Source organism: Diuraphis noxia, unplaced genomic scaffold (genome assembly GCF_037042655.1).
Source record: "Diuraphis noxia isolate RWA-SAM2 unplaced genomic scaffold, SU_Dnox_SAM2 contig0001, whole genome shotgun sequence".
NCBI lineage: Eukaryota > Metazoa > Arthropoda > Insecta > Hemiptera > Aphididae > Diuraphis > Diuraphis noxia.
The window spans coordinates 16,901,548-16,973,636 of record NW_028301711.1 but is presented as its reverse complement, the minus strand read 5'-3'; the positions used below and the strand labels follow the sequence as shown (position 1 = coordinate 16,973,636).

The following is a 72,089-nucleotide window of genomic DNA, read 5'->3' as shown; positions in this document are numbered from 1 at the left end:
GGTTGAAATTTTACTGAAACAAAAACAATTAACAAAAAAACACGTGATTGACAATCAAAAAATATTATGTGGCTTTAACTAATCATTATAGATACATACATACACTATTGTCAAAAAATAATGAATAGAACAAAAAATATGGGACTCTGTTAATAATAAACATACAACATACGTATGATCGCATTTGTGAGGCTAAACAAAGCAAAAAAATATTAATAACTGGACATATATATTTATTTGCATAAGTTCAGTGTATGATGACGTAAGATATATTACATGTATCACCTAAGTTTAATAATAGTCAATATTTCATAGTGGTGGAAAATAATTCTAGTACAATTTCAACCAGTTAAACCATAAAAAAGGAGGGTAGTTTTTAAATTTAAATTTAAAAAAAAAAAAAAAAAAAACGAATTACAGTGTATATTGTTTAGGATGGCATATTGAAAATGTTAAAAAAAAAAAGAGGAAGGGGGTAATGTAACGATTGTTACATACAATATATATTATATTAACATCGTAATATAAATATTATTGTAAGGCTACGGCCAAATAGGAATATGGAGAAGAAGCTAGTTCTCCGCGATTACCATCACGCTCACCTGAACTCCGTACAATTCCACATTTTTGGTAACTTTGTTCGTAAACCGTAAGTAATAATAAATCTGTTTGTATTAATAATAATTTAGACCAATCGTTATTTATTTGTAATATTAAGATCCTAATAACATTCATGCTCCCGAGCTACGGTGATAATATATTCAAAAGAACGATAGTTTCTTCCCTGAATATCTTATATTTAACGGGTCATCCCCGACCACGTTACAGTACTTATTATAAATCTCAGTGTAGCCTTGTCTCTCAGAATTGGTGCTTATAACCTCCAGTGTTTCATAATGTCTAATCAACTTATTGACTGTTCAACCTTTTTCTTGGATGACAACGTGTTTTTAAATATAGGGCTCGATCCAGCCTCTTTAATGAATTGTGTTGTTCATATTAACGTAAATTCTCAACGCGTGAAAATGAGTACCGAATTTTTTGAATCGCTTATACCTGTTCTCGAGAAGAAAACGTTCATGGAGTCAAAGTATCTTCATTCAGACGAAAACAAGGTCGTGTCGGTAGTCAAATGCCGTGTATCCAACTATTTTTCAATTAAATGCATACTCGATGACCAGTGTATTCAGCTGAGTGAAGAAAATGCATCTCGTTTATTGCACATAAAGGACAACATACAAGAAGTAATTAATACAAAAATAAATGAAATACGGGGTAAAGTATTACTACAGGCATGTGAAATTTGTGGAGCTCTCGGAACTTTAATGCCAATACCCAAGAATACCAAATTAGATGTATTGGCAGACTATTTGCTGCACATCGATCCGGCGACAATCAGTGACGCTATACCAACAAGAAAGCCGTGTTTTGTAGCCCAACTGACACTTAGGGCCGCGCCACACTAGAGCGGTTTTGACGCGCGGTGAAAACGCGTGATCACCGCGCGTCAATAACGCGAGATGAAAATGCATATCATGTATTGGAGTGCGTCAGACTAGCGCGATTTTACCGCGCGTTACCGCGTGACACCGCTGCATGTCACGGTTTTGCGTTTTCGCCGCGTCAACCGCTTGTCTACCGCTACTAATCAAACACATTATTTTCATTGACACGCGACACACTACGGCGGTTACAACGCGCGGTTCCATTTCATTCGAATTTTTAATTTCATTCACATTTTTAAAGTTTTAAGTTTTTTAAAAAAAATTTCAACATGATTGACATCGAGTTGCTTATTCACGAAATTGAAAAAGAAGAATGCCTGTGGAAAACTAGCAATAAAGATTACATGGATAAACATAGCAAACAAAAATCGTGGATCAATGTAGCCAGTGTTATATTCAGTACTTGGAGCACATTTTCAGAGAAGGAACAGGAAGCTCGTGGTGAGTTTTTTTTAATTTATACATTAATTAATAATTAATAAAATAACTAAATAATATTACGGGGTTAACATATAATTTTATTTTTACTCATAAATTTGTATTCTAGAATATGAAGTAATAACCTAAAGTTATAAAATATTAGGAATGCATACATACTATTCTAATTATTCAAGTATCGGAGTACATATTAATAATATTCATAATAAAACGTATACTATAACTTTATAACTTACAAGTTATCTTCTATGATATTTATGTGCAACTATTAAAACTACAGTATAGACAATACAAATATGTATGTATACATAATAATATATACCTATTCTAGAATAGACATTTTACAAGGTACACAAGAAATAATAATTTTATTTTTATACAATATTGTAATTTAGAAAAGCATATATGTATATTATTATATTTGATTTTAATATTAAATATTAATATAAAATATATAAATAGTTTCAAAATTAAAAGTTTAAAATAGATTTGTTATTATTATTACTACTACTCAAATGTAATATAAAGTTAATGATAAGCTAGAGATTATTATAGGTATATTTGTACACACAATTGAAAAATTGCTATACAAAACGATATTGGAAAGGTACTGAACCCGAGTTCATGAAATATTCAGAAAAATATTCCCGAATTTCTATGCCTTGTTGACGAGCTCCTGAATTTCTATTTGAATTTCTATTTTGAAAATCTTCCAAATTATTTGAAAGAGTGTCTTCAAATTTATACCCATCCCTACGTCTGACATAATTTTGTAAAATGCAGCACGCTTTTACCACATCGTCCGCAAAATTAGGTTCAACTAATATAGCACTATGTAAAACCCTCCATTTGTTTGCCAATATACCAAACGCACATTCAACGTATCTTCGAGCTCTGGATAGGCGGTAGTTAAATATTTTTCGTTTTAATGTAAGACCTCGCCCAGGGTATGGCCTCAAAAGATTTCTATGTAAGCCAAATGCTTCATCCCCAATAATGACGTAAGGCTGTGGACTGTTGTTTGTATTAGGTAAGCAAGTAGGTGCTGGTAAATTCAACTGTTCAGAGTAAAGTTTTTTTCCAAATGGACACTCTTTGAAAATTGTCGAGTCGCTGTCTTTACCATATGCACCAACGTCAATAGTAATAAAACAATAATCAGCGTCCACTAAAGCCATTAGCACAATGGAAAAATATTTTTTGTTGTTAAAAAATAGTGACCCTGCATTATTTGGATTAACACAACGGATATGCTTCCCGTCGACTGCTCCAATGCAGTTTGGGAAGTTGGTTTTTAAATAAAATTTGTTGGCTATATCTAGCCATTGGTTGGAGTCAGGTTCTGGCATTTCTTGGGGTTGTAAGGTCTCCCATAAAGATTGGCACGTTTCTCGAACTATACTACTTATAGTACTTCGTCCAAGTAAAAATTCGAACTGCAGTGCTACAAAATTTGTTCCGGTTGACAAATACCTGTAATTGTATAATATAAACCACTTTAATTATTATTGGGCACTGACAAAATAAGGCCGATATAATATTATTTTTCTATAATTATGATGTTATAAATAGATATTAAATATTATCACGTTATTTCTATTGATAATTATATTTATACCGTACGGCGTTTCCATCATAATAATAATAAACGTGTTGTCTGTATCCTTTCATTTCAACAGGTCAAGTATTTACAATAATTTTTTTTTTTTGAGATAAATTATTAATTTAATAAAATTAGTTAATTAATTTATTTAAAATATTTATTTTGAAAATAAAAAAAAGAACTAATTCTATTAACTTAATACTAAAATTAATGATATAAGTTAAATAATTTTAAACTAAAATTAAATACAAATAAAAATAATGACAAAGGTAAAATCAACTTTCAAATTAAATATATTAATTTATCATAACGAAAACGTGGTAAAAACCCACGTAATCAAATAACTAAAAACATACATAATAAAATATAAATATTAAAATAAATTTTATTTATTATTAAACCAAAAAATATTTCACATAATAATATTCCTATAAATATAATTCTTATATATTCAGATATAAAAATAAAAATAAATGATAATCTTCTAAACTCAATATTAAAACCAGAAACTAATTCTAATTCTCCTTCAGATAAATCAAAAGGAGAACGATTTATTTCTGCTAAAAATCTAATTAATAATAAATTCTCTTACTGTATCGTAGACTCATACACAATACATTTTTCTATGAAAATACATATTATATTTATACTTCTTACTTTTTAGTTGATGAAATAAAAAAAAAGTGGAAAAACATTAGAGATAATTATGCTCGAGATATTAATCAACAAAAAAATACCATTAGTGGCAGTGCATCAAAGTTCTCTAGAAAATACGCCTATGCAGATGTCCTTACTTTTTTACAACCAGTTTTAAAAAAAAGACTGTAAGTACAATATAATTCTATTTTTTTTTTTTTTTTTGAGATAAACAATTAACTTTTAATTGACATAATTATTAAATTTCTAGAACAACAGGCAATATTTCTACACCGTCGACTATCATTGGGACATTCCAGACAGACAATGCTTCTAATGTTTCAGAAGAAGATAGCTTTGTACAAATAAATGATTCACTGGACAATATTAATATACAACTACTCCTGAGCATATAAGTATTCTTGAGCCTACAACTTCCTCCGAGCCTAAAAATAAAAAACCAAAAGTAACAACATTTCAGCAAAGTTTGCTAGAAGTTATGAAAAATCCTCCAATGATCAAAAGTAATAATGATGAATTTGATCCGGATAAAGCATTTTTATTATCATTCCTACCAGATTTCAAAAAAATGAACGATAGTCAAAAATTAGATTTTAAGATTTTATTCATGCAATCAGTAAGACAAATTTTAAATCCTTCCAGCGATCATCCACAATATTCAAACATACAACAGTTCAACTACCCTAACAACTTTTATTCTCCTAACTCTCATACTCCTTTACTAAACCAATTTCCGGTACAAAGTTTTCATCCAAGTGTTACTCAAACTGTACACACCCCTTCGAGCCATTCTCAACCACCACCAAGTCCGTTTTATCCTACTGATTATGAGGATATAGGCATGCATCACAGTGTTTAATTTTATATAAGAATATTTTTGTGTTTGAAAAGTTTTATTTATTTAATTTAAATTATTTTGTTTTTATTTATATTAGTAGTTGGTACAATATGTACGTTAAAAAAGAAAACAATTATTACTTTTTTTATTATTTTATGATTATTTTCAAGATGAGAATAAATTATATTGTTTTATAGGTACATAAATAATGAAATATATATTAATATTATAAAATTATTTTTTGTTTGTACCTACCTGATTGTAATAGTTAATCTTTCTTCTGGACTTACAGGACGTCGAAACTTCTTTGTTTTTTTGGTGATTTGTGTTCGTAATTTTTCAAGTAATTCATCAAATGATATAATAGACATTCTATAGTACTCGAAAAATTTGTCCGAGTAATTTCGAATATCATTATAAAAATTGAAAAATTTATTACTAGGTTCACGGGTTAGATTATAAGGATGAATCCAAAACTCTCTCTCTGTTCTTGGTGGGTCGAGATAACCAAATGATTCTGCCACTGCTATGACTCGAATAGTATTCATATAATAATTATACTCCATACTGAATAAATACATAAATAAAAAATAGGTAAGGTAGGTAGGTTTTATATTTATTTATTAAATAAAATAAATATTTTTTACTTACCTTCTGTTTATTTGATTAACTATTGAAAGTAATTATAAATGGAAAACAATCTAATGTTAATTTGCATAAATATTAAAAATTAATCCGAGAGACACAACTGTACTGTTCACAAAATTTGAGTCAACTGAACGCGAATAAAACGCTGTAGTGTGACACCAACAAACGCGCGTTAAAATCGCGCGTAAAAATGAAGCGTTTTCACCGCGCGTCAAAACCGCTCTAGTGTGGCGCGGCCCTTAATGCAACTGAACAGCTGGCAAGGGGATGGTTAAGAGCATCAGCCTTACCGGAGTAGTTTTATCCTGATGTCTACAGACAAAGGCAATCATATCAAAAGAGAAATATAAATCAAGCCGTAGATTAAGTTTTTTTTTTTAACTTGTATTATATAATATTTGAAAAAATGAAAAAAATTCATTAAAATATCATTTATTATTACAAATCTTCATCCGATGATATGTTTGGAGAAAACACTTTAAAAACACTTTAAAAATATCACTTTGAAATTAAACATCTTTTAATAACACAAAACCTTTTTAGTACAAATTACGACTTATACTGATTTAATAAGATAATGTTTCATTATTTTTAATTCATATTGAAATGGAAGGGATTTAAAGTGTTGGATATTAAAAAAAAAAAAAAAAAAAAAAATGTATGTATGTGTGTGAAAACATTTTGCAATGTATTAATTTGTTTGTAAGCAACCATGATGTGATAGCAGCTTCTTTGTCTACCTGGTGCACGTGTCGAATTGCAATTTTGAGTGTGCGAAAACATCTCGGTGGCATACTGTCACCCACACAAGGTCACAAATGCCGGCACACAATGCCGGCATGGACTTTGTGTCACCCACACACACACACACACACCCCATGTAATAAAATAATGTAGACAAACATGGTCACTACAGTCATGTTAATCGGATCCACGGTACTGAGTATATGCATCATTTGCATTCATCGTGAATACTTTTCATGTGTCTAATAATTTTTTATATACATTAAAAAATTTCAACGTTTCCAAGATTTTTTTTTAAATGTCGTACAATAGTCAAGCATCTGATATAAACACACCTAACGTTTCAGTGGGCTTCATTGACTTTTTAGCGAATGGAGAGTTTGATGAAATGGCAAGTTTATTTATACATACGATATTATATATCTATATAAATCTATGTATATTTTTTAGCTATCAAATACACCGAGACGTGTGTTTAAGACCGATTTAATATTTTTAAATTTTGGACCGATCCGAACCAGACCAATGTGTTAATTACTTAGCCTAACTAAAAAAAAACCACGAACATTGAAAATCAGACCGCAATGGACTGGACTTCAATGTCGTTTAATGTAAAAGACTGATTTAGACCGGACCGCGGTCCAGTCCGGTTCAGTCCAGACCGGTCCGAGCAGGACCATGCAGAGCTCTACTGCCTACAAACGGATGCAAGCGAAATAGGAGCAGGTGCCGTCCTTTTCCAACGGGGTGACAGACCTGACGAAAGACGAATAATCCCCTACGCAAGCAGGAAGTTTAGGGACACACAGAAACGGTACGCCGCGGTTGAACGCGAGTGTCTCGCGATAATTTGGGCAATCGACAAATTCAGACCATATTTGGAAGCCCGCCGTTTTGACCTTCACACGGACAATGCAGCCCTAACGTGGCTCCACCGAGCCAAAAACACAAACTCCAAGTTAACCAGGTGGGCTAACAAAAAATATTTGTTATAAAATTATAATATTTTTAAAATAAAATAACTAACAACTGGCTAACCTGGACTACCAGACCACGCATGTGCCCGGCGTACAGAACGAGGCGCCGGATATGCTATCACGGAATCCGGCACCCGGGCCACCGGTAGACGAGGAACACCTCGAGGAGCGACTAGTAGGGGTACCCACACCACCACACAACATGTCAACACACAACACCACTACTAGCGCACCGGCCGACAATCTGTTCGCCACTACGGACCCGGACAAACCAAACAACCATAGGCGTGCGCACAGGGTATGCAGGGTATGCCGCTGCATAGTCTGCGGCTTTATGTGAGGGGCCCATATATGATATACCAAAGCATTTTTGATATCTTCTATATTATTAGAAAAAATAATAAAAATTTTAGTTTTCACTTTTCTCGCGACCCGCAAGATAATCTTAACTATTAATACACTAAAGCGTAACACGTAGATATTGTTATCTATGTTGCAAGAATAGAATAATTATTATTGTTTTTATAGTTTGTAATCAAAGACCATATTATTATTATAACTGAGTCCGGTATCATGTCAACATCGATGTGTAATCATGGCATAATTTAATAAGTATTACTACTATCATTGTTATAATATGGTACTGGTTAGTGGTTGGATAGATAAGCTTTAAGTTTTGTTATCTCATATCTGTGATTTTACCGCCAAACGTTACTGATAGACAATAGAACGTTTACCATGAAAAGTTGAACTGTATTTCGACGAGCCGATGTTTTTTGACATAATTCGTTAATCGTTTAGAGTGTTTAGACTAATTTATTCCTTATTTACATTATTAAGTTCTGTTGTTAAAATTTAAAATGTCTCAGAAGACCAATAATTACCCTAGTGGTTCCACAAAAAGGAAAAAAGCACAGAAAAAAAATGAAGAAATAAATAAGATCCGAGGGTCTCTGGACAGGGTTTGTACAAAAATCTTACAAATAAATGGTAAGTAAAATATTTTGTTTTCCTAACAAATAAACATTTTATGAATAACGTTAACTTAATAACTAACATTTTTTTAAATTGAATCTACTTAGTTATAACATAATTATTTGATTTTTACTTAGAAAATACATCTATTGACACAGAACTTCCATCGGAATCTGCTGGTAAGTGCACCACTGGAAACAAGTTTTCTAGAACTTAAAATTAATATGTTTTATTATTTTACTTTTACTTAAATATAACTAAATTACTAAATTAATTAATTATTTGAATATAGTTATTCTATAAAAGTCTTTTACTGTTAATACTTAATGATACTTGTTACCTAAGTACCTAAATGACAAAAAAATGCTTTACTAACATAATAATATATGATATATATCAGATATCTGCATTATTTAATTATTTATGTGAAATCAACATTTACACTTAACATTTATTTAACAATTCACATTTTTAATTGAAACTAATCTGTTATAATAATATTATTATTATTTTTTATTCATGTTTAGAAAATACATCTATTGAAACAGAACTCCCATCGGAATCTGCTGGTAAGTCTGCACAGCAATCTTACTAGAGCTTAAAAGTTAAAACTAAGTTTTACTAGTTTACTGCAGATTTATCTAAATTCTTTAACCTCTAATTTTAATATATTTTATTCTAGATGAAAATATTCTAAAAAAGCCTTTTGATACTGTTGATAATTCTACTAGAGACCAAGGTAAAGCATTTTTTTTTAAGTGTATACTAACGTCTAACATGTCTAAATGTGTTAACTATGTGTCTATGTTATTTAAAGTTAATTTATCTGTTAATATGATATGTTAACTAACTGTTCATTGTCATTTTTGTTAACATTTAATATGTGTTTTATTTTGTTTGTAGTAGGTACTTATAAGACAATCAGTGTATTTAAATTAAGTGAAATGTTGTATTATTAACTTACTGGTGTATTAATTGTGTATGTATGTAGCATTGTAGCTTATAATTTGTATACTAATCAATAATTACTTATAATAAATTATTAAAAATTGATTTATTTGTTCATTGTTTTTATGGTACTATTTTTTATAAGGTACTAATCTAATATTCTCCATACTTTATATTTACATATTATATAGCTTCTTATGTTGCTTGTTTTTATAATTTAATAGTAGGTACATAGTACATTTGAAATTGTCCTGGTGGTTGATATCTTAGATATAGAATATATGTGCTAGGTATTTATGTTGCTATTTTCATTGTTGAATTTTCTATTTGCTAACATTAAGGTAACTATAAATTATAGGCACTATAGTCAACATAAATCAAACACAGTGTACAAGTTCAGGCCCATTAATTCACCCTGACGACCCTTCAAATGTTTTTACATCATTTCGACTTGAACTAAAAGAAAGAGTTATTCGAGGTCCATATCAACCAGATATTAAATTATTTCCCAGGACAAAAATAGGTCAAAATTATAGAAGCTTCCAAAAAAAATGGTATGATTGTTTTAAATGGTTGGAATACAGTGTATCAAAAGATAAAGCATTTTGTTTTCCTTGCCGTATGTTTTTAAATTCTGGATCAAATGTAGGACAGGCTGATACAACTTTCTCTAAAACTGGATTTAGTAATTGGCATGTGGCAACTACAAGTTTCAAAACTCATCAGATGTCTAAATCGCACATTAGAAGTACTTCATCCATGACATTTTTTTTAAATTCTCAATCAATTGACATTGCATTAAATAAATCCCAAGAGCTTGAACTTTCAAGAAGAGAAATGCAGCGCTTAGTCAATAGGAATATAATGCATCGTTTAGTAGATATAAGCTTATGTTTAGCTAAAAATGGTAAGCCATTTAGGGGACACAACGAAAAAATAGATAGTGTTTCTAAAGGTTTATTTTTAGAAATGATTAATATTTAAAAAAAGTATGACTCAGTATTAAATGATCACTTACAAAATTGTCCCAAAAATGCTAGTTATTTAAGTAATCATATCCAAAATGATATCATTACTTCTATTCATAATGTATTGAAACGAAATATTGCTGCTAAATTAAGTAATCGGACTGTCTCAATAATTGCTGATGAAACAACTGACTGTGGTCATTATGAACAACTTTCCATATGTGTTCGTTACTTTGATGAAAATGAAAATCGTCCACAAGAGCTATTTATTGGGCTTAAAAAAATGTCTTCAGTAAATGCGCAGTCTATTTTCGATGCTCTTACAGATGCCACAAACCAGGTCGGGATAGATTGGCAATCAGTTATTGCTGTTTGTTTTGATGGTGCTGCAACAATGTCTGGCCATTATAACGGAGTTCAGGCCAAAGCAAAATTATCAAATATATTGTATGTTCATTGCTATGGACATTGCTTAAACTTAATGCTCGTCGATTCGTTAGGAAAAAAAAATCATGTTATATTTAATTTCTTTTGTATTATTCAAATGCTTTATAGTTTTGTGGAAGGTAGTCCAATTAGACATGCTATTTTAGAAAGGGTATCCAAAGAAATGAATATTAAACTAAAATTACTTAAAACTTTGTCTACAACAAGATGGGCTTGTCGAGCGGAAGCCATTCAAGCAGTGAAAAATAATTATTCAGTCCTCCTTCAATGCTTGGCAGAGATTTCGAAGACTTCTAATTTATCGGAAATTAAAGTAAAATCAAGTGGCCTTATAAAACAAATGAAAACATTTAATGTCATATTTTCCCTTAACATGCTAAATCCAATATTACTTTTGGTGCAAAAAGTAAGTTCAACTTTACAATCGTCTGACTTGGACCTTTTAACAGCTGTTTCAATGGTCCAATCACTTAAGTCATCTTTAAAAAACCTCAGAACGGACGATGACAGTTTTAAGGATGTATATGAAGAAACTATTAAGATTTGTAAAGAAAACAAAATTATAATACCTGAAGTGAAAAAAAGAAAACTATCTGCTAAAATTGATCAAAATTCTTCTAACTTTACTGCGGAAAACAAAATGGACGAAATGAAATGGTTTGTATTTTATCCAACTTTAGATGAAATGCTTTCTGGGATAGGAAGGCGTTTCAGTCAAGAAACTTTAAATTTAATTAATGCTACAGGAAATTTAATTCAATTAAAGCTTGATAGTAATGATATTTCAATGTTAAAAGAAAAATTTAATTTGGATACTACATTTGAGTCTGAAATTAAGCTCATTAAAAATATGTCTGATACAACTTCTATTAGAGGGTCATCAATTAAAACAATTGTAGCGTGGCTGAATTGGTTATCAGAAAACGACCGGAAAACAACATTTAGAAACTTCAATAAAGCATTAACACAATTTGCCACAATACCTGTGACAAGTTGCTCGTGTGAGAGGGCCTTTTCCAAATTGTCCATTGTGAAGTCTAAACCTAGAAACACTATGTCACAAGAACGTCTTGATTCACTGATGTTAATATTTATCGAACAAAAAATGGCATCAGAAATAAATATTGAAGAAGTGATAGATGAATTTAAAACATGTGTGCCGATAAAAAGAAGACTTGAACTTTAGAGTTTAGATTTTAAGTACTTTCCGTGAAATAACAACATTATTAATATGTAAAAATTATTCAAAAATATTCATACTAGTATATAGGTACTTGATCAAATTTTCTTTAAATAAATATAATTCAAATTTCAAACTACTTATTTCTACAGCGCGTTGTTTAATATTCTACTGTAAAACTATGTGATTTCAGATTCCGAGGGAAGCAAAAAAGCTAAGTAGTATATTTGCAAAAACTTAGATTGTAAATTGAATCCTATATGTGTTAAAAAAAATGTTTAACGGCTTAGAATTGTTTTTTAGAATAAATTAAGAAAAGATTAGAATTTGTGAGGGGGCCCTATTTTCCTTATTGCATAACCTGCGAATAAAGTCTGCGCACGCCTATGCAAACAACGACCACACCATCACACACACTATGCTCGCGACTTGGCAGGCCAATGACCCCAAAACACGAGACATAGTGGACAACGGGACACCGGACAAGCCGGCGCACAACACCAGAAACGCCACGGGAAAGAGTAGCCAATACATTTTTACCGACGGCCCTCTGCGGAAAAAGTTGGGCGAACACACACCCGTAGTCGTACCAAACGACAAAGCACAGAATGTGATTTGGATATACCACGACCACGTCCTCGCAAACCACCCAGGTTGGAAAGAAACATACAGGGCGGTAAGACAGCGTTTTTTTTTGGAATGGCCAAAAAAACGGCGTCCGACTGTATGTCAAGTCGTGCCACATTTGCGCGTGTACAAAACCACTGAACGCGCGCGCAGATGACCCGATCACCACCTGTAGAGCGCGCACAAAAAATTTCTCGCCGGCTTCGCACCGAAATGGTGGGGACCGGTGAAGCTACACAGACGCGTGGGCAAAGGCGTGTTCCTCACGGACCAATAGCCCGCACGCAAAATCCACGTGTCCTGCTTCAAACGGGCGATGACCACAACACAACCACGCCCTACACCACCCCACCCACCAACAAGCCCATAACTAAATTTAACAAATTTTAGTCAGAACAACATCCATACCATGGACCAACAACGGCCGACCACACCGCCAATCGCCATACAACAAGCGGCAGAGTTGCTGGAACGTGGCCAGCAACTACTGAGGGCGGCCAGTCTGGAGGAGGCCACCAACACCACCACGGCGGCACGGGTACGCCAGATGACGACGGCACAGCTACAGCAGGACCCGGTACTATGGGCCGCGTACACACGGGGGTGGCAGGACCGCACTGAGGTCTTTAGAAAGGCGACGAGCGGCGCCCCCACAACTTTGGTACGCACAAACCGGTCGCGTAGTCCCCGGCGAGTGGCAGTACCGGCGTCGACAAGGCGACCAGCAGCCACACCACGACCGGCGACCATGGTGCAACCGATCCGGCCGCTGTTACAGTACCCGGTACCCGCACCACGGCAACAACCAACACTCATCACAGTCGGCCGTCCTACACCACCCACACAGACGCCAACAGCCGCTACCTCCACGCGCACGCCAGTACCAGCCGTGCCGAACGCCCGTCAACGCCGGAACCAGCAGCGCCTGCGGGACCACCGGGTGAAAAAACAAATCGAGTCCCAGCAGCACCGCCTGGAAAAACAGGCACCAACCACGCCCCCCCCCCCCCCCAACCATTAACCCGGTCCACACCGCGGCCACGGTACCGGAGGTAGTAATACCTGCCGGAACAGCTGGGATTACGGAGCAACCAACAGCCGCCTTTTCGCAATCCGTTGATATGGAAATATCAGCGGAAGAGGAGGCGGAACTGTTGGACGGGCCGGACACGCACCTTGGTGACGAGGGGGACATGGAGACCGTGTTCGACAACACGTTCCATAGTCTCCCGGCGTCACCTCGACGGCAGTAGACACTCGGGGGCCACGTCAGCTGTCACCAGCCGGAAACACGTGCCGGCACCCCGGGAGAGTGCCCACAGCCGGCGTCGACAATCACACCCAGACACCGCCGGGTCACGTCTCCGCTGTAACCAGCAGGAAAACGTGCCCGCGGATAAGGTGTCTACCACAACTACACCCCACCACTCACAACCACGCACCACCGATACTAGCTGGCACACCGCCGTCGTTGGAGGTTTGGGGGGGGGAGTATGACGCGGTCCCGCGTAATAGTCGTTTGAATTCAAACGGCCTTTGCGCGGAAACCCGCGCCGTCTATTCTCTCTGTCAACCGCCAATCGACGACGGCCGACACCGACACGCGATAAGCGCGCCTGGAAATGTCGACCGCCGCCGGTACCGCGAACCGGCTTGTAGTAAGTCAGTTCCACGGCCGCGTTTTGAGTGACAACTATCGCATTACCACCGTCCTCGCGCGTACCGTCTCTCGACCCTAGTGTGTTCACTTTGTTTTTTTTTTTTTCAACATACATTATATTGTTTCGTCTTATTGTTCTGTGACTTGTTTGCTGCCAGACAATAAACCATACACCACCGCACTTCTGCGACTTAAAAAAGTGTTTTTTTTTGTGTGTAACCTCTCCACCACACGCATATTTGTGGTATCCGTACAGGACCGCCACAAACTGACCCCTTTTTTGTCTTCACATATTCCTTAAATACACATTTTACAATCGAAACACTATCGGCAATATCGATATTGAGTTTAACCTAGTTACATTATACTTACTGACTAAGCTTAAAATTATACTGATTGTTATTGTATTACGCCATTACTTAACCTCTTTGTGCATGTAGGTATCATATGAACGATTGGATCTGCGCCGGGACAAATCCCAACGTTCCAAGTGATTACCGCGCATGCGTCAGGACTTTGACAACATAATTTCTTATCAACGATTTCTATTCTTATCAGAGTTTAAAATTTAATTAATAATAATTATTAATTATTATTTATTATTAATTACACGACAATAATTGAACAATACAACATTACACAATAATCAATATTCGACATTCGTTTCGTATTTCGTTAATAAATAATAATAAAAATCAATGTAGTCATTGTACAATAACCATAGACATATTCTATGACAATAACACACAAAAATACAAAAAAAAAAAATTATAATATAAAATATAATATAAATAATCTTATAAATAACCTTATAATAATAATTAATAAACAATTGTCATTGGTCAATATTTAACAAGTCCAATTAATTGAAATGATATTTGGTAATAAAATTATAAAATATATTATTGTATAAAAATGAAATTTTTATTTTTATTTAGACTATGAAAAAAAGTATGCTATTATTCAAATATTACATTAAAAAAAAAAAAGCTACTGACTACATTATTAGTTAACATATATATTATATATACATGACAGAATATTTAATATTTCAAATATTGCGCGGGAAATATAGACCAATAAGAATAGTGACCTTCACGACTATGATAAGCATAGAATTCATTGATAAGAAATTATGTTGTCAAAATGCTAAGTCCTGACGCATGCGCGGTAAGCACTAGGAACGTTGGGATTTGTCCCGGCGCAGATCCAATCGTTCATATGATACCGCAACTAATTTAAACCGCTTATAAAGCAGCTGTTAAATATTTTTGATCCATTTGTGCATAAAGATATCATATGATACACTTGATTACAACCGTCTCATAATATTCGTTCCTATGTTCATACTATATGAGAATTTTTAGTCACCACAATATACCGACAAAATATATCTCATCGTTAAAATATTTTAGCTACATCAAAAAATATTTTTTAGGTTTGTTTTTGTATAAGGTACACAAAAGAGTACATGTAAGAGTCAATTTTGATCTTTGACATCTATTATTGTTAGGTAATATACTAGGTATCATTTGAACTGTGCATAATTTATTGGTACCTACAACTAACAAAAACTATTACCTAGGTAATATTACATTTGTTTTTATTTTAGTAATAATAAATGGAGAAGTTGAAAGACGATAAAATTGAGTTGTTCTTGGACTTTGAAATACCAAGTGACTCAGAAGTCAGCTTTTGTGATAGTGAAGACGATGATAATAATAATAATAATCATATGTAACTGGTAAAATACCAAAACAATTAAATAGTTCTAATTGTAATATTTCTTATATACGCGAGTATTATGCATGATACAACAGGTCGCTATCAGGTAATTAAAGTATTAGAATATAATGTAAAAATCCAAAAAGAAAAGAGAGTAGCGACCTTACATAAAAATAATGTCAAATTATTTAAAGAATAAATATATATATGTGTGTGTGTGTGTGTATAGCTACATACTAATTAAGTTTAATTATAGGTTAATAGTAGTAGTAGGAGTTATTTAAGCTGTCCAAGTACAAGGTCAACCCTACAATATAACTAGTATTCCGCATGAGAGCGGAATATACTACGAAAACCGTGGACCAGTACGACTAACTTAATTCATAAGAAAATCTAAGCTTTTGTATGTCCACGTCCATGCCGTATTTGGTTTAAATTTTTGTGGCGTTTTTATTTCTTGGATATTTGGAAAAAATCCATACCAATTTCCATCTAAATTAAATGCGGGTGGGAATAATGAATTGCAATTAATTTGCGTTCCATATTTTTGTAATGTATTCGTCTTTTTTAGTCACCTCGACACTAAATTTTTTGCATTTTATTAAATAAATTATTTCGGCGTGCTTGACGGCAGTGAATCCACCCATAATATATGCAAACTCGGGAAGATTGTTTGAGGCTAAGATAAGTCTTATTTGCTGTAATAATTGCCGTTCAAGCACACATTGTTTTTGTAATAAGTCATTATATAATGTGGTTATCGTTGATTTAAAAAAATGTTCGATGTACCTATACAAATTTCGTATTTACATACGCTATTAAATCTGTGTTTTGCTGAGAAATTGATTTTGTATGAAAATTATTTAAAAACATGGTATTGTTGTAATAAGCTTTTCATTGTTAGTACTTAAGAAATTAGGTTAAGTAAACAATTATTGGTGATAAGAAAAATTATAATAAATAATATAAAACAACAGCAAAAAGCACACAAGTAGGTTAAGATAACAAAATACAAATTATGCATAGTAAGTTAAAAGGATGTAGTAATAAGAAATGTTAGTATGTAAAAACTATGTTAAGAAAACATTTAATTTTTAAACAATATATTTATTTTGACACTAGTCAACTATAATTAAAATTTAAGATTAGTATATTAGAGAGTTGTTAAAACAGGAAAGGGGTCAGAGGTGGTAATCGTATGACTCGGTTATCACTGGACGCCGTTATTGAATAAAAACGTATTACAATATTTTTGTAGTTCGTTTATTGTATACTTTCGAGTGATCGACGTATACGACAGTATCTATAAGAATTAGTAATTGTATATGTTCTGTTTGAATTACGGGGATTTCACAAGCGAATGTTTATTTATTTGTTTGAGAGCAAATACTATTTTGTCTGTCTCTACGATATACGTATATAAAGTAGAATTGTTTTTAGTGATAGAGGTTATTAATGATGCTGGACCGTCAAATAGAACAACAAAATCTTGTTCTTCACAATTATAATAATTCTTTGTCCTGTTAAGAACCCCTGGTCATATTAGTTAGTATATAATATAGCTAGCGTATAATAATATTGTACAGCGGCGACTGTCTGGAAGGATTGCTGTGACAGCAATTCCAGGCAAGCGCTGGCTATAGGCACGGCTCGTATAGCAAGCCGTGGCAGTTGGATTTTAGAATAGTAAGACAGAACATTGTTATTCTCTTCAAAACATTTTATTGTCAGACCATTTTCTAACTCATTATATTAATTCCATAAATTTATTGTAAGTTTTCTTTTCAAATTAAAATATAGAAAGTAATAATTAGTTCGGAAGTGTTTGTTCTTTAATTGTGTGCGGACATCTCAGGATCGTCCGTAACATTTTGGTGGCAGCGGTGGGATACGCCGATTACCAGTATCTCGTTACTACAGACAATAATCGGACTAGACTTTCAGAAGTATATTGGAAGAAAAGTAAAACGAACAATCAGAAAAGTGGAGCCATCTGAAAACAGAACATTATACACAAATCGCGTAAGGTAACATTTAATAATATAAGATATTATAATTTTATAATATTTTATAAGGAGGCGTACATTGACATATATAGTATATACATCTATATGGTGTGTATATATATATATATGCATACTATAGCGTGTGAACGTGTCCCCGTAAACGCGCGATCAGCAAATTCCCGTTGTGGCGTATTACGTACATACGTCTAAAAAAAAAAAAAAGATATATATATGTTGACGACGGGCAGCCGCCGTGGAAGTGACCCTGGCGTACGTTCTGCCGCCGCCGTCGTAGTGGTGACATCAGTGTCGTCGCCGCCGACGTTTGAAAACTGACAACAACACAGTTACTACGATAATACGTTTATCAGAGCCGCCGTGCACCGACGTCGTTGTTTATAAACACGATAGCGCCGCCGTAACGACAGAACATCAAAATATTACGATATATTTACGTAATCTAATCACCGAGGTGAAACCCAATAATTAAAAAATTAGTTATTGGTCCCCGCGCCAGCAGTTTATAAAAGAATAAAACAGCAACAAGAACACCAAAAGAGCCTATGGTGATTACCAGTACAGCTACCAGAGCCTTCGAAAAGATATTCCTAGATGTCGTCGGACCATTACCCCGTACACATAGTGGGAGTTCTTTCATTTTAACGTTACAGGACGACCTCACTAAATTCGCATGGGCTTCCCCCATGGAGAATCATGAAGCAAATACGGTAGCACAACATTTTGTGACCAAATTCGTATGCTTACATGGAATACCGCAAAGTCTCGTGACGGACTGTGGTACGGAGCTCTTAAGCAACGTTTTTAAAGAGGTGTGTAAACTCCTCAAAATCCGGCAGACGTCGACTACACCTTATCACCCTCAGAGCAATGGCAGTCTCGAAAGAAGTCATCGCTCTCTAGCAGAATATTTACGAAACTTTATCGGAAAGGATCAGCTAAACTGGGATACAAGAATCCCGTATGCGATGTTTTGCCACAACTCCACTGTTCATTCAGCTACGAAATTCCAGCCGTATCATTTGGTTTATGGAAATTCTGTAAAAATCCCCACATCTCTCACTAACGAACCAGAACCTCAATACAATTATAATGACTATCAATATGAAGTCAAAAGACAAATGCAAGAAGCTCAGGCTTTGGCAAGAAGCAATTTGCTGGAAGCAAAGAGTAAGTCAAAAGAACAGTATGACAAAACAGCGAAACATCAAAGTTTTGAAGTAGGACAGAAGGTTTTACTGCAAGAAAAAGCCCCAAAGAACAAACTGGCCCCGAAGTGGTTAGGTCCGTATGAAATTTTGGATGTAAACCCCACAAATAAGAATGTAACCATAAAAAAAAGTAACAAGAAAAACCAGACCATTCATCAGAATTTACTGAAGTTATTTCATGAAAAAAAAAAATAAACCAGAAAATTAATTTGTTCTAGGAAACTCATTATGGCGTTCTTTGGAGTTTTCAAGAAAAATACATCAATTCCGAAAATTATAATCCTGATAATGTGGATATGGGATAGTACATCAGAATCTCAAGAAAATTATAACATAACTACCTTCCCGGACCACAAAGGACTCTATTACGAATCTCATGGAATGATCAAAACTTCTTACACTGCATGGAACTTGGTAACGTATGTGGACATTAAAATCTTGACCACAAATTATGATAAGTTGATGACCCAGTATATTGAAATGGAGACAATTTGTAAGCAAATGATAGCAAACTTTTGTAATGCAGAAATAGAAAACATTTGTAATCAATTCCTTCACCAATTTTCTACTACAACCCGACCATATTTGTATGAAATCCAAATAAATCGTCGTAACGCAATGTTATCGATAGAGCATAACTCAAACAATGAAATTCGAAATCGCCGAGGATTGGGAGGCACCTTCAAGCGCCTGATCAACGTTTTGTATGGTGTATACTCGAAAATCGACACCGAATTCATTTTTAACCAAATCTTAGAATTAACCAAAAACAAAATTCGAAATATTAATTTAGTCAAAGAAAAAACAAGAGTTGTACAAGCAGAAATATTGGACGCGAACCATACTTTGCAGGAAGTCACAGAGCATCATCAGAAACTTGAAAATAACTTACGGTATTTACAAGGACTGACTAAGGAAAGTATCGTTAATATTAACAGATTAGAATTCAAAAATAAGCTGTTAGAACAAGCCTTTTTATTTGAGGTAACTCTAAATCAATATGCTTACGAAACACAGAATCTTATTGCCATTATAAATGCAGCACTAGATGGCAAAATCCACACTAGCGTAATTACCCCCAGAAAATTGATACAAGAATTAAAAGAAATTAAAATCAACTTACCCATGGGAAATAGCCTCCCTATAGAACTAATACCTGAGTCCATGCCAAACCTTTTCAAAATCTCTGAAAAAACGATTTTTGTGCAAGACGAGTACTTAATATTCTCTATTGAGATACCTTTAGTTGCAAGTAAAGTATTTAATGTGTATCGACTCATTTCATTACCAATTCTATATTCTACCAATACAGTAATTTTAATCGAACCAGAAGTTGAATATTTGGTAATTAACAATGATAACGAGGAATTTTTCACTATAACAGGGAAACAGTGGGAAGCATGTGTAAATTTAGGAACCTATAAATTATGTAAAGGTGGTCAAACATTTCACCGCCGCTCGAGATCAAACCTTTGTGAAGTAGCACTTTTAGCATATCAGACAATCCCAGAAACTTGTAAAATAAAATTGGTAACATTAACAACACCCATTTGGGATAAGTTAATAGATTCCAATGCATGGTTATTTTATACACAACCAACTTTAGTAACTATCAAGTGTGTGGAACCCCCACAAATAGTAACGTTAGAGATCTCAGGCGTAGGAAGGTTGACTACCTCCCAGGATTGTGAAATCCATACAGATTATTCCATTATATTTCCGACAAGTAGATCTAATAGAAGTATCTATACAGATTTAATCCCGGAGAATAAAAAACATGAAGTATTATTATCAGAAAGTCTTAAAAATATAATTCCTCAGAACCTAAAAGACATAAGTATCATACACGATTTCAATTCTATTGCCAAAAGGTTAGTAGAAATAAGTAAATTACAAAAGGTGACAACAGACCCTTTAATAATATTTCAAATGGAATTTCATATGGTACTTGTGTATATTTTAATAATAACTGTAATATCTGTAGCTAGTGGATTAGCTATTAAGTTTAGAAATAGAATAATTAGAATGTATTCTCCGGATATACCGAATATTTTAACATTGAATAATCAATAAGTAGATATTATAAGCATAAAATTTAGTTGTTAACACATATTGTACGGAACATTTGGAACCATTAGGTCCCTAAGTTCCATTTAAGTTGGGGGGTGTTAAGAACCCCTGGTCATATTAGTTAGTATATAATATAGCTAGCGTATAATAATATTGTACAGCGGCGACTGTCTGGAAGGATTGCTGTGACAGCAATTCCAGGCAAGCGCTGGCTATAGGCACGGCTCGTATAGCAAGCCATGGCAGTTGGATTTTAGAATAGTAAGACAGAACATTGTTATTCTCTTCAGAACATTTTATTGTCAGACCATTTTCTAACTCATTATATTAATTCCATAAATTTATTGTAAGTTTTCTTTTCAAATTAAAATATAGAAAGTAATAATTAGTTCGGAAGTGTTTGTTCTTTAATTGTGTGCGGACATCTCAGGATCGTCCGTAACAGTCCATACAGTTTCGCCTTTAAACGTATCAACACCATATTTATCAGCTAATTTCATTTTTGTACCCGATGGAAGAATAAAGGTGTTGTCTTTACTTTTATTTTATTTATTTTTAATTGAGAAATATACCTAATTAAAAAATGTATTTTTAAAAATTAATTAATTAATTGAAAGTTGAACTGTTTAATGTGTACATTGATTTAAAAAATTTACTTTTAAGGGATATAAAATATGATGTAATATTGAAAAGTAGTTCTATAAATAATATGCATTGTACAAAATATAATGTAACATCAACTAACACAAAACAAGGTTTATGAAATTTATTTTAAACTTTATACATCTATCATCATTATACCTTGTTAAAAAAAAAATATTAATATCTTTTTGGTTGTTCAATTGATAGTTAATGGTGGACCTTTTGATGATGTTCAAAATTGTATGTCAGAAACAAAAACATGGACAACTAAGGCAATAAAATTGCTGATTGCAAATAGAGGTGATCTCGAACATGAGTTTAACAGTAACAAAATAAACCATAAAATATGGGAAAAAATTTCTAATATCCTAAAAGAAAATGGTATTGCAATATCTGGACCAAACTGTAATACCAAGTTCCGTAACTTAATGGCTACATTTAGAGTTAATGTGCAATGAGCCAATAAGTCTGGTGAAGGGGCTATAAATTGGGAATATATTATCTTCTAATGAAACAGTATTTTGGAAAAAAGGATTCAATTACTCCAAATGAAAATACTATATTAGAAAGTAGTCTACCAAATTCCAGTAAAACAAGTTTGAAAGATAAACAGTATGAACATACCAAATGGTCCATACCACAAAATTCTCAACCATTAAATTCCACTGTTGGAGAAATAAACTCAGATGAAGATATTATAATACCAAAAAAGAAAAAAAAATTTCCAAGAGATATTAATAGAGGAAATGAAGAAGGATCGAGAAGCCAGGGATAGTTTTCAAAACAAACTTGAAAATTTCATGGATAAGCTTATTAAAATTGAAACTGCTAAGCTGGACAAAATGTAATTTTATTAATTACCTTTATTAATCATATATGATATCATCAGTTGTTATGTTTTTTATTCAAAGTGATATATCCTTAAAGTAACCTTAAAGTTATGTTGTTTTATTTTCTTTTTAACGTTTTCAGTTGTTATATTTTTTCCCCAGTCGTGTATGTAACACTTAAAGTTATGTTGTTTTGTTTTTAACATTTTTATTAGATAAATGAACAAAGGTTATTGTTTTTTTATTATTATTTTTATTAAATATACATCACAAATGTTTAACAGCAATGTGAAATATAATTATTGTGTTTGATATTTTAAATAAACTAGGTAACAAAAATGGGTACTTTTCGGTTATCGTACCGCCGACTGCGGTGGCGGTCGGGATATTCCGATTCCGCCATCGTACCCCATTATATTTAACTCAATGCTTCCATCATAAAAATATTTTTTATTTACAATAATTTTTTTGTTATTCATATTGTTTTGGTATTAATACTTTATTATAATTCTTTTTTGTATTGATGTTTTATTATACTTTATTGGTAATTTTATTATAATTTCATTGTACTCACATAATTTCATATTATATTATTTTATTAAAATAAATTATATTTTTGGCAATTATTTATTTATTCGTATGGCAATGTGACTGTTGAGATAGCTGCATGCAACGTGTGCGAACGCGCACGTAGATTTGTCTTACACGTCAAGTACGTGAGGCAGTATCTTAATCACTAATTAATAATTACAAAGAAAAGTTGATTTCTACAACTAGTTAAACTCCTCCATCTGAAAATCTTCCATTACATCCCACATTAACATATCTAAAGCAATAATTATCATCAACAATTGCCATAAGAACAACGCTATTAGAACCCTTGTAGTTGAAATAATAGCTTCCACAATTTTCAGGGGCACGAATATTGATGTGCTTCCCATCAATAGCACCATAGCATCCTGGGAAATTCCATCTTTTATTGAAACCCTCTTCGATAAATTTCCATTCTTCATGTGTACTAGGCACCTGAAATTAAAGTAAAATTAATAATTTAAACACCTTTATTTTATTTTAGGTAATAACACCAAAGAGGACTATTTCAACAGATGAAATTGATCAAGATATTTGTAATGATGATGACATTATGCAAGATTCTTTGTCAGTTATAAATCAAACTTCACAGGAATCGATACAGGAATGTATGTTATCAGAAGGTAATAAATCTAAAGAAGATCAACCCAAAACACCAAAATTTAAGAAAACCAAATTACAAGAAATTTCTTCCACTGTTAAACAACTTCAAAACTTAACTGAAGTTCTCAATACTGAGCCACAAGAAAATGAATTTCAAATTTTTGGAAAACACATAGCATCTCAATTAGAAAAATTATCTCCCATATATGCATTAATTGCACAAGAAAAAATTCAGTCTTTATTAACTGAATTAAGAATACAAGAAATCAGATCAACTGATTCTTCCATTTAGGAATTTGGTCGCAATATTAATAAAGAAATGAACTGCTCTGCTGCACCGTCACTATCAAGTTCATCATCAATCAGTATTTTTGATAGTGTTAATAATTATGAGCCAATTCAAAACGTTGTTTTACAGGATTCAGTACAAAGTGATATATTATCTACAGCTATTATTGTTATATTTAAGCATAATACGTAGTTATAATATAGTTTAGAGTAATATGATATGTATACTGGCGTACGTGACTACGGGAACGGACTTTCGGGCTGGAATCTGCTTATCTAGCAATTCTTACCCTGGCAGTTGCACAGAGAGCCCCCCTTAGTCACGGCCGCCCAGTCAGTCGTAGAGTTAAACGCACTCAGTCAGAATCTCATTTGTTATACAGAAAATCTATTAAGCATTAGAATACAGTACATTGTAGTTTCGTGTTAATAAACATATTTTTGGTCATTTAATAAGCGCCTTTGCATATATATTTCGACATACGTCCTTACTCTCTCTTCACTAAGGATAATAACGCGCCGGGACACATCATTTGGTGGCAGCGGAAGTCAACAATTTTATTGCGAAATAAATTGTTGAAGAACCTACGTGTACTACCGTTTTTCTTTACGGAGAGTGCAACGGATATTCGGCAAAGCAGAAACTCCAGAGCATCTTAGAATCAAAGCGAAGAATTTACAGAGCATCAAGATTTTCAACAACGTCAGTATCAATAACGGCAACGCCGCCGTCGCAGAGGCCGTCACCGTCGCCGAGAGCCGCCCAACTACGAACGTAACTGAAGACCGTCGCGTCTACACGAGCCATCAGCCACACCCGATGTCTACAGAGTGCAAGGACGTCGCCGCCGCCGCCGCCGTCGACGCAACAACTAGGTCACCGCTGTTTCCACCGCCTATCAATCAAAGCAAACGGATACCACAACAACAATGTTATTATATGTAGCCGCCTCGTTCTTGTGAGTTATCTAATCATTTTTTTTTAACAATTAATCGCAATACATAAGGTCAAGCTGATTTATTCAGTTGTAAAATAATATAAAATCAATAATAGTACGGTTTAAGGGGAGGAAAAAAAATAAAAACAATATCAGTATAATAAGGCGATCGTGAGTAATTTTGTACTATTATAATTTTATATTATTAATACCATAAGTTTGCTGTACGCTTTCATTTATTTATTTTTATTTGCTTTAATTACTGTTGTGTGTATGGAATCGGAAAGGTAATTGAGGAAAACCATTTATTTAATTATTTTTGTATGGTATGGTTATTTATTCGGGTTAATTATTTGTAATCAGTAGTAGTCTATGTCAGATACGGATCAAAACGAAACCATTAGCTCTGAAAATCTCATAGATCTTGAAAGTAGTGTTGTGTCCCTTCTAGTGGAGAACTATACGAACCCTCAGACGAATTTGACTCTGACAGTAGGTACAACAATTTATCTCAGGCGGGATATATTCTAGAGAGAGCGAACAATTCTGTAGGTAACACTGAATCGGTTCTCGAGAACGCGAGGAACTTACTTAAATTAACTCGTACTCAAAATCAAGCAGTAGAAGAAAAATAATGTCAAAGTTTATGACCACACACCAAGCTTTAAACTTGATCCCTATGTTCAATGGGGAAAACGTTTATGATAGTTTTGCATTTCACAATGCGTGCGAATATGCGTTACAAAGCATCGACCCAGCGGAGAAAGAAAATCTGATCAGAGGCATAACAACACGATTAATAGGTAAGGCCATACGCTCGTTTAGACATAAGACACCTTATATTACAAGGAACTAAAGGAAATTTTGGACCTCACCGTTAATAAAAAACAAACGTTGACACATTCACATTTGAAATTATCAACGTTCAAAATAGCTGTGGGGGAGACTATTCAACAATATAGTGACAGGGCTGAGCAATTATATTACGATATTATAGAAGCATCAATGGCAGTGAATGAAATTTCTAATACGGAAGACTTATCTAAAATAACAGAAAGGCAAATTTTATCAGCATACACCGAAGGGTTACCACACGATACAAAGATATAAGTAAAAGCTAGAAGACCGAATAAATTATCGGAGTGTGTCCAGATTGCTTTGGAAGAAGAAACTTCGCGCAGAAATCAAAAAGAAATTCGTAAAAACATTATAGATTATAAAAACAATAGGTCAGATTTTAAATCAGGAAATAGCTACGCGAGCAAGACAAATTCGGTACAAAAATCTAACAGTAGACCACCTGGCGCTTGTTTTCGCTGTGGACGTACAAACCACCAGGCAAGACAATGCCGTGCTTCAGAAGCCGATCAAGCCCGTTACAGAGAATCGCAGAATAAGAATAAAATGGAAACAAAAGTTATCAGAATAGTTACGTGCAACTATTGTAAAAAGCCAAACCACACTATAAGTGAATGTCGCAAACGGAAATATGTTAATGAACGCAAGGCACAAGAGCAACAAGGCACATCGTCGGGAAACGAGCAAACACCGGGCCCCAGTGGCGCCCGCCCGGTGGAGGATATCAAAACAGCCACTCTGAACCTGCAAGGGCTTTCTATTTCGAGGCAGAATTAATTAATAAACATGTTACGTTAAACATTTCACAGTGTATAGTAGAAAATGTTAAGTTACTTATAGATACAGGTAGTGATTTGATTATGATAAAATTATCCACTTTAAGAAATGAAGTCATGGTCGACGAAACTCAAAGCTATCAGTTAAAAGGAATCAATGAATACTTAGTACGAACTTTAGGTTCTGTACTCCTCAATTTAAATCTAGGAACGGAAACTCTTACAACCAAATTCCAGGTAGTTCATGATAATTTTCCAATTCCTCACGAAGGAATTTTGGGCAATCCATTTCTCACCGAACATCGTGTCGCAATAGATTACCATTCGTCAAAAATCTTTCAACTCAATACCGATCCTGTTACACTTTTGCCACGTTCAGAAACCATCGTTACAATTACCAGCTCAAGACCGGAGTGAACAATTTTAGTAGTTCATTCACAAAGTCTACTAGAGGAAAACGTTCGTCTTGGGAATGTGGTTAATACAGTCAAACAGGGAAAAATCTTAGCTATTGCCATCAACATTTCAGAAAAGCTCATCAAAATACCACCTTTAAAAATTGAAGAAATCGAGTTTGAAGAAATCCGGGAAACCTCAATGTTAATTGCAATAAATACAAATGAAATAACTGAAGATAGGCATCGTATCGATCGCATTCGGGAGGCTATAACATACCAAGAATTAAATGCGGAAGAATCAGATAGTCTCTGGAAGGTGATTGGTGAATATCCGGACATTTTTCAGCTAGAGGGAGATTCATTTCCTTCGACCGATGCAGTACAGCACGAGATCCATCTAAAGGAAGGTGCGAAACCGGTTTGTTCGACCGTATAGACTGCCTTACGCTCACCGTCAGGAGATTGTAAGACAAATGGAAGAGTTGGAAAGTCACAACATTATACAGCTGTCCGAGTCCCCTTGGAATGCATCACTGATCGTGGTCCTGAAGAAACCAGATGCTCAGGGAAACCCAAAATATAGAGTATGTGTAGATTTCAGACGCCTTAACGAACTGACCATTGAAGACGCATACCCTATACCTAGGATAGATGACATTTTAGACCAATTAGGCCGATCGAGGTATTACTCTACATTGGATTTGGTCAGTGGATACCACCATGTATCAATCAGGGCAGAAGATCGTCAAAAGACAGCTTTTTCTACTGACAAAGACCACTATGAGTTCCGGAGAATGCCATTTGGGTTATGTGGAGCTCCCAGCACATTCCAACGCTTAATGAACACAGCTCTGACGGGAATCAACGGTATCAAAGCTTTCGTATACTTGGATGATATAATTGTTTACGCTTCGGACTTAAAGGACTATGAATCCAAACTGCGAGATGTATTTGCAAGGCTTAGAAAATTTAATCTCCGCTTACAACCGTCAAAGTGTCAATTCTTACAAAGAGAGGTCATATACTTGGGACATCTCATTACTGACGAAGGAGTCAAACCTGATCCAGGAAAAATCGAATGTGTACAAAATCATCCAGTTCCCAGAAATACAACAGAAATCAAACAATTTTTAGGCTTATCGGGTTATTATAGAAGATTTATTGAAGGATACAGCAAAACGGCGAAACCACTCACTGCACTTTTAAACAAGGACGTACCATTTGAATGGTCGACGGAATGTCAAAGAGCTTATGAGACGCTCAAGCAGAAACTCGTGGAATCACCAGTATTACAATATCCTGATTTTGCAAGACCATTTATCTTAACCACGGATGCTAGCCAGTTCGCAATTGGAAGCCTTCTGTCACAGGGTACACCAGGACAAGATCGACCCATCGCATATGCGTCTAGAACTCTTAATAAAGCTGAACAAGCATATAGTACGACCGAAAAAGAGTTGCTAAGCATAGTCTGGGCAGTAAAGAATTTTAGACCTTACCTACTCGGTAGACAATTCAAAATTTACACGGACCACAAGCCATTAACTTGGTTATTCAATGTAAAAGATCCTAGTTCAAGACTTCTGCGTTGGAGATTAAAGTTAGCCGATTGATACTTTACACGAGCAGGTATGGCTGCTCGCATTATGGTGTTTGGACGTTGTATCTTTTGGTGTACATTAATTAATAAAATTTCAAATGTTGTTGGATCCATTCTCATACAGTTAGTAAACTCATGAGTGTCTTCTTCCGCTAATTCTTTGAGAAGTAAATTTGATACTCCATGAGAATTCCTTCTATCCAACCAAAAGTAATACTTCTAATAACTGCTCGCATAATAACTGTAGTACATTCTTTGTACATTTTTTTACCAACATTTTTCTTTTGTCCATTTGTATTATAGATTTATACTCAAAGTTTTAAAATGAAAAGAAAATAACTTTCAAAAGAGGATTCTTGAAAACTAAACAAAACTAGCAAAAGTATTAATAGATAACTATAATTTTAGGTAAATATAGTTTACTTATTACTTATGCTAATTCACTGGCTCATATTTCCCCTTTTACATGTGAACACGAACTCTACCAAATTATTGAACTTTTAGTGACTTACTCTAGTGACTCGGCCGAGCACTAATCTCGTGTAAACCCCCCTTTATGATAAACAGTGGTATTTAACTGAATTACAAAATATTAACAGTTTATATACAATAAAAATAAAAAGAACTTGTGGAATTTAAATATAATAAATGATAAATGATAAATTCCAGTTTTAAATAATTATCATAATATATAGATAATACCTAAATAAAAAGATACATACAAAGTTTTAATATAAAACCTTAATAATATAATCAAATTAATTGTATATTATACATTTAAAAAATCTGATGATTTGTAGAATATGAAAATACTAACATAATAAATGATAAGTTAGTTTCAAATAATTATCTTAATATACATATAGATAATACCTATCAGCTACCTATATAATAAAATACAATGTTATAACAAGAAATGGTTAAGTAGAATAAATATTTATACCAATTAATTTCCATCAGATTTCATGGATCTTATTTTTTGAGATCTTGATTTATAAATTTTATTATATTTTAAAGCGAAGATCAGACTGGTCTAAACACATTACAAAAATTCCATCTTAAACACAGGAGAAAATATTTGATAACCTTGAATTTCATTAAGAAATTGTTTTAAAAATAAGTTTATTTTCAACTTTTTCTTTCATGTAATAAGTAATATTAAGAAAAGCATGTTTTAAAAAAAAAATTTTTATTTTATTTTCTGTTTTCCTTTAAAAGATGCATCATACAGAGACAATGTTGGTGACCGTTTAAGATCAGGAGAATATGACGAGAAAGTTTTCGATTCGCTAACTTTTCGATAAGGTGACGGTTTAATTACGATAAAAACTACATTTGAGGAGAAGCCAACTGATAAGACATCATAAATGTTTGAATATTGAAAATATTCTAGTTAAGGATAGGTAAATAATTAATCATTAATTTACTTTTTTCAAACTATTGTCAATCTTTTCAATATGTTTTTATATTTTCACTTCATTACTTGATTAAAAAAAAAATAATTATAGGTGGAAGTTTAGTGAAGCTGGTGTTGTGGACCAACGGTGACCCAGTTAGAATTATCATTTTTCGATATATAATTTGCACACGGAAGCGTGTGTGGCTGGGTATTGTAAGGTTCTAATTTACATATAACTATGTTATCAATATTTTTATATTATTATATTATGTATGTTTTCATTATCATAATACAGTTGCTGTGGGCAACACTGCGCACAGCTAGTTAGTTAGTTCCCGACGCCGGCGTAGAGAACATATCACTTCCATTTGTTAATAAATATTTTACTATAAACGTCAATAGTCTTTTATTTATTTACATGGCGCTGTGGCAAACCGAAACGCGTTTTATTGCATTTTTTAGTGTCGTTTAACGTAAATTTACGTAATACTGAGTTTTCCGTTTTACATTTGAAGTCTGTCATGCTTACGTTGCACGTGGATTTCAAAACGTCATATTCTACATTTCTCCCCTTTTTCAAGTTTGAGGTTAACTGTAACCAACACTCAAGCGAAGCCGTTAACAACTTCAGTACGTACAATGATAACGTCGTCTTATAAAGTGCGCATAGATAATAGATCTCCTATTATCTACGATATTGTGATTAACTGATAAATTACGTATCAATTATCAGTATTGTCATAAATATATATACAATTCGTTAAATCCTTAATAATGAGTGCTCTAGACTCAACAGATAGGACAATATTAAAATCAATTATGATCGAGGAAATTAGAGAAGAATTATCATTTCGATTATTACCTAATACAGGTCAAAAAGAAGAACTTGTTGATATTCTGCTTAGCGACAATGAGCGAGTAGTAACTGACGGAATACAAGTAAACCTTATTGCAGCTAGAAAAAAACGAAACGAAGACGCTCAAAAAATTATTGAATTACAGAATACTATCGCCACGATGAGCTTATCCCAAAACAACCAACCAGCCAATGAAAATGTTTTGGAACTCTTACTCCGATTATCACAATCTCAGCAAGCAATCGCCGACAAATTAGCATTAAATTCTCAACATCAGGTACAAATATTCTCCACTAACGATACTGCCAAAGCAATTTCTCTGTTTTCTGGAAAAAAAATTGAAAATGTCTGCGACTGGATTAAAGAAGTTGAACGCATTTCAGTACACGCACACTGGACTCCATCTCTCACCTTAGTCAACGCCACTTCACGATTATCAGGATCAGCCTTAAATTGGCATATAGTATCTGGTCGCTCATTTGATGGATGGTATACTTGGAAAGAAGGAATTATCGACAGATTCAAAGTTAAGATGTCTCTTTCTGAATTTATACAATTCCAAGCTAAACGTACTCTAACAGCGTACACTACGCTCTAATGAATAGATTGCAGATTACATATACGACAAGGGTGCTATTATAGACAAAGCTCCATTCCCGCTACAACAGTCTGACAGAGTTTCTTTAATTTTACAAGGTATAACTAAACACGAATGGGCAATTCCATTGACAACATCAATGTGCACTTCTGTCAAGGACCTCTTAAACAGGGCTGTGCAATTGGATGCCATTCGCAAATGTCATTATGTTAAAGAAAATACTTCTGAAAATACAACTAGTTTCAAATCTCAGGACAACCTAAAAGAACATGGTAATTATATTCCTCATTTCAACACAGTAATTCATAAAGAAGAAGATCAAACTTGTTATAGATGTCAGCAAGTTGGACATGTCAGTTACAATTGTAAAAATCCACTTCAAGAAAAATCAGATCATGTTTACAGCAAGACAGACGCCAAATACACCACCTACGCTAATAAGAAAAATTTTAATAAAGAAGTAAAGCCTAAAGAGACATCGATAACCAAAACAATAAATTGTATTCAAGAGGATCCTGCATCAGATGATCTTATTAAAGTATCTCAAATTCTAGCCTCAATAAATGGCAACATGACTATCGATGCCTTACCCGACATTGGATCATGTGTTACGTTACTTAGAAGGTGTTTTGTTCCAGAAAACATGACCATATTTCCATGGCAAGATGGATCTTATGCGACACCCGAGGGTAACTGCACGCCAAGTGGTTGGATAAGTCTCAGAATACAAGTCGGAAACATTGATTATGTTATGCCAAAAGTAGGTTTATGCGATAAATTACCAATTGCGATGATTCTAGGTCGCGACTGGCAAAAAGCAGTACAGGCAACCATTGAGGCGTTGACATGGAAAAGGTACTAAGTCAAAAAAAAATCAATTTTTCGTTTTTTCGTTGAAAAGGTACTAAATACATATGCCAATGGCCTGGAAAAAGAACTAACTCAAATTTCTTTAAATATTAATAATTACGTTGAACACAAGATGGCACTGGTTGTAAATCATCGTGGTTTGGCTTTGAAATGGTACTAAGTCATCCCACGTGTTTATCGATGTATGATAATGTTTTTATTGATACGAACACTGTTATCAAATATTGTCTAATATCATCAATCACAAATCAATTTAAAATTGATTAATTCATAATCATTAATCATTTTGACTTAAATAATATAATATATTTTATATGCGTGGATAAAATTGATGTACTACAATGTCTACAAAAACTGTTCCATTCAAAATGGTAAGTTATTTTTTATGTATGATTAATATATTAAAACTATTATATCTAAAACTTTGTAGGTACTTAAGTAGTATAAAATAGAGAATTCAATCACAAGATCCTCATCCTCATCCTCATCATACGCCACCACCACCTCTCCTACTCACCGCTCGCCCATAGGTGCCGCCGTCCCACCACCACCACACCACCATATCACCACCACCACCACCACCACCACCACCTCTCCTACTCACCGCCCGGCCATAGGTGCCGCCGTCCCACCACCACCACTCGCCCGGTCATAGGTGCCGCAACCGGTACACCACTCTCCGCCACACCTCAACATCCAACTACTCGACGCCGCCGCCGTTGTGACGTATATAATATTATTATCAGTGGAAATAATGCAAAAATTTATTTCGATTGTCCAGGACTCGACCTCGAATCTCTTGCCTCACAGACGACTGCTATAATACCACTGGTCCACCAGACCAATTATGTGCATATTATTAGCCATTTAAGTGAAGTATATTTAATTATAGGTACGCTATCACATTCCTGCGAGCAGTTCTATACCCTAAACAGATATCACTTAACACATTACTGTGAACTTAATATTATACAGTTTACGAGTAGGTACTCTCGGCGTACTCCACCTAAGCTACTTACTATCTGTAATTTAATATTACATGAATATAACACAGCGGTTACAAGTCCGATCTTTGGGTACTAACTGTTATATTTTCTAGTAATGTACATCTATATACGCATACTCATCAATCATCAGACTTATAATACCTTTATACCTTTACACACACACACACACACATTATCGTGTGCATTATAAGACATTATATTTACTACTTATTATATATACTAGTATACCGGCCATAGATGCCACTACTGGAACCACAGCCACCGCCACCACCGCCACCACATCCCACCACCACCACATCCCACCACCACCACATCCCACCGCTCCCTGCCCAGCCATAGGTGCCGCCGTCGGACGTGACGTGTGATATATGGAAATAATGCAAAAATTTATTTCGATCGTCCGGGATTCGAACTGCCACGGTATACATATATAAAACACTCATATTAGGTATACTTGATATAGTCTCCCACTACAGAACCGTTTCCCCACTATAAGTTATTATCCTCACCATACTCGAAACAATTAGTTAATAATTCAGTGTATGAACATTCAGTCTTAGTTTTGTTTTAACAGTGTCAAGTCGCGAGTTTTATAACAGTGTTATTATGGGTGGATCAATCAGTGAAATGAATCGGTTGTACAAATATGTTGCGCCTACATCTCCGACTGAACTTATCGATTGCACTAATTTTACAATCGATTTTGAAAACCGTAAATTTTTAAACGTTGGTTTCGATTCAAAAGATGAGTTCAATATCGTCGTGCAAATAATTACACCGTCGCGCTATGTAAATATTTCTCCAGACTTCTTGAGGCGTATTTACTCAGTGATGGGCCATGTTTTATCTTACATTCTGGATACTACTGTACGTTATAAAAAAATTATTTTTTTGGAAGATGAATTTGTATTGCTCACGAGTATATAAGGGAGAGCATGTTTTGGTCATGGAGTCTAAAAAAATAGACGGATGTAGAACTATATTAAATCAAAGAGATCTTATGACAATTCAAGATTTAGAGAGCACAATTCTTGAAACCATAACAATGAAAATCGCCATCACACGACCTATTATTTTAAATCAAATCGATCAAATAACCGACTACCTTAAAACCGATTTTAATGTTGATAAATCAGCGAAACTTGAAGAAGTAGTTTCAATAACAAAAGGAATTCATGCCGAATTAATCACAAGCCATATACCGAAAAACAAACAGAGTTTTATACATCAGATAAAATTACTCGCAACTGAACAGCTGGCAATCAAATGGATGGAAAAGCTGAATAACTATAAATGTATGAAAATTTATTTAAATATTTCGATTGTTAAAATTTTCGTATCATGATTACTTATTTTTATTACAGAATAAAACGGAAGCTTTTAACGTTGACATATCGCCACCAAGATACTCAATTTTGTCACCGTCGATTATACATGACGAAAACGATTTATCACAGTCACGGGTAATTAAAAAATTAAAAAAAAATATTTTTCTCGAGTTAACCGTTATTTTATTTTTAGGGTGCTGACGAGGAAAGTGGGTTTCGAGAATACTTTTCAACACGTTCGAGTTTACCAACGAGGGCACCAATTCGGAAAATCAAACCTATGGTAATACACACATTATTTACTTGATAAACGGATATTGATACATTTTTATTACAGGCTGTTGACGAGAACGATGGTCCGACTTACTTTAACAGATTTTCACCATCCCCACCATCTTTGTTTGACTAAACAGACGGCAAGTCTCAATCAACTCAGAGGAATACGAAATTAATTTTTTATTTAATAATATCTTATTAATGATGATAATAAATATTCTTTATATCATAACATGTGTGTTATTCATTTCGTTATACATATCCCCACCATAAAGGATAGAGTAAGGATTAATCCCCGCTCCACACGGCAGCACTGCATAAAACGTGTGACACGAGCATAGGACAAGTCAGTCGTAACCCGCTCTTCAAGAAGTGACAATTTGTGCGTTTGATCCATCATAATGGCTAGTCAACTTATCGACTGTTCGACTTTTTTCGTGGACGATAATATTTTTTTAAATATAGGTATAGATCTGGATTTTTTGTTAAATTGTGTTGTATGTATTACAAGTAACATGCAATGTGTAAAAATGAGTGTGGACTTATATGAATCGCTTAATGTATTACTTAAAAACATCAATTTTTTACTACCATCACATTTACTGTTAGAGGAGTTTAAATTGATGTCAATCGAAGAATGCAACGGCAACAACATACTGTCAATCAAATATTTGCTTCAAGACCAGAATGTGCAGTTGACAAAAGGGAATGTTGCAAGGATCTTACAGTTAAGTGGTGCCATTGAAGAAGTTATTCAGATGAAAACAATGTACACACGGCCCACTGCATTGGATCAGGCATGTAAGATTTCAATGTTTCTCGGAAAGGAAATGCCGTTATCTAAAGATACAGCCATAACCGATGTTGAAGATTATTTGAACAGCATCGAAGTTAGGAAACTAAAAGAATGTATTCCAGTCGCAGGTACTTGCTTAATAGCAGATTTGAAAATCAAAGCACTCAAACAATTAGCAAGAGGCTGGTTATCTTATTCGGCAAAAATTGAGGTAATACAAACATATTTTTGCATATTATTTTATACTAAACAAAAACATTTTTTTTTTTAGCCTGAAGTCAGCAGACCTAAGACAAGAGCAGGAAAATGGGAAATAGCAAGCCGTAGATTGAGTTTTGGAAAATAATTCATTATGTAATATTTTATTGTGACTTTGGTACATTAATAAAAAAAAAAATGTAATATTTTATACTTACATTTTTATCGTGGCTTTGGTCGATGATAATAAAAAACAACGTGATATTTAAAAAAAAAAGTATTTTTATTTACAAACTATTTACAATTTCCTTACATCACCATTAAAAGGGTTATAAGTTATAATTTGATCGTGTAAAATGAGACAATAAGCTGCAGTCTTCGCTGGAATGGCTTTGCCTGTTTCGAACTCGATGCGTAAATCAACAGTCGACGATTTTACGTTGTCGTTTTGTCGTGATAAATCTACGACTATGATTGGTACGTATTGTTCAAAAATGGTTTTTGACAGTAGAGGCTCACTATATTCTCTATCGTAGTATGAATTTTGGAAATCTGTATATGCTTTATATAAAATGGCCGTAACGTTGTTTGTGAAATCTGAACGGAAATCTTCGTATGGATACACTTCAGAATTTAGATGTATTTTAAGGTTTTTCAGGTAACAGTGATCGAATCGTCCAGACGGATTAAATAAATTATTTTTTCGATCTGTTTGAAAGCCAATTAATGCAAATCTGGGTTTCTCGAGCAAACTGCTCGATTTAACCGTCCACGAATGAGAAGTGTTCTGAGGGAGAACCGGATATTCGCACAAGTCCCAATTTCTGAACGCACACGAAAGTTGTTTACGAGAGTCTAATACTTTTAATAGTTTTATTTTTTCTTTGTCACTCACCCTGATAACCGGCATCTTCCAAATAATTTTACTCAGCTCAATCACTACTTTTTTGAGTTTTTCTTTATTGTCATTCGCAGGGGTTTCGGAAACGTACAACGCATCAGAGTCCGTAGACGATCTGTTTAAAATGATTTGTTGGTTGCAGTTGAGTATTATTTTTTTATAATCTTCACAAAATCCAAACAAGTGTTTGAGCGGGATACAACCAGCAAATTTGTTATTTAACGTGAAATTTTTATTTTCACTGGCATTCATTTCTACGTCTCAAGCAGCATTTTTTAGATTGTTCAATTCATTCGGTGTGTGTGAGCAAAACCCTTTAAGACTCGATGATATTCCAGGAGATTTTAATTTTTGTATTTCAACACCGTTAATTTCATACTGGATTTCAGAAAACAAAAACGCCAAACCATTATTTGTAAAATTAATTTCGTTCGCATATGATGCAATAGCTGCTGGTTTATTTAATTTACCTTCAATATAGAGATAGCTCTCGCAGGGGAGAGTGTAAGCGTCCATATTTTGAATGGATATTCTAATTTCGTCGTTATTGGATAAAGCTGTTGAAGAATAGGGGATGAAAGAGTGGTACTGCATTTGAGTTATTTTGTATTCGTCTTCATATCCGCCGGTCACGTCCAAATACATGTCATCCATGATTATAAAACTTTTAAAGACCGTAGAAATGATAGATTGTTCTTTGTTAGTTTCTTTACAATCGGCGTACGTCTCGACGTATTAATCTTGTTAGTAGAACTGTAGCGACTCTTGATAGCATTTCTTTTTATATAGCTGTTGAACTTAATAGCCATTTTAATGTTTAATTTGTATACGAACTGTGATTGGCTCCCCTCTTAAATTGATCAAATTATTATCTTGATCTCTTAGTACTATATTCACTTTACTTATAGACGAAGAATTAAGCCGGTAGAAAACTAGATGTTTTGGGACTTCTATGATTTTATTTCCAGGCGATGAAGAAGGGAAAAACTCGTATATAGTCTGCCTCGGTATGCCATTCATATTTCAATTAAAGAAATACCCACATTTTTATGAATACACTTCATAGGCTCGAAATCATGCCCGTTTTTCATTAAAACAATAGCCATTTTTACTTAAAAATTGTACTTTTTTTTCTGAGTGTATGATTTTATGTCCAGGCGGTGAAGAAGGGAAAAACTCGTGTATAGTCTGGCTCGGTATACCATTACTGAATGAACCAGAAATTAGATTGCAATCTATTTTTATACAGTTAACTTTCATTATGTTGACTATCCGTTCAGATTCGTGTAGTGTCTTGGCAGAATAAACTTTATTCTCAAACCCTAATATTTTCGATATATTATGTTCAATAGTGAAATCAACATCATGACTACACGTCATCGAGCATTTCAATGTGCTTCCATCGGCCTTGAGTTGAAACAAAGTAACATGATTCGGTAATAGTTTTTGAATCATCGACTCCAAGTTAATTATTTCGTACGATCCCGTAGGTATAGTCACAGTCACACATTTTCCGAGTGAATCGTGAAAACCTATTGTATTGCAATCCGGTTCTACGTTTGGTATAGAATTATGTGTTTGCAGGCTTAAAAGACACAGCTGAGAGGTATTTTGTACTTCTAACGGCGGGAAAATATCACAAGACATTTCGCTGGAATTACCGTTTAATGTTATCGTGTACATGATAAAAATTTCAAACATAAATGACCACAATTATATGTGTTATAACGTTGATGCCTAGTGTAATTATATTGTATTTTACATCCGCTGAGGTACGATTGTAGTTCCAGTGGTGGTGGTAGATTTCCAAAACTGTCGTAATATTCAACTTGTTTTCCGATTTTCTTATACACTACCCAATGAGTTCCGGTACTTTTTTCAACGTCCAAATTGATTACAGCCGATTCTTTATGCATAGGACGTTTAGGTAACCTATCTCTGAAAAACACTCCGATGAAATGAGGTATTTTCATTATGTGCGCGTGTTTTATAATTTCATAATCGTACAACGCTCTTTTGGGTAACGTAGTAATTAGTTTTTTTTTCCTTTTTACGGTTTTCTTCACAGTTTTATGGACTCCCTTTCTTTTATACGAACTACCTCCTTGTGAAGAGAGATATAGTCCTTTACCTTTCTCGATCTTATACGAGCCACCTTTATTAGGGGCGAGGTATAAACCTCTGCCCAAATGTGTAGGTTCATTTCTATTGAATTCGCTAACGGTCTTTACGACGTTAGCAATACCCCCCGTCAGCGCTCCGAGTGCGGATAAACCGGCAAAAATTGGTATCAGTGGTAACATTCCTCCAGTTTTCGGTAAAGGTATAACACGAGGTACCCGAGCTTTCTTGCTGTTTTTAAGAAATATTTTTTTAGCTGTCACAAAACATTTTTTTGTTAATTTCATCATGTTTTTTTCTTTCATATTTTTTTAAAATACATTTTTAGCTGCCTTGAGTGCTGCGTTGAACCCACATCCAGCACCCATTTTCGTTTTGCCTTCATGCCACTAGTGACCAACCACGCTGCTGCCTTTTCTTTTAAATTAGAGTCTTTTGACTTGAATCTATTCCAAGCCTGGTTTTCTAATACATAATCTGCTTTTTGACGATCAGTCAAAGAGTTGCTGTGATCATAAGCGATATCGTGTTCTTTACACAACGAGTCTAGGGGGTTGATACCTTTATCGCCGCGATCTAATCGTTTTTTCAATTTTGTACCTGGGCCGCAGTACTGATAACCTAAAATTATGAGTTGATTATATTGAATGTTATGTGTGTTGTATGGTTTATAATTACCCGGTAAATGAAGTTCAAATGGTAATTTGTTTATAAGAGTGTTCACGATACCTCCGCCTTTATTCTTGTTGTTTTTTCGAACGGGTGACATCGTGTAATGATTAGATTACAGAGATTACACAAGTATTTATAATGAAGTTTGTAGATCAAGAAATAAAACTCACAGTGGAAAATGTCGACCCGCCTACGAGTCTCCAATCGAGGCATGGGAAGCTTTTACCGAATACTTGTCGTGCTTTAGTTGTCGGGCCTTCCGGATGCGGCAAGACAAATTTGATTTATGCTTTATTGACTAACATCAATGGTATACGTTTTCACAATGTTTATATATACTCGAAAACACTCGATCAACCTAAATATAAAATGCTTTGTGAAATTTTAAAAGATGTAGAGGGCGTTCAGTTATTCACTTTTCACGAAAACGACGAGGTTATCCCACCAGAAAAAGCATTACCAGATTCTGTTTTTATATTTGACGATATTTTATGTGAAAATCAAAATATCCTACGTTCTTACTACACGCGTTGTAGACACAACAATATCGACGTGTTCTATCTAGCACAATCATTCGCTCGCATACCCAAACAACTTATTCGAGATAATAGCAACATGATTATATTATTCAAGCAAGACGAGACTAATTTAAAACACGTTTATATGGAACACTGTTCGGGTGATATGAACTATTCTGAATTTAAAGAGTTTTGTACTTTGTGTTGGAGTAGGGGGAGATTTAATTTCGTCGTGATAAGTAAAGACTGTGAACGTGACAACGGACGGTATCGACACGGTTTCGATACATTTGTCGTTGTATAAAACAATGTAGTTCATTCTCAACCATGGAAGACAGAAGTGCAGTGTTGAACGAATTAATTATTGCCAAGAAAAACATTAAACGTAAATTTGAAGCATTGAAAAGAGGTGAAGCTGATATTCAATCTTATGTAACGCAAACATTTAAACCAATAATCGAACCGTTGAACAAATTACAAAATTCCGAAGCCGGTAATAATGAAATTATAGCTGAAGGTACCCCATATATAGCATCCGATAGCCACTCTGAAATTTTTCGTACATTAGAAGAAGAGGAAAAAGATAAAATATATGGTCCAAAAAAATATTCTAATGGAAAAAGCAAGTTAGGTCAAGAAGAAGTAAAATTCAAAAACAACGCAATAATTATCAAAGATACGTCTTATCAGCTAACGCCTGGACTTGTTGAGTTATTATGTTTCAGATATCCAATGCAATATACTGATAATGATTTAAATACAAATAAAGAAATACTAATACAAACTTCAGCACATTTGACACAGGACGGTGCAAAAATTAAGAAAGGTGGTACAAAAAATACACAAATTATTCGCAAAGCTATTTCCATCGGGAATGGGCGTGAAATTACAAACACATAATTTAGTATATTGGAATGACCCAAATGAGCTGGTTGATAGGTTGCGACTTCTTTTAGCCTCTCAATCTGCTGGAAACACTGAAGTTTCAAACGAAATATTATCTATTTTTGAAGAACTGTACGAATCTGGTATAACAAGGAAAATACCAAATGTATAAACGCAACATAGCTATCGAACTTCACAGACTGGCTAGGAAAAATTATACGAGGCGAAGAGTAAATATGTATGGAAAAAACGATTTGTGGCAGGCTGACTTGGTCGAGATGATTCCACTTTCAAAGAAAAACAAAGGATATAATTATATTCTCTGTGTGATTGATTGTTTTACGAAATTCGCCTGGGCCATACCATTGAAAACAAAAACAGGGTGTGAAGTGACCAAAGCCATGTCTACAATACTTGTAGATAGGTCGCTCAAACTGTTGCAGGTAGATAATGGCAAAGAATTTTATAATTCAAAGTTTGACATGTTAATGACTAAGCATAATATAAAAAATTATAGCACATATTCCACGACAAAATCCTGTTTTGTGGAAAGGTTTAATCGAACTTTAAAAACAAACATGTATTGAGAATTTACTGCTCTGGGTTCACAAGAATGGATATCAATTTTACCCATGCCGATTGATAATTATAACAATACAAGACATAGAACGCATGGGATGACGCCGTTGCAGGCAGACAAAAATCCTTCACTAGTGACATTGAAGCAACGGGCAATCACCAATGGAAAAGTAAAATTTCGTGTTGGTGATAAAGTACGAATAAGCACTCACAAAGGAGTTTTCACAAAAGGGTATTTACCCAACTGGTCAACAGAAATATTCACAATAGCGAAAATAAACAAAACAATACCACCAACTTATCACTTACGTGATTATAATGATGATCCAATAGCTGGTTGTTTTTATAACGAAGAGATATCTAAAACAAATTTTCCTAATGATTATTTAATCGAAAAAATTGTGCGTAAGAGGGGGAATCAGATATATGTCAAGTGGGTGGGGTTTGACGATTCTCACAATTCATGGATCAATAAGAATGATATTAAAAATTAGTTTCATTGGTAGTTCAGAAGTGAATCTGTTCGGTACAACAAATTATTATAAAAACTAATTCATCTAAAAATATGTCGTCGGCTATCTTGGACGTCCAGTGCATTCTAGGAGTCAACAACAAGTACTTTATCAAAGAAATGTCAATAATAGATACTGAAACATGGTCCAACCAACACTGGATATTTAAACATACATCTTTAAAACAAGATGCAAAAAGTCGAAGCGTAAACAGTTGGCTGAAGCGTTTATATCACGGTTTAACGTTGGAATATGGTGATGTAGAGTATGGAGAAATACAGAAAATATTTCAATCGTTAAAATTCGATAGAATTTACGTTAAGGGCTCTCAAAAACAACAGATTATCAACGAGTTTATGCCACATGCCACAGTATTCAACTTTGAAAATTTGGAATGTCCACGGCTTTGTCAATTGAACGGAGAAACACTACCATGCTGTATTTTTCATAAGGATTTCAATCCAAAACAATGTACATTGTATAAAGTATTTGCATTAAAAAAATGGTATTTTAATAATGTTTAAGATTATAACTTTTTTCTATCATGTATAAATTAAATGTATATTCAGTTTCAATCGATTTACATTATATACAATTTATATATATATAGATTAAATTATTTTTTACATAATATACAGTTTTAATTGATTTACATATAGTTTACATTATATACAATTTTAAAAAATAAAAAGTATTTTTACTACAATTATATGCATAAAATTTAATATCAAATCTCATCCATCCGTACTCCTAAGTGTTCATCTGTTTCAGCCTCCCTATAAACATTTTTTAAATAAAATAACTATAAACAATATTTTTTATTATAACTTACTTAATACGATAGTGACCATGGGCCAGTGTATGTACTTTATCCTCAAGTATAACTCTCTTGTCGTCAAAGCTTTTATACGTTAGTTTGCTTGATTTAATTGTTTTCAATTTATGTTTGAACGAGCGGATAGAGACATTATCTGTCTTTACCTTCAAGCTTTTATCACCAAACAGACATCGATAATGATCATTAAAGTTCATATGGTTCTTTACTACATGTCTTCGAATTCCTTTAGCCTTTATCTTCTCCTTTTCATTGATCTTATACGCGTAAGACTTTGCGCGCAGTGCACAAAACTCTGTCATAACCGCGCCCTTTGTCTCATCAGAAAACAGTCCAGGAATTTTTTTTCGTTCGGCAATATGGCATGGATGGTCTATCGGTAAATCCGAAGTATCCATCCGGTCAAGTAAGAAGGAATTATTCATTAAGTCTTCATAAAAATCATCGGTTTGAACATTGTATACCAGTGAATCTAAAATAACACATATTAATATGCATGAACACGATATTACTTTAAAAATATTCACCTGTATCCGTATACATGAGCTCAATCTTATCACCATAATGTGCCTGCATTACGCTATAATGATAATCATACATTAAGGTCTTGGAAATTTCCAACACTGCAAAACCTGTTTAAAATTATACATATTAAAATATAGTTATTGATACTAAATTAAAAGTGTTTATTACCTATATAAATAGGCTTGCAAAATTCAATAATTTTATTCTCTAGCGAGACAGCGTTCAAGTTTTCGGAATACGTGGTGCAATATTTAAACGTCGATCGATTTATTAATTTCTGCAAACGGCGTTCACTAGACACAAGCTTTATATTTAAATGCTTACGTACGTTTTCCATCGTTTTTCCTAGATGATAGCAAAAAGAAAATTAATAAAAATAGTTAGAAATAGAATTTTTAATAAAATACCAAACACAGCATTGTTCAAAAGTTTAAAGAAATCCTTCTCAAAATCATTCTTAGCGTTCTTTCTCATTTCAGTATTTAAAGCTATATACGTCTCAAGCCATGGCGATTGCTTGAATTGAACTACTCTATGCACCTGGAATATATAAAAGTTAAACGTTTATAATATAATATAAAATTGAAATACGCAGTTTACTTTTTCAACTATGAGACCATTGCTTAAGGCTTGCTGGAGATTACGATAATATAATATTACGATACATATTCGAGTTGTGTTTTTTCAACTTATTATTTCAATTAATTAAAGAAATGAATTTACCAAAACTTTCAAGCGATTTTCAATCATTAGTTCATCGTATACGAAATAATTCAGTTCCAACCCATCCAGGATATACTTCAATTTATTCAGATTAAGATCTTTCGAACACTTTCCTTTAAATTGTTTTCAAAATAAATATGCTCTAGCTGAATGTGGGTTAAAATATACAGGAGTAGAAGATATCGTCGAATGCTTTTGCTGTGGACTTATTCTTCATAATTGGAAACGAGAAGATGACGTTTGGATTGAACATTGCAGATATAATCCAAAGTGTATATATGTATTATTAATGAAGGGAAATCAGTTTGTTCAAAAAGTGTTAAGTAAATATTGTAACAATGAATATATTTGTAATTGTGAAACTAGGTCCTACGACACCGTTTGCTAAATCATGTTCTTTCATTATATGTTGTAATAAATAAAAAAAATATTATAAACAACTTATATGTGTTAGTTTTTAATCTAATATCTCGTGGACGTATAGTTCAGTGGATTAGTGCGTTAAGTTTAATTTAAAATAATGTCATGTTTTCAGGTAAGTAAGTATAGGTATAAATATCCCACCCTCTTTACTATGCACTAATCTACTGAACTGTACGTTCACATTTTTTTTTTTTTTTTTTTTTTTTCTTCATTTATGAAAGATTTAGTATATAATATGTTAACAGAGGAAAAAAACCTCAGTTCAAAGTATATGTTCCATCAGTTACATTATACCAGATTTTCTACATTGGTAGGTATCTGAAACATTATTATAAATATTATTCATCATGGTTCTACCTATAATCGTATCCAAATCAACTTTCGACATTCGTCCTTATAGTAAGAAGAGTGTTACGGTTGGACTATTAATTAATAAACAAATTTCGATTATTGTGTTATTAGAATGTAAATTATCAAAGAAGATAATTACTTTAAACTTAGAACAATGGTTTACACTCATGTTTGAATCTAATTACATTTCAATTACTAATAATTTACACACCAGATGTAGACGAACAAAAATATCTGATAACTTTACATATTCAACTAATGTTAAGCAGAGTTCAATTACTTTACATATCAATGATGATTATATCACTTTATCACATATAGATTTATGTAGACTTAAACAGCTTCAACATTGTGTAGATCTCTACATTGCAGAAAAACAGAAACGTCTACCAAGTTACCAAGCTACATTTAACACAGCTTACGATCTAATAAAAAACGACGTCCGTGGTCTACCTATCAGTTGTCAGAGAAATGAATTCACAAACCAGTATATACAAAACTATGATTTTAGTTATTACACTCATCTGCAAAACGATGACACATCATTCCTATATGAAATATTACAATACCATTTTAATACAATGTCAGACTTAATACTTCAGGATTTAATAGTATAAAATAAACAAATATTTATATAATATATTGTATTGTTTATTCAATAAAAAACTCATTTTTAAAATAAACATATAATAATTAGCCTATTATTTTACTTTTGATTGTACGACGTCATGGGTCCTGTAGCATCGTGTCAAATATTGACTGCATGGTCTGATTCAAGCTAACATTCAATGTCTGGTCTTTTGACTTTTCGCTTGTATACAACTTAACACCAGCTTCACTAAACTTCCACCTATAATTATTTTTTTTTTTTAAATCATGAAATGAAGTGATAATAAAAATACCTATTGAAAAAGATTAACAATAGTTTAAAAAAAGTAAATTAGTGATAAATTATTTACCTATCCTTAACTGGAACATTTTCAATATTTGAACATTTATGATGTGTTATCACCCAGTAATCTGTTGGCTTCTCCTCAAATGTAGTTTTTATCGTAATTAAACCGTCACCTTGTCGAAAAGTTAGCGAATTGAAAACTTCCTCATCATATTCTTCTGATCTTAAACGATCACCAACATTGTCTCTGTATGATGCATTCTATAAATGAAAAATATAATTTATATATATATATATATATATATATATATATATATATATATATATATTTTATTTATAATAAAAAATAATTTAACTAACCATTTTCATCTGCTTCTTATTTGTAGATTTTTTTTCATTCGTCTTCTCAACACCACGTTTTAAAGTGGTTTTTGTTTTAGATGTTGATGCTAACGGTTTAGCTTTAGAGTCAACGGATTCACTGAAATGTTCATTCTATGGATCATAAAATAAATATTTTTTTTTTATTTAAAAAATGTACAAGTGGTTTTATAACCGATATCTAAAAGAAACATATTTTATTTTTTATGTTTCTTAATAATTATAACCATAACGTTGAGTAGTGTTACGACTGACCTCCAATTTGTTATTTGGTTTTTAAAAAAACTTTACTTACCTCTGATTCTGAAGAAATAATTGATGTTCTATAAGACATTTTTTGTGCTGCGTTGTAGACTGTGTTGAGGACTGAATTGAAATCTTGAGACTGATGAACGTTAATGGTTTTACACTGGCTTTTTATACACAGATATTTGCCACTACCACAATAATTTTATATGTAAAATGCTAATGTTAATAGCAATGACTTGAAAAACCTTTCTACAAACTTGTTTTACATGAACACAAGTGGCATTATATGAATTATTAAAGAAACAGGATCTAAAATAATCACCCGCCTTGAAAATCAGATTTGATATAACAACGTTAATGACCTCAAAAGACTTTTCAACAAACATTTTTAATAATATGAACAATAATAATAGTATAATATATATATATATATATATATGCATTTATTTATTTATATATATATATATATAATATTAACATTTATTAGAATCAAAAAAATAATTAGTATGAACCGGATTTCAGATATAAAAACGTTAAAGGTTAATAGCAATGACCTGAAAAAACATTTCCAAAAAAAAAAAAAAATGATTATATATGAACATGACATTATATGAACTGGTTAAAATATCAAATATAATTTAAAATAAATTAGAATGTATATATTCAAATAGACTTCTCATATAATAATGTAATAAGAATTTGCATGAAAGACTACAAACATGTTCTTACATGGACAAAAGAGAATGGTATTAAGTAATATAATGTACAATCACCTCAGGATTATGAGAGGTACCTAATACTCAATGTTCAAAGAGAGGGTTAAACTCTAGTATAAAACACCGAATTTTTAAACATAAAGTCATCAGTTCACCAGCAGCTCTAACAGACCAAGAAGCTACAGAACAGCAACCATCCTCGACTCTCCAGCAAAACAGTTACATCAGAACAGACCATCAAAAACGTAAAAACATCTTCAACAACAATAGCAACCGTCAGCCAGACTCAGAAAACAGTCAACAGTCAGACTTAGAATACTTCAACACTAACTATGTAAGTACCTATTTTATTATTTTATTAAAACTTTTAATCTTTACTCCTATTTTTTTTTAGAAAAAACTAGAAACTGAATAACAATGATTTAAACACATCATCATTATAATAATATAGTTTTATGATATTATTATCTATGTTTATATGATAAAATGTTAACATCATATTTATAAGATAGTAATCACTAGATAGTAATTACATTTTATTACACATCAGCAATCTACTATTAATGAACATAACCTTAAAATATATACCGTCTCTATTACCCACAGATATCTATACTATACTAGATAGCGAACTCCCGTTATCAGGTGAAGCTCACCGTCGATGTAGACGCCATTTTTTCGGGGGTCAAAATATTTCTGCATTAACCTAATGATACAATACAAACATGTGGATTTCGATTTTAAAATGTACTCCTAATTAATACTTAAATATGCCTCAAGTGTGTGTTGCGTATGGCTGTCAAAATAGGGCTTCAGCTGGACAGTCTTCACATTTTTTCCGGTAAGTGTCCTACCTATTTAAAACAAAATTAGCAATTAAAAAATACTAGTATAATATTCATATTATATTACAACCATAACCTTACTGTATTTTGTTTAAATTATTATTTATTATAAATTAGATTTCCACATTCTAATGAAGAGTTGATGAAGAAGTGGATTAATGCTATAAAAAGAAAAAATTTCAAACCATCACAGCACAGTAGAATTTGCAGTGATCATTTTACTAGTGAAGACTTTCAAATACGCCCAGGTGCAAGTAGACCATTATTAAGATTGGATGCTACTCCATCAGTGTTTCCATCATTCCCATCATACTACCAAAAAGTTAAAAAACACAGAATAAATCCTCTGACGAAAGTTCCTAGACCAGTTAATAATGATACTACACCAGTTATTGAAGGTATTAAAACTGTTTAAAATTTTATCATTATTTTTTTTTTTTTATTAGGTATTAATAATTTTTTTTAGATAATGGTCCTGAACCAGATAATATTTTAATTAATGAGACACAGTCTACAAAAGATGTAGAAGTACAAACTATAAATAGTTTTACCAGTGAAACCAAGTTAAAAAATAAAATAAAAATTTTAAAACAAAAGCTTAGGAGGAAAGAAAAAACAATTAACAATTTAAAAGATCTCTTAGATGATTTACGCAATAAAGGTTTAATTGATGGTGAACATGGAAGATTAATTGAAAATCATTTTAGTGGTAAGAATTTTTGATCATAAATAAAAGTTTTGCTGTTTTTATAATGCTTTGATGCTTTATTCTTGCTATTGAAATGCTTTCTCTGCCAGGGTCTATATTAGAATTATTTAATAATGAGCTTAAAAATAGTAATAAAGGAACTGGTTGTCGCTATTCCAATGAGATGAAACAATTTGCTTTGACTTTACACTATTATTCTCCTAAAGCTTATAATTTTTGCCGGTAATTAAACACTATTATCAGTTATTTGTGTGAAATTTTCTTTTTTTAAATGTATTTGATGTGTTATGTTTTTATGTTATATTTATATTATGTATTCAAATATATCACTAATAAAAATATATTACTGCTACCTATTACAGAACTATATTAAGCCTACCACATCCATCGTCCATTAGCAACTGGACTTCTTCTGTCAATGCTAATCCAGGTTTCTTCAATGAAGTATTTGAATATATGAAATGCATTCCACAAAGTGACAAGGATTGCAATTTAGTTTTTGATTCGATGTGTATAAGAAAAAAAATCTTGTATGATGCTAGTGAAGATAAATTTCTGGGTTATTGTGATTTTGGAGGAATTCAAGCTGAAGCACAGGAGACCCCAGCTACAGAAGCATTGGTTTTTATGTTAGTTGGATTAAATGGAAAGTGGAAACATCCAATAGGTTACTTTTTACAATCTAAAAGTACTGCAGTGATACAGGCTGGTCTTGTTACAACCGCAATTACAATGGCAAATAATGTTGGTGTTCGAGTTTGGGGTGTAACATGTGATGGCACCAGTACTAACTTATCCACTATGACACATCTTGGATGTAAACTTCATGGATCATATGATGAGTTAATAGAATATTTTTATATTCCTGGCATAGATCGGAAGGTAAAAACTATCTATAATAAAAATGAACTCTGTATAATTTATTTATTTTTATTTTATTTAGATTTATTATATACCAGATGCATGCCACAATATTAAACTAGCAAGAAATGCCCTTGGTACTTACCGAAAATTTAAAAGTGTTGATGGCATAATTGATTGGACATTTATCCAAGATCTTAATAAAGGTATATTAAAAGATTAGATTTACTTCATTTCACAAATATCTAATTATATAAAATATAGTATAATAATGATTATGTGCTTCATTGATATAGCCAAAGAAAACATAGGGTTGCACTTGGTTAATAAATTGACATCTGCTCATATTGATTGGAGGAAAAACATAATGAAGGTGAAAATAGCCGCACAGACCTTAAGCTCGTCGACTGCTGATGCAATACAATTCCTTAGGTCATTAGAAGAATCTGCATTTAAAAACAGTAAGTTTTAATTATAATCAGTAATTCAGTATAAGTACAGTTATTTTAATTTACTATAGGTGAAGCTACAGAACGATTTATCAGGGTAATTGATAGAATATTTGACTTTCTTAATACCCGTAACCCCTTTGGTAAAGGATTTAAAAAACCATTATACAGAGACAACATTAAAGAAGTGGAAAATATGATTAAACCTTTGGTAGATTATTTGTTGAGTCTAACAGATATTAAAGGAATCCCAATTCATTCAACTCCTAGAAAAACATTTGTGATCGGTCAGTGATTATATTTGTTGGAATTTTAACGTAACATACTAACATGTATTATTTTGTATATTTATATCATTACACTCATTATTATATTTATGTTTGTAGGTTTTGCTGTAGCTGTCAAATCAATATTAAACTTGGCTAAGGAACTTTTTATTGTTACTGATTATAAATATCTTTTAACATACAAATTATCTCAAGACCACTTGGAAATATATTTTTCTAAAATAAGGCAAAGGTTTGGTCACAATAATAACCCTAATGTTCTGGAATTTCGAACAGCTATGAAACAATTATGTTTAAAGAATTTAATAACTTCATCTTATGCTGCAAACTGTGTTGCATTAGATAACTCATGTTATGACAGCATTTTTGAAATACGTTGGAAAAAAAGAAAATCTGAAGAAATTATTGAAGATGATGATGAAGAAATACCAGACTTCCTTTCTTTTGAAAATGATAGTGTTAACATAAATATTCTTAAAGATAATATTTTATACTATATTAGTGGATTTATAGTAAGAACCATTTTTAAGAAAATAGAATGCCCTACGTGTACTGAAAGTCTACTAGAAAAAAAAACTACTATAGATCATAATTATTATAGTCATAAAAATTCTTATTCGGCTCTCGTTAACATTAAAAATAGGGGAGGACTAGTACAGAGTTCAACTGATGTATTAAAAATCGTGAAATTTGTTGAAAATACTCTTATTCAACTCACAGATAATTTTATACATCTAAAGTTGGGTTCATATTCTAAAATTGTTATTTATACTAAGAACTATGTCTACAGTAATAATGTATTTAAAAATTTAAGTTGTTTGGATGATTGTTTTCTAGAAAACCATAAATTACATTTAGTATCTTTAATTTGTAAGGAATATCTCAAAATACGTCTGCACTATATTGCTAAATCTAAAGATAAACAAGTTAGCAAACGACGTGTCTTAACTAAGCTGATTTTATTTAATAACCAATAAATATTTATGTTTAAACTTTATTAATAATATTTCTTTGTTTCATATTCATGAATCTATTGTACCTATTTACTTTGTATTAACATTTTTATATTTGTATTCTATAATAATATTATAGTATAGTAAATTTGAAATATATATCTCCTTATACCTAAATTATAAATTTGAATAATCATTCTTTGAAATTGAGTATGATATGAAGTGATTTGTATTTTATGAAGTTAATTATTGTATTATATTATTATTATTATTAATTAACTGATATATAATTATATTAAGTAACTTAATATATGTCTGTGTATGTAACTGATGTTACACGGTTTATTTCACGAAACCACACTATACCATTCAAGTTATTTAATAAGTCCCAAATAGTTGCTATAATATGCATTTATCGATCTATATATGTAAGTTTTATTATTTGTATGGTTATGGTTTGAAATTGAATGCGTGTTTAAATTTAAATCTTTTAATACTTCATGAACATTAATTTAAATTGTATCTTTTTCATACATTCAAATCATTGTTTTGACCCCCGAAAACATGGCGGATGTGTGATAAGAGCGCGCCGCCGAGCTTCACTACTGTCAATGTAAAACTAGTCTAGTACCATATCTAGTTAGTATAGATATCTGTATTATAACCATAGAACAGTTAGCACTATCACCGCTTAATATTATCACCGAACGCGATATTTATTATTTTATAATATTTGATATCAATAATATAAAAAAATGTTATATTATCATAGTATAATATTCAATATTTACATAAAAATATTACAATTAGAGCTAAGTTTTTATAATTGAAATAAGTAGTATAATATTCTTATTCTAATGAGTATTCAATAAGACTGTCTGCTATTAGATATAAAAAATATGTCCATCTATAACGAATTGTATGCATTCATTTGACATTAGATAGGAGAAAAAATAAATTTAGTATATAACATTAAACACAGTTATAGTAATATATGATATTATGTGTTCCTATATTTTAATCTTCATGATTATGTTTTTATAAAGTTCATTTAATTTAGATAAAAATTAAATTATTTACAATACAGTTAGTTAATATATTTTATTACATTTTTTTTCTATATTAAATTGTAGGTATTCATTTAAAATTATTCAAGGGAAAAAAATAAATTTAATATACGACAAATACACAGGTATAAGTAATATAAGATATTTGTGTACCTATATTTTTTAAACTTCATGAATATCATAGTATAATATTCAATATTTACATAAAAATATCTCAATTTGAGCTAAGTTTTTATAATTGAAATAGGTAGTATAATATTCTAATTCTAATGAGTATTCAATAAGACTGTCTGCTATTAGATATAAAAAATATAGCTATCTATAACGAATTGTATGTATTCATTTGATATTAGACAGGAGAAAAAATAAATTTAGTATACAACAAATACACAGTTATAAGTAATATATAATAATATGTGTACCTGCATTTTAATCTTCATGATTATATCTTTTTATAAAGTTCATTTAATTTAGATAAAAATTAAATTATATACAATACAGTTGCTTAATAATATATTAGATTATTACTTTTTTTTCTATATTAAATTGTAGGTATTCATTTAAATTATTCAAGGGAAAAAATAAATTTAGTATACAACAAGTATACAGTTATAAGTAATATAATATATTTGTGTACCTAAATTTTTTAACTTCATGATAATATTTTTATAAAGTCCATTTAATTCCTAGATAAAAATTAAATTGTGTACAATACAGTTGGTTAATATATTTTATTACATTTTTTCCATCTATCTTTATTAAATTTTATGTATTCATTTAACATTATTCAAGGGAAAAATAAATAAATTTATTATACAGCAAATACACAGGTATAAGTAATATATGATGTGTGTACCTATATTTTTTAAACTTCATAGTATAATATTCAATATTTACATAAAAATATCTCAATTTGAGTTAACTTTTAATAATTTAAATAGGTAGTATAATATTCTAATTCTAATAAGTATCCAATAAGACTGGCTGCTATTAGATATAAAAAAATATATCTATCTATGACAAATTGTATGTATTCATTTAACATTAGACAGGAGAAAAATAAATTTAGTACACAACAAATACACAGTTATAAGTAATATATAATATGTGTACCTACATTTTTAAACTTCATTTTTTAATTTTTTATAAAGTTAATTTAATTCAGATAAAAATTAAATTATATACAATACAGTTGTTTAACATATTTTATAATTAGATTTTTCCGTCTATGTTTCTACGATTTAACATACTGTGTATTAACATTAATGAATTTGAAATAATATTACAGACAATGGATTCAAAAAACAAAGATGAACTTATGAATAAATATCAATATAATTTACAAACCATGGAATCATTAAGATTAGGGAATATTGAAGATAATAAAAATAATATATTAGAAACGAAAGAAATTAATAAAAAAATTAAAGAAATAAAACATAACATTTATTTAATCAGGATATGTTCATCATCAAATGAATTTGAAATCAATCAATTAAGAGATAAATTGTTTTCTTTAAAAGAAAAAAAACGAGAAATATTTAATAAATATGGTAATAAATATATTGATTATGTTAGAAAAATGGAAATCTGTTATGGAGAAAGATATAGTATGGATATGATGATACGTTCTCAAACATTTCATGACATTTACTTTTCTAAGAAATTATGATTTTAGTTTTATGTTTATAGCTATGTTTTTTTGCTTGTAAAAATAAAAACAATTATTATTTAATGATGATGTGTGTTACTATTTTAATATTTTATTACTAGCAGATAGTTTGCAAAAATCTATATAATTTACAGAAACATGACATCATACATCGAAAAAGAAATTAATGGAGTATTGAGACAACAGGCTGAAAATGAGAAATATGGTGAAAGAGAAGAGAAAAAATTTGAAAAAATGATTTACGATATTAATATTAAAATCAGAAAAGCAAACCTGAAGTCGACTAGGGAAAATTTATTAAAAAAAAAAAAGAAATTAAAGGTGATTACGATGAATCTAATCATATAGGTTATCGATGCCAACAAAGTTGTATATTGCATTTATCATACCTATATGATTTATTAAATAATAATTAAGTTTTTAATTTCTTTTTTTTTAAACTAGTTGCTTAGGTTTGCTGAATATTGTATGATTTATACTATAAAAAATAATAAAGTGATTACAATATTATTATTGTTTATTATATTTTTTTTTTCATTTAATTTATTTTCAGCTTAATTATGAAAAGAAAAATGGTGACAAAACGTCAGCGAATGACATATGCTGATGAAGGAATATTTGAAATTGAAAGATTTAAAAAATGTTCAAAAACTTTTATAGTTAAGAATAATTTAAAATTTTTAGACTACACACTTTTTTTTAACTATACTTTAGACAAAATAATTCCAAAGTTAAAGGAATCATGTCTACAAACATCTATAAAATTTAATTTATATGTAGATAGTGTATATGAACGAATTATCACACAAGAAGTACAGGATATAGCATTTAAAACCTCTAATACACTTGCGTGTAATTCCTCTGATTTTAATAAATTACTGAATGGGATGTTCAATAAATTATTAAGTGAAGAAGATGATTTTTTAGCAAAAGCTTCTGGCTGGTCACTTAAAACAATAGATGCATTACAATTGAGAATTAATATAGTAAATCCTCTCAGAGGAAGAACGTATCTAGATCTTCCTGAATATATCAAAGATAAAAGAGCAGTCATAAATGTAAAAAATAATGATGTTAAATGTTTTAAATATTCAATACTATCAAAGTTTGATAATCGTTCAAATAAAACTTATTTTAAAAAGAAATATTTTGAAATGTTAGAAAAAAAAAGTGGCTTAGATTTTAAATGTATAGATTTTCCTACACCAATCAGTCAGATAAAAAAATTTGGACGTATAAATAATGTATCAATTAATATTTATAGTTTAAATGATAAAAAACATATTTTCCCTCTATATATTTGTAATACTGAAAGAAAAAAACATTTTGATCTACTTTTGTTTAATAATAATAACACATCACATTTTTGTTATATAAAAAATTTTTCAAGATTTATTAGAAGTCAGAAAACTAAAAACTGTTCCAGATTAATTATCTGTAAAAGATGTTTTACTACTTTTAGTGAAAAGCCATGTAAAAGCAAACTTTGGGGTAAGAAAGGGTTGAGTGAACACCAGCATAATTGTAGAAAGAACCAATTAGGGAGACCAATAATGTTTGAAAAGGGGGATGATGATTTTATTTATTTTAAAAACTATATAAATACACAGAGAATACCAATTGTTATTTATGCAGATTTTGAATGTATTTTAACTCCTAAAAATAAGTTTAGTGAATTTAATAGATGTGAAAAATCTAAAACTTATGCTACACATTTACATGAAATTATGAGCTATGGGTTTTATGTCAAAGTTAACTATGATGTTATATCAAAAGAACTAGTAAAACAGTTCAAAATTCCGAGAAAGGTGGTAATTTATAGAGGTGAAAATGCTGCAAAAAAATTTATGGAAAATATGATTGTTATTGGAAATAATATTAATAAAATTTATCAAACAAATAAACCGATGAATAAATTAACTAAAGAAGAAGAAAGTAATTTTAAAAATACTAAGTTTTGTAGAAAATGTTCGAGACATTTTAAAAATAATAATTTAATTAAAGTTCGAGATCACTGGCATTTTACTGGTAAATATAGACAATGTCTTTGTCTTCAATGTAATTTTGAAATAACTAACCCCTCATTCGTACCAATTTTCTTCCATAATTTATCATACGATAGTCATTTCATAATTCGGGAACTTGGTTGTAATGATGAAGATATTCACGTTATTCCTAATTCGTCAGAAAAATATATATCCTTTAGTAAAGAAATCGCACATAGATTTAGTATTAAATTTGTCGATACATTCCGTTTCATGAGCGAATCATTAAGTAAACTTGCATTAAATTTATCAGAAGATAAGTTGAGGTTTAGAGAAACTCTTAAAAATTTTTCCATGAAAGCATTAGATCTAGTCACTCAAAAAGGAATCTTCCCTTATGAATATGTCGATAGTTGGAGTAAATTAGATGATACTTTTTACCATCAAAGTCTGAATTTTATAACTCTTTGACAGACGAAAAAATAAGCGATAAAGATTATATGCATGCTAAAAATATATGGCGAACATTCGATATAAAGACTTTAGGTGAGTATAGCGATCTTTATTTAAAGACTGACGTTACCATACTGGCTGACGTGTTTGAAAATTTTAGAGACTTATGTTTATCTACTCTCAGATTAGATCCTGCTCATTACATGACTGCTCCTGGATTTGCTTTTGATTGTATGCTTAAGTACACTAAGGTGAAATTGGAAAGGTTAAAGGATTAAAACATGCTCCTCTTTTTTGAAAACTCAATCCGGGGGGGCATTTGTCAATCAACTAAAAGATATGTTAAAGTAAATATACCAAATATTGAAGGACTGGACTATAATTCGAATGAACCAATCACATGGATTACATATCTTGACTGTGTAAATTTGTATGGTAAATCTATGTTAACAGAATTGCCTTTCAAAGATTTTGAGTGGGTTAATGATCTCAATATCGATGTCACTAAAATTGCTGATGATTCAGAAGTTGGGTATATATTAGAAGTCGATATCGAGTACCCTAAGTATTTACATAAAAGTCATAATGATTTCCCATTTTTACCCATTAATGAGTGTCCTCCTAATTCTAAAGCTAAGAAATTGCTTACTACATTATCATCAAAAAAAAACTATATAGTACATTATAAAAACTTAAAACAGGCGATTTTAAACGGTATTAAAGTGACAAAAATTCATCGAGCTATTAGCTTTTCACAAAGCAAATGGATGGCATCATACATTGAATTGTGTACAACTATGAGAGTTGAAGCTAAAAACGAGTTTGAAAAAAATTTTTGGAAGTTGTTAATCAATAGCGTTTTCGGTAAATGTATGGAAAATGTTCGCGCAAGAACTTCTATAAAACTTGTTTCATCAGCAAAAAAAGCTAGGAAATTAATGGTTAAAACTAATTTTAAAGACAGAACTATATACACTGAGAATCTTATGGCTATTCATCAGCGTAAGGAAATCATTAAATTTGACAAGGCAATTTATGTAGGATTCGCAATTTTAGATGTTTCAAAAACATTTATGTATGACTTTCATTATAATGTAATGAAAAAAAAATATGGTGCTAAAATTAGTTCTTTGTATTCAGATACTGATTCGTTGGTATACGCTATCCAAACAACAAATTTTTTCGATGATTTAAAAAATAGTTTACTACCATATTTTGATACATCTAATTATCCTAAAGACCATTATTGTTTCAGTGAGACTCATAAAAATCAACCCGGATATTTTAAGGATGAAATGAAAGGAATAATTCTAAAAAAATTTGTCTCATTAAGACCGAAATTATATGCGTATAAAACTGTACATAGTGTTGAGGAAAAAAAAGCAAAAGGTGTAAAAAAGTATATAATTAAAAATCACACGAAATTTGAAAATTACATGGATATATTAAATGCATTTATAAACCATGTAACTGTTGAGGATAAACAAACTCATAGAAAAATGAATTTTATTCAATCGAATAAACATATTGTCCATTCGAAAACTATGACTAAGCTTGTTCTTAGTGCTAACGATGATAAACGTTATATAATGGATGATGGGATTAATACATTGGCTTATGGCCACTATAAATTAAAAAACTTTATATATCCGCAATCGAAATAAACAAAAAGCGCTATCTATCAGTATTATATAATGTTTTAATTGTTAAACGTTTCATGTGAATAAACAAATTTTTTTTTAGTGTTATCAAAGAAAAAGGTAAAATATAATAATAAGATAAAAAATAATATAATATAAAATTTTATTTTAATATATCTGACAACGTTATCCATGAATTATGACTTGAATTAAAACCTAACCACTTGACAAACATTTTATTCCCAACTTTTTTTATAACACGTTCAACAAGAAAGGTGTTTGGAAAATCAGTTAATTTAATTTCTTGTTCATAAAAACCGCCTAAGATGATATTGTTCGATTCATCTTTTAATTGATACGTTACTGGATTTGTATGTAAAATTTTTGAAATTGTAAATATTTCTGTCGTCCAATTTGGTGTGTATCCCTTATCAAATATATGTTTAATCATGTTTTATCATTAATGTTAAATTTTGGTTTGTATAATGTTTTGATATTTGTATGTGTGTTAAGTTTAATTTTGTTTGCATCCATTCGAGCTTCATTTGGTGTACATTTAATTGTTCTATGTTTTGTATTATTATAGTTTTGTATAATTTTTGATATTGTATTATACCAATTCCATGTACCTGTTGCAGTAAAATGTTTATATATTTTATTTTTAAGAGTTTGTATTACACGTTCACAAATTGAACACTTAATGACACTGAATGAACTATAATGTTTAATTTTATATTTTTTCATTAAATCTTGAAATTGATTATTATAAAATTCTGTACCATTATCTGTCTGTAAAAATTTTGGATTAGCTTTTTTCAATATATTAAACATAGCTTTTGTACATTCCTCCGCTGTTTTATTTTTTAGTGCTTCTACCCATACATACTTGGTAAATGTATCAATTATGATTAAAATGAATTTAAAACCTTTATTTTGTCTAGAATGTGACTGCATGTCTATTAAATCAGCTTGCCAGAGATCATCTTTAAACCGTGTAACTACGCTACGTCTAGGAAATATTTTTCTCGCTGGTAGATGTAGCTCATTAGCTATATTCTCTAAGGTTGTCATTATACTATAATATTCCTCTCACGTAATTCTTCTAAAATAGATATGATTTCATTACTAACGCCAGTATTACCAACTCTTTGTGATGATGTTAAAAGATTTAATCTAGTTACTAATTTATTTGAATCATCATAATAAACTAACTGTGTTTGAGGTATTACATCTTTATATAAACCAGAACCTTTCTTAGCATGTGGTGATGCAGTAAAATTAAACATCTTTTCAACTGGAGGATCTACAGACATAGAACTGTTTGCTGTAGGGTTAAAATCAAATGGTTCATTTGTTATTGTTGTATTATTATGAACATTACTACGTTTAGCACTCGAACTAGATAAATGTTCGTTTAATTCTTTAAAGCTTATCCGAGGAGCTCTAGAGTTATTAATTTTAACTATTTCTTCGTTTAACTGTTTTTCTTCATTTTTCATTCTTTCGTAGAGAGGTTTTACGACGGTCGCCCATTTATGAAACTTTGAGGTTTTTGGTTTCCCATCCGCTTTTAAATGAACTCGAGAAGTTTTCAAAATATCGTAATAAGATTCCATATCTTGTATAGTTGTATTTTTTGGTTCTTTCTCACATAATAAAGACTGTAGTCCTAATGTCCATGGATAGTATTTATTAAGCAGCTGTAAGTTACCATGGCTAAAAGTTACAGAGTAATCTCCTATTTTGTAAGAATCACTAGTTCTATCATAATGTAAACCATAAGATTTATCATAACCTTGTGAAAGTTAATAATTTCGCGTATGGTCGGGTGTGTTATTTCTTTATCTCGCGGTAGTGTAACAACTATGTTATCTTGGTTAACGACCTTGTGGAGGTCGTCTTCGATTTTTAAAATTTTCGAATTAAAGATCAGTTTATTTTCCGCGTTTTGAAACTCGCTATAGTCCGTGTTCGATTCTGTTGAACTGGTCTGTACTGCTAGTATGCGTGACAAACAGTCTGCATTCGAATGTTCCGGACCAGCTCTATAAGTTATAGTATAATCGTAATCGGCTAGTTGTAAACGCCAACGCATTAATTGCGAGGACGCGTCTTTAATACCGAACAAGTAGGTTAGTGGTCGATGATCGGTTACTATATTAAAATGTCAGCCATATAAATACGGTCTGAAATATTTCACGGCCCATAAGATGGCCAATAATTCCTTTTGAACAACACTATAGTTAGTTTCTGCTTTATTAAGTGTCCTACTCGCGTATGCTATGGGTTGGTCTTTAGGCACGTCACCTTGAGATAATACGGCCCCATTGCATATTGCGAAGCGTCGGTGCACAAATTGAACTTCCCTGCTTCCCAATCTGGATAGACTAGTAATGGTGGGCTCATTAAAGTTTTTTTTAGTTCCATAAAACTATGTTCGCAATTATCAGTCCATATAAATGGTACGCCTTTTTTAAGTAAGTGAGTTAGTGGTTTTGCTATTTTATTTTTATTTTTTTAATAAATTTTCCCTAGTCGACTTCAGATTTGCTTTTCTGATTTTAATATTAATATCGTAAATCATTTTTTCAAATTTTTTCTCTTCTCTTTCACCATATTTCTCATTTTCAGCCTGTTGTCTCAATACTCCATTAATTTCTTTTTCGATGTATGATGTCATGTTTCTGTAAATTATATAGATTTTTGCAAACTATCTGCTAGTAATAAAATATTAAAATAGTAACACACATCATCATTAAATAATAATTGTTTTTTATTTTTACAAGTAAAAAAACATAGCTATAAACATTAAATTAAAATCATAATTTCTTAGAAAAGAAAATGTCATGAAATGTTTGACAACGTATCATCATATCCATACTATATCTTTCTCCATAACAGATTTCCATTTTTCTAACATAATCAATATATTTATTACCATATTTATTAAATATTTCTCCTTTTTCTTCTTTTAAAGAAAACAATTTATCTCTTAATTGATTGATTTCAAATTCATTTGATGATGAACATATCCTGATTAAATAAATGTTATGTTTTGTTTCTTTAATTTTTTTATTAATTTCTTTCGTTTCTAATATATTATTTTTATTATCTTCAATATTCCCTAATCTTAATGATTCCATAGTTTGTAAATTATATTGATATTTATTCATAAGTTCATCTTTATTTTTTGAATCCATTGTCTGTAATATTATTTCAAATTCATTAATGTTAATACACAGTATGTTAAATCATAGAAACATAGACGGAAAAAATCTAATTATCAAATATGTTAAACAACTGTATTGTATATAATTTAATTTTTATCTGAATTAAATGAACTTTATAAAAAATTAAAAATTAAGTTTAAAAATGTAGGTACACATATTATATATTACTTATAACTGTATTTGTTGTGTACTAAATTTATTTTTTCTCCTGTCTAATGTTAAATGAATACATACAATTTGTCATAGATAGATATATTTTTTTATATCTAATAGCAGCCAGTCTTATTGAATACTTATTAGAATTAGAATATTATACTGCCTATTTAAATTATTAAAAGTTAACTCAAATTGAGATATTTTGTTATGTAGATATTGAATATTATACTGTGAAGTTTTAAAAATATAGGTACACACATCATATATTACTTATACCTGTATATTTTTGTATAATAAATGTATTTATTTTTTCCCTTGAATAATGTTAAATGAATACATAAAATTTAATAAAGATAGATAGAAAAATGTAATAAAATATATTAACCAACTGTATTGTATACAATTTAATTTTTATCTAAATTAAATGGACTTTATAAAAATATAATCATGAAGTTTAAAAATGTAGGTACACAAATATATATTACTTATAACTGTATACTTGTTATATACTAAATTTATTTTTTCCCTTGAATAATTTAAATGAATACCTACAATTTAATATAGAAAAACTGTAATAATCTAATATATTATTAATCAACTGTATTGTATGTAATTTAATTTTTATCTAAATTAAATGAACTTTATAAAAAGATATAATCATGAAGATTAAAATGTAGGTACACATATTAATATATATTACTTTACTTATAACTGTGTATTTGTTGTATACTAAATTTATTTTTTCTCCTGTCTAATATCAAATGAATACATACAATTCGTTATAGATAGCTATATTTTTTATATCTAATAGCAGACAGTCTTATTGAATACTCATTAGAATTAGAATATTATACTACCTATTTCAATTATAAAAACTTAGCTCAAATTGAGATATTTTTATGTAAATATTGAATATTATACTATGATATTCATGAAGTTTAAAAAATATAGGTACACAAATATCTTATATTACTTATACCTGTGTATTTGTCGTATATTAAATTTATTTTTTTCCCTTGAATAATTTTAAATGAATACCTACAATTTAATATAGAAAAAAAATGTAATAAAATATATTAACTAACTGTATTGTAAATAATTTAATTTTTATCTAAATTAAATGAACTTTATAAAAACATAATCATGAAGATTAAAATATAGGAACACATAATATCATATATTACTATAACTGTGTTTAATGTTATATACTAAATTTATTTTTTCTCCTATCTAATGTCAAATGAATACATACAATTCGTTATAGATGGACATATTTTTTATATCTAATAGCAGACAGTCTTATTGAATACTCATTAGAATAAGAATATTATACTACTTATTTCAATTATAAAAACTTAGCTCTAATTGTAATATTTTTATGTAAATATTGAATATTATACTATGATAATGTAACATTTTTTTATATTATTGATATCAAATATTATAAAATAATAAATATCGCGTTCGGTGATAATATTAAGCGGTGATAGTACAACCGTTCTATGGTGATAGTGCCGTTCCAACCGCGGCGTAGTTCGGACGTGTGTTCTCCACGTTACTCGAGCTCCGCGCAGCGCGCTCTTGCGGATTTTTATGGCATGTGATTTAACTTCGGCATTTCGTGTGCGTTTTTTCTAAAAAGTGCGTACCTTTGTGCAGTTAAGTGCTCTGATCAGATTCATCCAGGTCCAGTCCAGCTCCACCGAAAACCTTTGCCGTAAGTTAAGGATTTCGATTTCCCCGTGTTAAGTGATAGGCCCTAACCCGTCCGTGGTGGGGTCTGCCCGTACACGTGTAAGTCATATCCGAATTCGTCGACCGGCGTATCCGTTGACCTACTTACCGGACTTAGAGTTTTTCGCGAGCAAATCGCCTTTTTCGCGCAATCGCGTTTTTGGGTGAAATACCGGGTATTCGTGGATACTCGGGACTTAACTCATCTGCCGTTTCCGAAAAAGTCGAGTCGCATATCCAGTAATCGGCCAAAAATCGGTGAGTAATTAAGTCTAATTTTACGCGAATTATTAATAGGGCCGGTTTTTCAATTGGCATAATAACTGCCGGTTAGTTAACCATCAGTTTAATTTAACTATCGTTTAAAATGCCAGTTAAATAGTGCACTGTTTATCAAATGAAATTGATGTGCCAGTTAATTAACTAGAGGTTAATCGTAAAATCAATATATCTTATTAATGGTCATACTGTAAAAAGTGTATTATCTTATTTTGCTTTTGCTATTATCAGTGATTGTGTTTTGAAAGTGCCGGTTGCGGGTTGATTTTACATAATACGTTTGTAGACTTGTACTTTGTAGTTGTGTAAAAATCTTTAATCCGTCTTTTAGTGAAGAATATAAAATAAGTGGGTTAAGTAAAAAAATAAACATTAAAACAAAGAATAGCAATATTAACTAGTAATTTTTTTGTAATTACAAATAACTTTTGGTGGGAACTTGAAACTTTAATTTTAATTAAATTAATTTTTATTTTTATTTTAGATACAGAACGTCATTTTCCAAACATTGAGATTAATTTTAATCAAAAAAGTTTAAAGTCATTATAAATACAATAAATGCAATGTTTTATTATAGACTAGTTGCCAGTGGTATATCCAGGGTAAAATTGTTAAATAATAAACAAAAATTGTTAAACACTATGTTTTTATTTCATTTTTTTACCCCCCCCCCCCCCCCCCCCTTCAAGTTAGGTTAGCTAACCCCCCACCCTTCGAAAAAAATCTAGATATCCCACTATTATCTGCTATGCCAATGCTATATTATTATACTACTTTATAAATATAAATCTACATAATTTATAATATTACAATTTACATAGGTTTTTAACTACTGTAAATCATAAACTAAGTAAGTACACCATTTTGTACAAAAATTCTATAAGACTCACCAGGGCTTTGAATTTTAATATGAGTACAGTCAATCGCCCCAATAACCAACGGAAATTTGGCTATACCATAAAATTGTTTATGCAACTCTTTTATTTCGTCATTTGTTTCTGGCATTTTAATTATTTGAGGACGAAGTTTTGCCAAATCTACACTTAAATCATGTACTATGACACATGCGGCAGATTTACTAACACCCATTACATCTCCAGCACTAATTAAAAAAGATCCTGTAGCATAAAATCTCAGAGCTAATAATAGTTTTTGTGTAGGTGTTATGGCATGATTTCTGTAGATACATAAAAAAAAAATCAACGAGTATTTTATTTGGACTAATTTTTGAATAATGTAAATACTACTATATAACCTGTCTGTATTTGATGATATAGTAGGGCCTATCATATTTAATATCATCAGAACCGTTTCTTTAGATAATCTAAAGCGATTTTTAAAATCTAGTTCATCCCAAGTACTAAAATGATCAACCCTAGTTCGTACAGTATACGGTCTGCGCTGATAATTTAAATATTCTTGAAATTCATCGTCATCATCATAAAAAAGTATTTCATTTTCGAAATTCATTGTAAGTAAGTATATTAGTAACTTAATTAAAATTATGAAGAAAAATAGAAGTGAAACGTAGTAATATTAATATAAAATATACGTAATATAAAATTCACTTGCTAAAATAGTAAAATTATTATCACAAGAATAATCAATGATAATTATTAAATTAACTGACAGTTAAAAAGTTAATCGGAAGAAATAGTAGTGGTTAGTTTAACTATCGGTTAAACCTGATGGTTAGCTTAACTGGAGTTCCAAAAACAGTTTAACTGGGACAAAGTATTAACCGGTAGTTAAATTCTACTAACTGCCAGTTAAAGTCAATTGAAAAACCGACCCTAGGTAAAGTCTAAAAGGACTTATAGTCATTTTACGGCGTTTTAATTAACCACCAAGTACCAGGGTCCCATCCGGTGACCGGCGTCGTCGGAGCGCCGCCCGGGACTTAGAATATTTTTCTTCGCGTTGACAAATTACACGGTGAATCTAGATGTCTCCCGGCAAACCGCCGGGGAAACCGTCCTGGCGACCATGTAAGTCGATTTTTCGGATTTTCAAAAGGTCATAACTCCTAGTCCTAAAACCAGCTTCGCTTGCGGGTTGGCTTTTTGACTTCGCACCAAGTGTGCCTTTCAAAGGCCACAAAGTCGAATTTTCAATTGGCCATATCTCGGCCAATTTTGGTCGCAGAGACCCCGGAGTTCGAGCTACCCCGTTGGTACATCAAAGGGCATAACATACTAAAAGTTTCCCCCCCCCCCAAAATTTCCACCCCTCAGTTTTTGAGTGGACGTATCTCCCTCAATTTTCAACCGAGAAGCGTGGAACAAAGTGCGTTCGTTTTGGTTTTAACCATAGAAAAATGCGCTTCCAAGGGATTTTGGAATAAGGGATTTCAAAATTTTAATCACGGAGGAGAGACACAAAACTCCTCACAACCCTTTCTAGTCGTCTCCACAGTCCGTGGGGCGATTTTCGAGGATTTTCAACAAAATCCCTTTAAGGGATTTCCGGAAGCAATCGTTCAGGGACACCCGTAGTTACTGCTTTCCGCCACAAAAATGGCGGGAAACGGTAATGGGGACCCGGAAGGGGCCGGTAATCAAGAAAATATCCCTTTGAGGATAATGGACCCAGTCCCGCGCAGATCTTTCTCGTCATCTTCTTTGCGGAGTGAACTCAGTTCAATGGATTCGGCCCTGAGTAGTAGCATTGAAAGTGCACAACACTTTGGTGATAACAACTTACCAGGGACACCAGGGACAACGTGATCTTCAAGATCCATGAGGTCTACCAGATCCGTAAGCTCCCAAAGATCAAGAAAAGAGGTACTGCAGGACATAGCTGAGGAAAACGCCAGGATATTAGAAAACAGAGCGGGTATGAGGAATCAACCCTTCAACTGGGGAGAAGTCGGAAACAATCTCGCTGCTGTGGCAAGAGAGGAGTACAACAGATCCAGGGAGAGAAGAGAAGAGCACATAGCCGAGTGGGAAAACAGAAATAGATCTATCAGAAAAAGTAATCAGGATCTCTCGAAAACCTCAGTGGACCCTTTCTTTTCCTTTGGCGATTCTCTCAGGAAGGACAAACCATCTGTTTGGAGCATGGCAGTTAAGCTGGGCGCAAAGATGAGCGAAACAATACCACAGAGTAGGCCAAAAAGAAGATTTCGGTATCAGTCACAAGAGACTTCCTGGCGTTGAACGAAGCATATCAAGATTTGATCAGCGAACTCATCCTGGAAAATGCGGTACTGCTCGGAAGATTATGGGAAGCAAGAGCCTCAGAGGAGGCAGAGGCAATGGTCAAATCAAAGGCGCCAAAGGTAAAACCGAAAACGGTCATATCCCCACCCAGGGAGGTCATAGATTATACATCAGCAGCAGGACCGTCCACGGAGGTAGTCGCTCCTATGCCACCGCTACTCTCTAGGAACAGAAGAAGAAAGAACGCGTTAAAAAGTAAGAAGCAGGTCAGGATAGCAGATCGTCCCACCATAACGGACACGGATATTACATCCGATGCTGCGACTGACGTGGAATTCGTCGAGGTCAGAAAGAAGAAGAAGAAAACCAGGCGTGGAAACCAGTCCGGACAAAGCGGTACAGACACCGACACGCGAACCGGACGGACCGACGCTAGGAAACAAAAACTGGAAGCCTTAAAAAGCCAAGAGCCCCAAAGGGTCTTCGTGGTGGATGTCGGAGCCGACGTCAACAGCGCCAAGAAAACAATATGGGTGGATATAGTGAAGAAAAACGGAGCTCCAAAAATCGCGAGACAAACAGTCACTACAGATGGTGAGAAAAAGCTGCTACATATAGTAGCGGCAGACGACGCTACATACGCAGCACTCAAATCTGTAACGGAAGAAAGAAAGTATGTACTATTGAAACCGGCCAAGTGGCCGATGCTCATGGTCTACGATGTAGACACAACCTTGACACCGGGCGAGGTAGCGTGTAACATCCTGGCACAAAACACGGACATCGGACACCTACTGGAAGGAGCAGCTCTAGACAAGATCAGGCCAATGTTCAAGCGTGGACCAAGAGAGAAAGAAACAGTCTGGTGGGTCTGCGAGGCCAGACCCGACATCCATGCCAAACTGCTCAAGGCGGGTAGAGTTTACGTGGGTATGTCAAACTGCAGAGTGTCGGAGTATTTCGATTTCCAACAATGCTTCCAGTGTCTAAAATACGGACACAGAGAAGTCCATTGCAAAGAGACTACGATGACATGCACGCACTGCGGTGAAAAAGGACACAAAGACACGGTCTGTCAGAAACTTCAGGACCCTCCAAAATGTGCAAACTGCGGAGGGAACCACGTCGATCATTCCAAATTCTGCAGAGAAAGGAGAAAGGCAATCGATAATGCTGTCAGGAGAACGGACTACAAAGATCCAACATGCCAGCAATAATTCAGAATAAAACCATCAGGATCGTACAATTAAACATGAACGGACAATACATAGTAGCGGAACAACTCAGAGAATACTGCATCCACAACAACATTGACCTAGCCTTGGTCTAAGAGCCTCCCCTCAGAGGTTCTCGTATTCCAGGCCTAGATCATGCACCCATAAGGACAATAGTAGGGTCAGACACAAAGTCCGGCGCTGCTATTGTCGTTTTCAACCCGGACTTGGAGATACTGAAACTCGACACACTCTCGCAGAAGAATTTCGCAGTCATATCGCTCAAACAAAAGAATAGGAAAGCCATTAACTTTGTGTCGGCCTATTTCAAATTCAGCATACCTATTTCGGACAAAATAATAAAACTGACCAATATCATCGCCTCGCTCGGAGCTAACGTAATAATCGGAGCTGACACCAACGCTCACTCGGACCTTTGGTTCAGCCAGGGTGTTAACAACACGGGCAGAGCTAAAGGAAGAAAGGTCGACGAGATGATCTTGGATAAAATGCTGACAGTACACAACAAACCGAACAATCCCAACACTTACGCGAGAACCGTCATGGGCACGTCCAACATAGACGTCACCCTGTCCACTGACGATATAGCAGACAGCGTAGTTAATTGGAAAGTTATCACTGACATCACAGACAGTGATCACAGACTGATTATCTTCGACGTCTCTGCAGATCGAGAGGAAGAAAACAGGGTGTCGCGTGACAAACTTCGTTTCGACGTCACAAAGGCGGACTGGGACTCATATAGACATCAACTAACCGTTTCTCTGGCGAACGACCACCGAGAAGGATCAATAGAGGAGACTGCGCTCTCGCTAGTGGACTCACTAGTCAAAGCTGCAAAATCCTCTATACCCCTCAAGGGCAAATCCCGGCGGAAAAAACTTCCCCCGTGGTGGTCCCCCGAGTTAACCGACTCCAGTAGAAACCTGAACAACTTTAGGAAAAACAAACAGTACAAAACTTCGGAGAGAGTGGAGTACAAGAGATTAAGGAATGATCACTTGAGCCTGATCAGGAAACAGCGTTTCGAACAATGGAAAACGTTTTACAACAGTGCAAATGTTAATCCATGGGGAGACGTATACAAATGGGCTAAGAAAGGAAGGAAGATGAATATAGTGCAAACATCACTCAGGACACCAGAGGGAAATTTCACGAAAACGACGCTGGAAACCGAAAACCTTCTGTTAGACACACTCGTACCGCACGACGGTACTGAGCTTGTCCTAACCGGTCGGGGCACGGAACCGCGGCGTGAATCTAACCTAACATCGGACGAGGTCAAGGATCCATTTGGAGGATAGGACCAAATAAAGCCCCTGGAAATGACGGCCTAACAGCAGCCATACTAAGGAAATCTTGGCCAATTGTCAAGCAACATCTTACGCGTCTGTACGACAGATGCTTGGAAAATTCATTTTTCCGGACTGTTGGAAAGATGCCGAGGTCGTTGTTCTGTTGAAAGGCAAGGACAAAGATCAGACGGAGCCGAAGTCTTACAGACCAGTGAGTTTACTGCCCACCCTGGGTAAGGTGCTAGAGACGCTGATAATCTCCAGATTAAAGGCAGAGATCTCCAGCAATCTATCAACTGATCAGCATGGTTTCACAGCTTCTAAGTCAACACTTAGTGCTATGGGTTCCCTGTTTGATTGGACCGATAGCAGGAAGGAAAAGCTCGTGATCGGAGTTTTTCTGGACATCTCGGGTGCTTTTGATAACCTAAATTGGGAAATCCTCTTCGACGACCTCATAAGTCTCGGCGCAGAAATCCATTCTTTGGAAATCATCAAGAGCTATCTGGAACGCCGGAGAGCTCACATCACGATAGGAAAGTCTACAGCAAGTTGCACGCTAAGCAAGGGATGCCCACAGGGCTCCCAACTTGGCCCCGTACTCTGGAACGTTTCCATGGACAAAGTTCTCAAAACATACATGTCCGACAAAATGAAAATGGTGGCATACGCAGACGACCTTGTCATCGCTACGGCAGCGTCAAACATCAAAATAGCAAAGGAAAGGGTCTCACAATTACTGGACAGGGTAATACAGTGGGCGGACGACAGAGGGTTAAAATTCTCCTGTCAAAAAACCCAAGTCATCACCCTAAAGGGAGGCTTAAAACCCGGATACACAGTACGGTTCGGCAACGATTTGGTCACCTCAAGGAGCCCGGTAAAATACCTTGAAGTCCAAGTGGACTACAAGAGAAACTTCTGGGACCACCTGCTGGAAACATCGGAGAAATCCGAGAGTATGTACAGCAGGATGAGAGCGGCCACATCGGCAAACTGGGGCATAGCCCAGAAAACGTCGATGGTCATCTACAAGGCAGTTTTCATCCCCCGTCTCAGCTACACGGTCTCCTTCTTGGAGACTGCTCTGCTGACGGGAAAGGCGATAAAAAGGCTAGGCAGTAAGCAACGGAGAGCGCTGCTCTCAGTGACTGGCGCGTACAAGTCGACCTCCACCGAAGCTCTTCAGGTAGCGGCGGAATGTCTTCCACTAGATCTGGAACTTAGATTACAATCGGTGAAAGAGAAAGTGAGACTCGGGAAGGTGAATTTCGAAAACATACAAGAGAAGCACGAGGAACTCTTACAGATATGGCAGAAAAGATGGGACAGAAGCGACAAAGGGCGATGGACTTACGAATGGTTCCCCAACGTCAAGGAGAGGTACTGGACGCCGATGGTCCAGCTCGACCATTTCTCCACCCAATTCATAACGGGACACGGAGACTTCAACGGGAAACTTCACGGTTTCAAGTTAAAAGCCTCCCCCGTATGTAGTTGCGGAGACCTGGAGACGGCAAAGCACGTACTCTTCAGCTGCCCAAGGACGGAAAAACCCAGGACGATACTAAAGGCGGTAATCTGCAGACAAGCTGCTTGGACGGAGGACGTGAAGACGTTGGTCGAATCGAGAACCAATTTTGAGGCTCTCAAAAAGTTTTCGAAGACGGCTCTCACCAACAGAACGGACAGATAGCAGGAGCGATGACAGGGCTTTGTGCGGCTATGGAAACATAGCGTATCAAAGCCCGCAGCCCTGGCGTCGGGGAATAGAATACGACATCGGTGATCCTCGGACTATCGTAAGAGGCGATTGATGGGGAGCAGAAGGTTTGATGGTACCCAGGGCAACCGAAACCATCCGGGGTAATAGGCACCCTGTCGGGAAGGGGGACCCGCGATCGCTGATCGAATATCCCCCACAAAGGCCCACCACTAGCCGGTTTTTCGGAACTAGAATAGTGGTAGGGGCGATAGGTCAAACTTTCGCCTCGGGTTGGTCCATCTGACACCAACGGTAAAATCAAGTTGGTACTACGGGAGAGGGGATGCCGGCTGCACGTCGGTCCGGCTCGCCGTGCCGAATGCAGTGTCCCTCAAGGTTGAGGAGCCTACCTCGGCTGAAACGTAGTGGCTGTGGCAGTAGTAATCGCTAGATAGTACAAGACCGCCGACCCAGCGGGGAAATAGCACCGAAATGCTATTTTCAAAACGGGTACGGTCACAGGCCGGTGCTCGTGTTCCATACATAGAAGACGTGTGGGATGGGTAACACCTGACCGTAATATAATAATTAATAAGTATAAAAAGGGAGATATAGTTAATAATAATAAGTGTGTGTAAGCCATTTTTAGATCAAAGGTGAAAACAACAAGTTGTTTTACCTATTCCATAAATAATTATGTAAATGCGTACATATACGTGGAAGCCTAAACTGGATCAAAGGTGGAAATAACAAGTAGTTTTTTTTATTCATTAAAAATGAAAAGTTAACAGTTGAGGTAGCTACGCGTGTGTACGTCATTGTAAGTACTCATATAAATATGGGTAGAGCACTTTATGAGTTAGAAGATAGTCAACACTGTTCGAAGGCTTAACACGCTTACGACAGTTTATTTTATGATTTATTTTGTGTTTAACTTGTAACAATAAATTATGTATTTTATTTAATGATAATTGAAAATCAAGTGT

The 72,089-nt window shown here is 32.9% G+C and overlaps 8 protein-coding genes and 3 pseudogenes across 12 annotated transcripts in view; 8 read left to right on the top strand and 3 right to left on the bottom strand.

Moving 5' to 3' along the window:
* The window catches only part of LOC149059996 (uncharacterized), a 15,091-nt gene extending 10,491 nt beyond the window's left edge, over positions 1 to 4,600 (top strand). Inside the window, exons 3-5 of one of the 2 annotated variants that reach the window (XM_089217906.1) lie at positions 542 to 1,946; positions 4,211 to 4,370; positions 4,454 to 4,600. In XM_089217906.1, the coding sequence (XP_089074032.1) occupies positions 1,775 to 1,946; positions 4,211 to 4,370; positions 4,454 to 4,598 (477 nt within the window). In that variant the 5' untranslated portion in view covers positions 542 to 1,774 and the 3' untranslated portion in view covers positions 4,599 to 4,600. Of the gene's footprint in view, positions 1 to 541; positions 1,947 to 4,210; positions 4,371 to 4,453 lie in introns of those variants that run through there. The other variant, XM_089217905.1, reaches the window with a different exon arrangement.
* Positions 4,601 to 9,954: 5,354 nt separating this feature from the next.
* LOC107168603 (zinc finger MYM-type protein 1-like) lies at positions 9,955 to 11,934 on the top strand. The gene is made up of 4 exons (XM_089227359.1): positions 9,955 to 10,240; positions 10,334 to 10,748; positions 10,857 to 11,409; positions 11,515 to 11,934. Exons 1-4 carry the CDS (start codon positions 9,955 to 9,957, stop codon positions 11,932 to 11,934), a joined length of 1,674 nt encoding a protein of 557 aa, XP_089083485.1.
* Positions 11,935 to 12,938: 1,004 nt separating this feature from the next.
* On the top strand, positions 12,939 to 14,318 carry LOC149059995 (uncharacterized; annotated as a pseudogene).
* An 11,453-nt stretch (positions 14,319 to 25,771) lies between these two features.
* On the top strand, positions 25,772 to 26,850 carry LOC149059994 (uncharacterized; annotated as a pseudogene).
* A 7,017-nt stretch (positions 26,851 to 33,867) lies between these two features.
* On the top strand, positions 33,868 to 35,336 carry LOC149059993 (uncharacterized; annotated as a pseudogene).
* Positions 35,337 to 35,406: 70 nt separating this feature from the next.
* LOC149059992 (uncharacterized) lies at positions 35,407 to 36,272 on the top strand. The gene is made up of 2 exons (XM_089217202.1): positions 35,407 to 36,111; positions 36,172 to 36,272. Exons 1-2 carry the CDS (start codon positions 35,506 to 35,508, stop codon positions 36,244 to 36,246), a joined length of 681 nt encoding a protein of 226 aa, XP_089073328.1. The 5' UTR covers positions 35,407 to 35,505; the 3' UTR covers positions 36,247 to 36,272.
* Positions 36,273 to 36,396: 124 nt separating this feature from the next.
* Positions 36,397 to 37,251, bottom strand: LOC149059991 (uncharacterized). Its single transcript, XM_089227343.1, has one exon. The coding sequence runs from the start codon at positions 37,249 to 37,251 to the stop codon at positions 36,397 to 36,399; it is 855 nt and encodes a 284-aa protein (XP_089083469.1).
* Positions 37,252 to 42,923: 5,672 nt separating this feature from the next.
* On the bottom strand, positions 42,924 to 46,046 carry LOC149059990 (uncharacterized). 4 transcript variants are annotated; one of them, XM_089217198.1, is made up of 6 exons: positions 45,854 to 46,046; positions 44,054 to 44,186; positions 43,815 to 43,991; positions 43,649 to 43,753; positions 43,119 to 43,593; positions 42,924 to 43,062 (listed from the first exon to the last, which is right to left on the bottom strand). In XM_089217198.1, the coding sequence occupies exons 2-6, from the start codon at positions 44,118 to 44,120 to the stop codon at positions 43,014 to 43,016; spliced, it is 873 nt and encodes a 290-aa protein (XP_089073324.1). In that variant the 5' UTR covers positions 44,121 to 44,186; positions 45,854 to 46,046; the 3' UTR covers positions 42,924 to 43,013. The 4 variants fall into 4 exon arrangements, with proteins under 4 accessions (XP_089073324.1, XP_089073323.1, XP_089073325.1 ...); XM_089217197.1 differs by lacking the exon at positions 45,854 to 46,046 and adding an exon at positions 44,247 to 44,287; XM_089217199.1 differs by lacking the exon at positions 45,854 to 46,046 and adding an exon at positions 44,247 to 44,287 and having other exon boundaries at positions 43,649 to 43,744.
* A 52-nt stretch (positions 46,047 to 46,098) lies between these two features.
* Positions 46,099 to 46,849, bottom strand: LOC149059989 (uncharacterized). The gene is made up of 3 exons (XM_089217203.1): positions 46,715 to 46,849; positions 46,399 to 46,533; positions 46,099 to 46,299 (listed from the first exon to the last, which is right to left on the bottom strand). The coding sequence occupies exons 1-3, from the start codon at positions 46,751 to 46,753 to the stop codon at positions 46,099 to 46,101; spliced, it is 375 nt and encodes a 124-aa protein (XP_089073329.1). The 5' UTR covers positions 46,754 to 46,849.
* Positions 46,850 to 47,206: 357 nt separating this feature from the next.
* On the top strand, positions 47,207 to 56,943 carry LOC149059987 (uncharacterized). The gene is made up of 4 exons (XM_089227329.1): positions 47,207 to 47,718; positions 54,781 to 55,718; positions 56,526 to 56,660; positions 56,759 to 56,943. The coding sequence occupies exons 2-4, from the start codon at positions 54,788 to 54,790 to the stop codon at positions 56,941 to 56,943; spliced, it is 1,251 nt and encodes a 416-aa protein (XP_089083455.1). The 5' UTR covers positions 47,207 to 47,718; positions 54,781 to 54,787.
* On the top strand, positions 48,155 to 49,164 carry LOC149059988 (THAP domain-containing protein 1-like). The gene is made up of 4 exons (XM_089227335.1): positions 48,155 to 48,225; positions 48,347 to 48,627; positions 48,696 to 48,938; positions 49,028 to 49,164. The coding sequence occupies exons 1-4, from the start codon at positions 48,155 to 48,157 to the stop codon at positions 49,162 to 49,164; spliced, it is 732 nt and encodes a 243-aa protein (XP_089083461.1).
* Positions 56,944 to 72,089: the final 15,146 nt, after the last annotated feature.

Coding starts and splice junctions, on each gene's coding strand:
- LOC149059989 (XM_089217203.1), bottom strand. CDS start 46,753: ATGTCTTATAGAACATCAATTATTTCTTCAGAATCAGAG. Junction 46,534..46,714: donor TTATTTCTTCAGAATCAGAG/GTAAGTAAAGTT, acceptor TATGATCCATAG/AATGAACATTTCAGTGAATC. Junction 46,300..46,398: donor ATAAGAAGCAGATGAAAATG/GTTAGTTAAATT, acceptor TTTCATTTATAG/AATGCATCATACAGAGACAA.
- LOC149059987 (XM_089227329.1), top strand. CDS start 54,788: ATGAAAAGAAAAATGGTGACAAAACGTCAGCGAATGACATATGCTGAT. Junction 55,719..56,525: donor ATGTAAAAGCAAACTTTGGG/GTAAGAAAGGGT, acceptor TAAATTTATCAG/AAGATAAGTTGAGGTTTAGA. Junction 56,661..56,758: donor TGATACTTTTTACCATCAAA/GTCTGAATTTTA, acceptor TAAAGACTTTAG/GTGAGTATAGCGATCTTTAT.
- LOC149059992 (XM_089217202.1), top strand. CDS start 35,506: ATGGCTAGTCAACTTATCGACTGTTCGACTTTTTTCGTGGACGATAAT. Junction 36,112..36,171: donor CTTATTCGGCAAAAATTGAG/GTAATACAAACA, acceptor TTTTTTTTTTAG/CCTGAAGTCAGCAGACCTAA.
- LOC149059991 (XM_089227343.1), bottom strand. CDS start 37,251: ATGAATGCCAGTGAAAATAAAAATTTCACGTTAAATAACAAATTTGCT.
- LOC149059990 (XM_089217198.1), bottom strand. CDS start 44,120: ATGAGAAAGAACGCTAAGAATGATTTTGAGAAGGATTTCTTTAAACTT. Junction 43,754..43,814: donor TTGCAAGCCTATTTATATAG/GTAATAAACACT, acceptor AATTTTAAACAG/GTTTTGCAGTGTTGGAAATT. Junction 43,063..43,118: donor CATGGTCACTATCGTATTAA/GTAAGTTATAAT, acceptor AAATGTTTATAG/GGAGGCTGAAACAGATGAAC.
- LOC149059988 (XM_089227335.1), top strand. CDS start 48,155: ATGCCTCAAGTGTGTGTTGCGTATGGCTGTCAAAATAGGGCTTCAGCT. Junction 48,226..48,346: donor CAGTCTTCACATTTTTTCCG/GTAAGTGTCCTA, acceptor ATTATAAATTAG/ATTTCCACATTCTAATGAAG. Junction 48,628..48,695: donor TACTACACCAGTTATTGAAG/GTATTAAAACTG, acceptor AATTTTTTTTAG/ATAATGGTCCTGAACCAGAT.
- LOC107168603 (XM_089227359.1), top strand. CDS start 9,955: ATGTTTTTAAATTCTGGATCAAATGTAGGACAGGCTGATACAACTTTC. Junction 10,241..10,333: donor CTTATGTTTAGCTAAAAATG/GTAAGCCATTTA, acceptor AGTATGACTCAG/TATTAAATGATCACTTACAA. Junction 11,410..11,514: donor TGGACGAAATGAAATGGTTT/GTATTTTATCCA, acceptor ATTCAATTAAAG/CTTGATAGTAATGATATTTC.